We start from the raw sequence: 72,089 nt of genomic DNA, 5'->3' as shown, positions 1-72,089 counted from the left end.
ATTGTTACAATCATAAATACATTTTGTGAAATATGCATATGTTCTTTTAATTTTATTCAACAGGGCCAACTGGCAGCCACTTACAGACAAGTTAAAATATGAAATATAGAAAATAAATCTAATAATGACAAATTGAAAATAAAGAAACTAATATACAAACATACAACAGATTAAAATCACACAGACAAAACCGCAAAGATTTGTTTTGTAATGTTACAGCTATTCACAAAAGATATCAATATTACTATTACTGTTAAGTGAATTAAATAAGTTGGAAATGCGACCAATAAACCCTCTCTTTGCAGCATCGACTCTATCAGGAGGTATGTAAATTAGGTCTCTTCATCTGGCACTCAAACAAGAAAAGAAAGATACACTACCCAGTATCTGTACAATTAAAATGTCAGAAAAGACTTGTTCTTATTCTGAATGACTTATGTGTAATTCTAGTATTAGACCACAATGCATGCATTAACCCTTTCACCCCCAGTTCTCTGTATACAGGTCCAACTTTACCATAGAAAACAATGGATTTGGGACAAACCATGGTGGTGAAAGGGTTAAGAGGACTTCCTGCAATTCCATGCAAATTATATTCTGACACAAAACCATACAGAGGGCTGTACTTTTTCTGCTAGTTACAACTGCTAGTTATCGCTGTATTCTGCTAGTTACAACTGCTAGTTATCGCTGTATTCTGCTAGTTACAACTGCTAGTTATCGCTGTATTCTGCTAGTTACAACTGCTAGTTATCGCTGTATTCTGCAACAAATTACTGGTACATGTAAAATGTGGAAAGTTGTGGTCCTGATTGCCATCGGATTTTATCAAACTACAAATATTTCTCTACAACAGCTGAATAACCCTATGTAATTTTGGACAAAATGACTGAAAAATATATCAACAGCAATTGATTTACTGTCAGGGCAGATAAAAAAAATGTTAAGCGCTAAACAATTTTCCCTCCCCAGCAGTAAGACTTAGGATGATTATGCTTAATTTTTATTAAAACATTTCAAGGTGAAGAGAATGAATGGTGTATTCAACAAATGTTGGTTGCTGCTTTGGCTAATTTTTTTTGTTTGAAATGATTAGCCGTAATATCCTGTAACAGTCGTAGAATAAAATGGTCCCAGTAATTCATTAGGATGAGGAAATGTACTCTATGTAACTATTTTGTGGAGATCAAAAGTGTCACAGATATGAAGCTACAATTGTTTCTGGCTGAAAAGCATAACAAGATTTAGATGTTGAAAGTAAATTGGCATACTAAAGCTTGGTGAACTTTGACCTTCAGTAATATGAAATGTTGAATACAATACATGCTATAATGGATAAAGATTGATTTCCGGTAGAAAGATACATTCCAACACCTTTCAACCCTGTATTTTTAGTGCAGTGTACTAGAGTTAACATGTGATTGGAAATCTCAAAATGAATCGCTAAATTGTTGTATCTTGTAATTAAAGATCCTAAAGTTCACTATTTGATGTTGATGTGAGAATATTTTGATGTCACATCATGGAAACACAACAAATCGAGAAGTGGCATATCAAAATTAAGTTAAGATTATTAATAATTAAAACATCAAGACAATGATTTTGATGACAGAAAACAATAAATGGTTTGTGAATAAAATTCAAAAAGTGACCCCCATGAATATATTATTGTAATCTGCTGAACATAACCTGCTGAATTAGAGAATCATTGGCTGTCAAGGTAATGATTATAACCAATAGAGACAAAATGACATTCATCATATTCTGTAGACAAGCGACCTTGCGGCTGATAGTGATTATTGACATTCCAGTTCAATACAAGGTTAAGTGTTTGGGATAATGTGTAAAACATGTATTAAAAGATGCAAGTTTCACCATAATTTGACAATTTGTTTCTTAGATCACCCCTAGGAACCTGCATACTAAAATACAAAGCAATAGGACTGGAGTAGTGATAAAATCTTAAAAGAAATTTCTTAAAACGTTGTTTCGAAGATACAACCATGCAATTTTACAACAATCTGAACATTCTTTTCAAAGGTCATCTTTAACAACCTGCAAGGCAAATTTTAATTGATCAACAATGGCAGAAGTGGCCTGACTACATTGCCTGGTTTCACTACAACTTGAAGAAATATGACTCAGACCATCTCTAAAAAGAATCAAACACGCAGTTTCAGAGAAGAAGATTTTTTGACCAAGACAGCAAAAAATGTCCCCAAATTACAAATATACAGATTAAAACCATTTGAAGAAACCTGGCTGAATTCATCCCAAGAAACCTGCATATACAATTTCAGAATAATTGGACAAGCAATTTCGGAGAAGATTTTTATGTTTTATGTTTTACCAGAACCTGGAAAAATTGTCTAAAAATTACAAATATGCCAATTTAACTATCATTTGAACAAACCTAAGTAAGGTCATGCCAAATTTCAAAGCAATCAGATTGGTAGCCAAATGTTGACAAACAACACACAGACTGACGGAGGATGGACGACGATGGACATTCAGCCTATATAAGCTCCATGTCGCTGACAGTGGAACTAATAAAAAAAGGAGGAAAGATAGAAATACAGAGATAGAGACAACCAGACAAACAAACAAACAGACAGACAGACAGACAGACAGACAGAAGAGAAAGAAAATTTTTACCCTTAGTAGTACATTGTTCTTAATCTTGTCCATGCTTTGAAATCAGCTGGTCTATGTATGTCTGAGATGAGATCATGGAAAGAAAAGAGAAAAGAATAAAACCAGAAACCTTGCTATCAACACTGATGTGCAAAATCTACCATGCATCATAGAGTGGTAAATTATGTGCATCTGACACAATGACAATGGCTGTTGGTGACCACGTTGGATCAAATCACACAAAACACAATACACTCATTTATAGATATTCTGTGACTCTTAAAAAAAGGATTAGTCACTGATATACCTGGCATTACTGAAAAAAAAAGTTTTACAAATAAAAACCATAAAAATAAGACTTCAGCCTTTTTGGGAGCCATCTATTTTGCATTGTATCAATCTACAGTACAGAGTGAATTATTAATTTTAAAAGCTTTATGCTGTGCTTAATTGTTACAGGCTTACCGCAGACAATACACAGGGTGGGAAAGGATTTTAATCTTCTTAAAAATTGTTTCTGTGAATACCACTAGATCTAAACACTGCTAGGTATCTTGCAGTATTTAATGAACTGATCACATAGCTTCATGTCAGAAGAACATTGTCAATCATGTTTGAATGTTAATACAGCAAGCATATCACTAGATCTTAGAACCAAATGTCGCAATCAGATGGACCCAAACCGTATGATTAGCCAGCAGTTTCTTACAAACTTTCCAGATCTATTTTCATGGTAGCATTCAAGCACTTTACTCTACTGATTGTACCTTCTGTCCTTTGCCAGCAGCAAGGACTGATACTGAATGCCAGGACAGATACTGTATGCTGGGACAGATACTGTATGCCTGGGCATATTCTGTATGCGAGATACTGTACCAGTATGCCAGGACAGATCTGATACTGTATGCCAGCTAGGACACTCAGATACACAGATTCCAGACACTACTAATCATGCATAACATTTGACAGAATGTTAGTAAAAGAGATATTAGAACATGCACGGTCACATGAAGTAACCATGACTATCAATATCTGCAAAAATATGGCATCTTTTGTAAATTGCTTGCAGATTCTTGCGATGAAATTAAAAGTGATGAAAAAATTTATTGTCAAAGGTTCACAGAGTTAAGGATCAATGCCATGGTAATTGTTACATCAAATTCACAATTCACATTTGCACAGCAGCCTTAAAACAAAATCCTTGTGATGATCACAATGATCTTGTCCATTTGTGCAGCAGAAAAAGTAGATTTTTCACCAGTGTCTGCAACTAAGTGTGGCCCTATTTTTCTATAACGAACAAATTATCGAGAGCAAATGCTACCATTGGATAGATGAAACTGAGATATCTGTTTAATTTTTGTATTGTTTGGTTTGGTTTGGTTATGTTAAACACATTTTGGTTAACTATACATGTAAATTTATGTCATCTGCAGTGTTATTTTGGTGATCTCCATTTCATGTGTAGTTGGTGTACTAATGAAAAGATAAAATTGCTGGTTGTATGATGAGCACAGTCCGTTAGAATAGAATGCACTTCATAAAAATGAATAAAAGCGCCACCCAGTTTGCAAGTCAAACGCCATAGGAACAAAGCTTAGATTCCTGCATATACATTGGATTGACGGAATCAGTGTATCACACACCATTCTACTACGATACTGTTGATTATATGTGACATATACCAATACCTGCATATCAACTTACAAACAAAAATCTCCACGTCAATTTCATAAATGGCAGTTCAGATATAGACAACCAACAAGAAAGATTTGAAATTTATACAGCAACACGACTTTTGATGCTCAAATAACAACATTTGTTCAACTGTAAAGATTGGGCTTGCGGATGCACACTCGCTTTTTAATAAGAAATTGCTGATTGCTTTCAATCAAATAATTATGTAATAAAAATTAAAAACCAAAAATGCAAAGAAGAGGGAATTCCAGATTACCACTTGCATAGAAACATTGTACACCATGACTAATGTGTAACCATCAAATAAAATGGTAACGCAACTTCACTTTGGATCATGTCAAAGCGCAGTCTAAGATAATTGGATCATGTTATAAACACAGTTTGAGACATTTATGTGTCCAACTTTGGATCATGTAATAATTTATGTGTTTCACTTTGGATCCTGTAATAACACAATTTGATACATTTATGGGTCTCACTTTGAATCATGTAATAACACAATCTAATAAATTAATAAATTTATGTGTCTCACTTTGGGTCATGTAATAATACAATCTGATACATATGCATGTCTCACTTTGGATCACACAGTAATGCAGTCTGATACGTTTGTGTAACACCTTGGATCATGTAATAACACAATCTGGTACATTTGTATGTCTCACTTTGGATCATGTAATAACGTAATCAAATACATTTAAGTCTCCCGTTAGCTCATGTAATAACAAAATCTTATTCATTTGTACATCAATGGAAGAGTAAACTGCCAATATGAGTCTTGTCTATAAACAGAAATAAAAAATAAGCTATAAATTCAATTTTCAATTAAAACAAAAGACAATCATACATGTGTGCCTTATGTTTATCTGAAAGTAATATTTATCTCAAAGCAGGATAAAATCAACAATTGTGACTATGGTTCTGAAATGTGAGTACTTTTTACCATCACTTGAAGAGGTGTTTTTGAAAGAAACCTAGTATGTGTGCTTTGTCAACCCCTTTGGAAGCATGGTACACTTTAAATTTCTTAGCACAATATATGTATGTGCACCAACCTATCTCATCGAGTTTACCAGTGCAAAAATTTGTTGTTTATCAATTCTTTGATGTCTTCTTTTCTAAGATCTAATGTTTACTCAAAGCTTCCTCCATGAAGACTTAAACATGACAGATTTAGGTATGTATGAAGATTAGTTTGTTAATCTAGCAAGGAGCTGTGGGGGTCTGTACATTTTCCATACACTGTTATCTACTGACATATCATCCTGGCAAGGAGCTGTGGAGGTCTGTACATTTTCCATACACTGGTATCTACTGGCATATCATCCTGACAAAACTGACTCAGCTGTGGAGGTCTGTACATTTTTCATACACTGGTATCTACTGGCATATCATCCTGACAAAACTGACTCAGCTGTGGAGGTCTGTACATTTTTCATACACTGGTATCTACTGGCATATCATCCTGTGGGGGTCTGTACATTTTTCATACACTGGAATCTACTGACATATCATCCTGACACAAACTGACTCAGCTGTGGAGGTCTGTACATTTTTCATACACTGGTATCTACTGGCATATCATCCTGTGGAGGTCTGTACATTTTCCATACACTGGTATCTACTGGCATATCATCCTGACAAAACTGACTCAGCTGTGGAGGTCTGTACATTTTTCATACACTGGTATCTACTGGCATATCATCCTGTGGGGTCTGTACATTTTTCATACACTGGTATCTACTGACATATCACCCTGACACAAACTGACTCAGCTGTGGAGGTCTGTACATTTTTCATACACTGGAATCTACTGACATATCATCCTGACACAAACTGACTCATCTCATTGTTTTTTCAGATTTCATTTTGATGAGTTCAAATTGCATACTTACAGCTTCCTTTTCCTCTTGTGTTTTGGGAATCAGTTTGAAATCTATCACAATGTGTCCCAATTTCTCATGTTTTGACCCTTCAGTCAGTTTCAATTTCATGTTCTTCAGCCTGCAATTGGGCAAAAACAAAAAACCAAATCACTAACACATGTGCTGAATTAAAATGCAATTGAGACTGGTTATACACAAAGGTATCCAAAAATATTGCCGATCTTTGATGATGAAATCAAAATGGACAGATATTTCCTAAAAATATGAAAATGCCAATTCCATCATTACATTGACACTAAATGACAACAATGTATCATTGTAAAATCTGCATATCAAAATTCAAAACTATCTCCTGAGAAAAAGATCAGCCAAACAGTATTTCCAATTTGTGTTTACTACTTTTCTCTTGTCAACTCAAGAAGTATATCGCCAACTTAAGTTTTTGGTTTGTACAGATATACCTGCAAAGATATGTGTAAACACACACCTACATCTATTGTTCATAAGTTACCGCTATTGCACATTCTATTTCAAGTGTAAGATAATAACATCAAATTGGAAGTCAATTTATAAACTAAGAGAGTTGTAAGTTATACAAGTACTATAGAGGCAGCCAGGAAAGTCGCCAATGCCTTGTACTCAAATGTACATAGATGAAAATGTAAAATACATTATAGTTCAGGGTGACCTTTAACATACAATAATTTTGCACACACCTAGAAATACCCATTATATGGTAAAATGCTGATCACTTACGGAGATCTAAAATGTGTGTTACAATTTTGAAAGATGTAATTACAAAAACTTACTTATTTGCTGGTAATTTAGTGAGGTCAACACTGACAGATCCCATGGAATCATCAGAGGCTCCTCTGTCATAATCATAGACTTTGATTGACAGGGCATCATTGATACTTTCAACTGGAATTGTAAAACTCTCATCCCAGCGGGGATTCAGATTCTTGTATATGATGCGACTCTTGTATAGTTGTTTATTCCCAATTTTGAACTTGACATATGGATCACTTGTCCCTGAAAGTTACACAAAATATGATCAATGTACATTTTTACGTCACAAACTTTAAATCTGAAGTGTTGTGATCATGGCAGGGTAAAAATGAATCCTAAATTATAAATCATGGAAATTCATCAAATTTCGCTTGCGCAAAATGTAACTGCTTATACTAGTATCTATTTGTTAGTTTGAACTTAGTGTGATCAACTCAGCCATGCCATGTAGAAGGAAAGTCTTGACAAATGAAACTGATATCCTACGACAACCTGAAGTTAACTGCGATGCTTGAGAAACGTTCCTTGGCAGTTATATTTTTGTCTTATGATATCGAAAACAGGGACAAAAATAACTAGAATATTATGTGTAAACAGAAAATTCATTATATGAAATGCCTTGTTAACATTTGACCCATAGCCAGATACATTAATATTATGAACACAGTAACTACTGTAAAATACCAGGTAATTTTACAAAAACTGTATTTTTAGAATATGTATAAATGCAAAATGCTAAAGATTGCATGAATGCCAACTAGCCTAATTTAGCTCAAAACTTGGAGCAAAATATACTCAGGGCATTATCTTCTACATGTAGATCTCCTTCACTGGTTCAACAGATGTGTGCACTCAGGACATGACATCTATCAAATCTGTTTACCAGATGTACAATACATTTCCCATGAAAGTGATGATGTATGTGGTTTGGTAAGCCTTGCAAATACAGGGTGTCCACTTAAATGGCATTAATGCAAAGAAACAACACAGAGACAAAGGTTTGCCAAAATCCGGGGTGATGGCACATCCAAACATCACCACCACCTTTCCCCACAGCCACATGCAAATTTGAATGGCCTCAGGGGAGGGCAGCATGTTACCAGGGGATGCATGTAATTGTCACAGTGGTGTCAAGGTATCATAGCGACCTGGATGGCGGTACAGGGTCCTTCATGGGATCCCACCGCACGTTGGACACCGTGCTACCGGGCACTCACTACAGACCCATGACAGTAACCCCACGAAACTTTATCGAGTTTTAAGTTATTCAAATAAAAGAAACAAATACAATTCTCTTTATTTGTGAACTGCTACTGTACCCTGCAGCTATATTACTTTTTTTTGATAGTGGATGGTGGATGGGAGTTTTACGATGTGAGCCTGAGTGTGGCAAAAGTTAAAATGGTCCAATTGTGGCATTGACAGCACTGATATGTCCATGGGTAATGACTCAGCAGAGATGACGCAAGTAGTTTAGATAGCAATGATAGGGAAGGAGGCAGGGAATTAGGTTATGTCTACAGTACATATATAGCAAGTGATAAGGCAGGGCAGTGTGTGGTGGCCTGCATTAATCAGTGGTCTTGGTCTTGGTCTCCATGCCCCCTCCAAACATTAAACCATGATTATAGCAAAGCCACAATCACCCAATAGAAGTCACAAACTTAAAGTCCCTGAAATAGCTGGTACACAACAAAATTCCTTGCAATGGCTAGTACACAAACAAGTCTCTGCAATGGCTAGTACACAAACAAGTCTCTGCAATGGCTAGTACACACACATGCAAGTCTCTGCAATGGCTAGTACACAAACAAATTCTCTGCAATGGCTAGTACACAAACAAGTCTCTGCAATGGCTAGTACACAAACAAGTCTCTGCAATGGCTAGTACACAAACAAGTCTCTGCAATGGCTAGTACACAACAATTAAGTCTCTGCAATGGCTAGTACACACACATGCAAGTCTCTGCAATGGCTAGTACACAAACAAATTCTCTGCAATGGCTAGTACACAAACAAATTCTCTGCAATGGCTAGTACACAAACAAGTCTCTGCAATGGCTAGTACACAAACAAGTCTCTGCAATGGCTAGTTCCACAAACAAGTCTCTGCAATGGCTAGTACACAAACAAGTCTCTGCAATGGCTAGTACACAAACAAGTCTCTGCAATGGCTAGTACACAAACAAGTCTCTGCAGCAGCTGGCACATAAATAAAGTCTTGATGGCTTTTACACAACCTAAGTCCCTAAAATAACTGGCACACGAACAAAGTCCCTGAAATAGCTGGCAGTATCAATGTCCCTGAAATAGCTGGCACACAAAGTCCATGCATACAGCATACCCAGAGAGTACATACCTCCATGTACACTAAAAACAAATTTCAAATGAATTTGGTGAATTCTAATGGAATCACATTTGTTCAACAAAATGGTGAAAAGAAGAAAACATTTTCCATGAATGAAAAGTAAAAATATTACTTTAAAATGATAAAACTTTTCTTGATTTCACTAAAGGTAACTACAAAAAAAAAATCAGAGCCATCTGACTAGTAGTTTCTTAGCTCTCATTTTCACTTTTTTCAAGCTCATTTGGATTTTTAGGGATTTTCATTTTCATTTACACAATAGGAACTCTTTCCATGACATATTTAAGCAGTTTTTGAATAGTGGCAGAGCTAGAACAGATCACAAGATATTTACACTCCATACATAAATACATACATACATAGCAGTACATACATAATACATACATACATACATACATACATACATACATACATACATACATACATACATACATACATACACACATACATACATACAGACATACATACAGACAGACATACAATGTACATACAGACAGACAGACAGACAGACATTCATCCATCATATATAGGCTCCCATCGTCATATACACATTTGACAACATAGGAGCTGAAAAAGGTTTAAGTCCCATTCCATATATAATTACAAAAAAATGCAAGTTATGCAGTCAAAGACACAACACTGGTATGGGTAAATTATTACCATGGAAGTGAGAATTATTTCATTATCAATTAACAATTTCCCCCGCATCAGAAATGTGAAATAATTACTCACAATACACCAGGACAATTTAATTATCTAATTGGTATTGCAAAGATGATTGTTTGCACAATGGTTTGAGAAAGAATGCAGAGACCTTTTTATTGTGCATTACTTTGGCCAATTTTTGTTTGACAGTAAAATAAAACAAATGTAATGTTGCTCTACTGAGTGACTAATACGGAAACATTAGTTGTGAAAAACCTCCTCCCAACCTGTAGCTATGGTAGAATGGACAAATGATTATGTGATATGTGCAAGAAACCCACTACTTGCAATTTTCAAATGCTCTTATCTGTTACATCTGACAAGAGGGTTGCTGCACTGTTCTACAAATGAACATTTCAGCATAATTAAGTGACATAAATAACTTGACGAAATTTTACCGGAGAAATCCACATTACAGTTGTCCCTTGATGAGATGTTATACTTTTCTACACACAGTAAGGTGAGATTTCTCTACAGCAAATTCCACTTGTCTTATGGAAATTCTATTCACTTTCTTGTAAGGTGATTGATATAATTATTAAAAACTTATTTTGATAAAAACAAATAACCACATGGGTGAGGGAATGATACAGTTACAAGTATGTTAACTCTTTATATTAGTTAAAGATACAAATTTTTAGAATTTTTGTTTTTCATGTCAATGAAAAACATTCCTATGACATCATCCATTTGGATGCTCAAGACTATACTTGCTGATTGCAATTTCTAAATACCGGTAATAGTTTCCTGGGGAATGTATAGTCCAAAGTGCATGAAAATGTAACAAAGAAAACTCAGTTTTGAAAAAATCAAAAGTATTTATTGAAAACCTTAGGGACTATTCTTCAAATGAACAACATTATCTCAGGTTTAGTTATCAATGAGCGGTGATTATTGGAAACTTGGTGATCAAAGGATGACAACAAAATCCTGCATAGTAAAAACTGTAAAAAAATTTGTCGTTTTTCCTGCTCTGTAAATATAAATATTCACATGATTAAAAAGAATGGAATTATGATAAAAGTAATATTCTTGGCCTTTTGGCAAGAGGTCCATATATCTTTCTTCCATGAATTTGACTTTGTTGTGTGTACCGGTGCTTTACTGTCTGTTCTGTGCTGTTTTGTGTCTATGTTTATAACTAGTGTATTATGAATTTTGACCTAGTGTTATGGATTACGGATGGGTACGATTGCAATTATTATTCTACCAACTCTGGAAAAAATGCAAAATTTTGGAATAGAAAAAAATTGCACATCTAAATTTTGACCACCTCTCTAAAGATATAATGTTCACATAATACATTTACTGCGCTGCTAGCATGGTCAAAATAGTACATAGACAATAAAAATTGCCATAAAATGACAAAAAATGCTAAAAATCTCATACCTCAGATTGTTTACTCAAATTATTAGAATTACCAGTAACTTGATTACTATTTATTCATAAATTGATTTTAAATAATAAGGGAGTTTCTGTAAGAGAACTCCACAAATCTTTTGAATGGTATTTTACAACAATTACCTGGGTACTTTTTGAGTCAAACAAAACAGTTTTCCTACACATACCGGTACACACCATAGACAGACAGACAGACTGATATTACATGTGAGACAGATGCTAAGATAACACTGACAGGTTCTGAGTAAATTACACATGCATGTCTGATATGATAAATTGTGCCATTTTTTATTACTATGCTGATGTCACAATTAAACAACTGGCAATATGTTCCCCTTTGATGACAGATGAAACACTGGGTTATAGTTTTGCATACATTAAGAGAACAAGTTGAATAATAGCATTATCACTTGAAAAATGGGGAAACTATGGCAAAACACATTGCTTTCCCTGTCTAACAATTATCAATGACAGAATTCTTTGGTATTTAGCAAAATTTTAATGGAATAAATACATTCTTAAAAGAAGAGCGAATGACTAAAAGTCAGTATATAACTTAAAATTTAACACATTAACACACACATACACACACACACATACACACACACACATACACACACACACATACACACACACACACAAATACACACATACATACAAATACATCATTTTGGCAAGCATTTAAAGTGTGCTGTTATTAACGCAATATATTATATTTTCATGTCTTTTTTTTTTAATCTAAAATTTTTTATACCTTTTTAACAACTGCGTATTGGTTAAGTAACCTTGCCATGGAGAAAATTCTCAAATTATCAAAAATATATCTTTAAACACACTTTTTAAATGCTATTTTTTATGAGGGTTAAAAATGTTACATCTATTAAATGCTTCTTTCGGAAGATTGCAATAATATGTTTGTTGTATGAAATCTAGCTACATCATTGTTCCATGGTAGAAGATAGAGACTGATGACACATGGAGGTGATGACTGACTAACGGAATTCAGAAATCTGTATCTACAGTAGTTATTTTACTGATTTTCACTTTGATGACAACATTACATGTAAACCAAGTGATTCACCAATACTGCATAGTGCTATTGATGTTTAATGAGCAGAATGAGTGAAGACAGTTTACACAACCATATGTGCATGAATGCAAATACAGAGTGACAGACAATATTTTATAGCGGTTCATAGTAAAGCGTTAAAATATTTTGTTGGCAGAGATATATGTAGCTATTTTAATCTGAGGTGGATCTGACGGGATAGATACAAAGTCTGTAAACTGTAGCAAAGGAAATGACACCAGCTGCAATGCTGTTGCAATTATGGCAGGATTACCTTGATCAGTGATTGGTAGGTTGTTTCAAAGGAAACATTTAGAGGCCATTTGATTGGCTGTGACTGTGAAAGTCTTGGATAAAGTGAGGGTGGCACATGAGGTAGCACTAGTCCAGAATAAAGCGGGCCACTCCTCATGAACAAAGTGATTAGCATTCTCTATTGTGTGATTTCTGTCAGGAGATAGACGGAATGGGAAATTAGATTAAACGGAACAGTAATGTGAGTAAATACATTGATCAAGTTGGGGAAAACAAGACTGATATGTACTGCTATACCGGTAGAGATCCATTAACGGGCTGAACTTTGTGGAATTTGCAAGAGTAGGCAGGGTAAAGATGACACATGCAGACTGACAATATCTGCATTTCATACTTAAAGATTGGCAGGATCAATAGTCATTGTGTCATTGGTTATCAACAAACCATTTAGTTCCAAGCAAAAATACACAGTCTATAGCTAAAATGGTTATTTCACAAATGATTACAATGCAAAAGGATTACAATATTTTAAAGATTTTATTGTTTATAGATTTCAATGACATTTCCAATTGTGAGAGTATCAATGATTGACATACGTAGAGCACCTGAAACCTGACACATTGGTTTTCAAGCAACATCTCTTACAGTTACAGCATATCACAATAATTACGGAACAATGATCTTGTCTTGTACTTCTGATACTTAGATTTTTTTTCAGTTGTACAGATAACAATGAAGTGCCAAATATTCAAAGAGTGGAGAGTATGCCCTTGAGAACTTCACATGAAAGCCATTTCAGAATAATATCTTCTTTTGTTGAATTTATGTTATCACTTCATTGCATGTTAATGTTATTATAGCATAGTGCAACCTTTGCAGTAAATTTATTAATATTTAAACTAACAATATCAAACTGCCAACTGTGCTTTATAAATTTTCATACATATATTCCGCATTTGAAATTAACCGATGAAATATGTTGTTTCCAAAGATATGCTATGCAATTGTGTAATTTTCATATTCCTGAACCAATATGAAATTTGCATGTTGTATAAATTTTTCAGTGGGCACATAGCTATGCCAACCATTTTATCACGGAATTGTAATGATCAAGTATTCAAGTCCAGAAAATGTAAATTGAGTATTTGGGGGATTAATGTGCAAAAACATGACAAAGTTGATCTCGAATGAAGCTACTGCACATTGCACTGAACCATTAATTTATATAATATTAGGCACCTCAACAATGTAACTTTTTGAATTTTTCCATTGCACTATTGGTCGAATAAACCACAACACTTGCAGTCAATTGGCGACTGAACTGCTCATTCACAGTATTCTTTGTATGACAAGATGTTTTCCCCATCACAAAACTCTAACCCTAAATATCAAACAATGACAGTAAATTACACCAGCATGTCAATGATGAACAGACAGTTTGTAGATATATTGGCATATTAAATACATTTCATTTACAGCTTCAATACCTGCTGGATCACCTATCTTCTAATTACATACCGGTACACTGAGTGAAATTGACACTCTGGTCATATTCCTATATTACAGCGCTTTTCATTTACTATTTGGAGTTTTAGTGTTTTGCACACACCTAACGAAGGTATAATTTGTTTTACTGTGACTTACAATATCAAAGGGTTGTCAACTGCCACATGTTCTCTTATAATACAGAATGTAACAAAATGAAAACACTGTAACAGACATTTGCCTCTAGAAAAAGTGGCAGTAATCATTTCAAATTCAGGCATATGATTGGTTGAAAACTTCACAGTCTCAGTCAAACCATACTAGAAGGCACTACCATTTATTTCATATCAATCATGGCATGTGATTTGTAAAGAGACATAATTTTTGATCAGAAATATCAAAATAAATGCAAAAACCAAAGCTTTTTCTCATGAACTGACCACAAATACCTTAGCTTAGCGTCAGTAAAATGAGAAAATAAGTGAACACTCAAAGCTGTCCTTCTGACTTACATGATAGAAACCTCCTAATACTGATTTTTCAATGTTCATCAAAATTACAAACTCCCGCCAAATTTGCTATTTGACAGTAACAGCATAGATTGACCTCATTGCTGTAAAACCTGAGTCTTGTCAAAGTCCAAGTTCAATACAGAGGAAAACAGTCAATTCTACACAAAACTGTCGGATTCATAAGATGACCTGGGCGACCAAATTTGGATAAGTATTCTGCCTCTTGGTTCATATCACAGTCAAATATTCTGTCTCTTGGTTCATATCACAGTCATTTTTGATTTGAGACACAAGGAACGCCTTGCTGTATACCTACTGTAACCAGGAGTGACTGTGACCATGATCTCTATTGCTTTATGGACTATCAATTAATGGAGATCACTGCTGATTGCCTTTCCATCGATGTACATTTTTACCTCTGTACTTTCCATTCTTTGGATAGATTACTCCAAAGCAATTAACATAAGGAGGTATGACAAAAAACAGTTGGCCTATTTTTAATCTGTTCAGACCAGCAGCCAGGACTGACAGTTATCACCTTTTGTGCCCGCCTCAAATTTGTAATGCAACAGCACTGCAGCATTCTCTCAGCAAGACAAAAATGAAAACATTTTGTGTGTCTTTGGATAAATTGTTGCCTTTCGATATTTCTCTTGTAGAACTGTAAACCCTGGGTATGCCAAACAAGAAATCTATATGTGCTAAACAATGAATGTCAAAAGTGAAATGACAAGCACTGTAGCTGGTATACTGCGTACACAATACTGGGAATGTACTCTTTAAAGCAACTGATAGGTTTACATCAATGTATGTCCATATTCTTTGGCTTGATGATGTTACTTGACCATAAATGGGTATGCTTGTCTGTCAGTCCAGACAACATACACTTTATACTTCTGTAGCCACCATTGGGTAGAAGGTCAATGTGTAATCTCAATGTGATGTCCAAACTACAGGAAGATAAGAAGTCCAAAGCCCTGCCACAGACACAAATCAACTTATTTCTACCCAGTATTCACTAAACTTTACAGTGGCAAAAACTGTGATGTAAAGTTATTTGGTAACTGACCTGATTTGTCCCTAACTGCCAGATCCTTGCCTTCACGAAGTATGACTTCTAACAGGAAGAATGGATATTGCTGTAGATTCACTTTACCCTGAAAACAGCAAACAAAGAAACACATGTCAAAGTTACATTTATATTTTCGAGCACAAATGAATCTTACAATATCAGGCCACTATATTTCTCACTGTACCACATGTATTTTTGCTAGAATACATGCAAAAACCATATCATATGCATTATCTTGTTCAAATATGAAACAAATTCACTGCTTCATCATTCTTCAATCTTTGCCTTTCAAATTATCAAACACTCATACTTATTACTCCTGATAGAAATCTTTGGACTCTGATCACAACTGTTTTGCTTTCAACATAATGCCTTGTATCTTTATACACTTGAACTTGGCTCCACATAAGCTACATCATACAAAACCCTTTTCTCTTCTCGTGTTGATGACTTTAGCCCTAAACACTGTATTAACCCTTTTCCTGCCAGACACTATCAGAATATTTCAAAAAAGGTAACATCAAAGTGAAATGGCATAAAAAACATCAGAGCTGTGTGAGCGAGTGTCAATACGTATATTTGTCAATCTTCCACTTTACCATTGTGGACTATATTTAATGATACAAAGCAGAAACTTATAATCATGTGAAGATAGTGAGTGAATAAAGATGTAGCTATCACTCACTATGGCAACCTGAGTACTATACACTAAACAGTCATGATGATTATACAAACAAAATTTGAAACTGTACAAAAATATAGCTTCACATGGGTATATTTTGCCAAGGAACAAACATTGTGGGTTTATTTACTGGCAATAATACTTTAAATCTGAATTACCCATAATACTGTGCAATGAATACATTTACCTCGTTTTCACACATACATCATCCACAGATGCTAATTTCTGTTTTTAGTTATATTTAGCAAATATAATACCAGGGTCTCTTAAGTTCAATCTACATATATCGAAATACTGGTACTTATTGAATATATGTACTGTACAAAAAATGATCAACATTGACTACTTTTACCACTTTTGTATCATTTGAAAGGATTTTCATTATTTAAGGCATTTAAAACTTTGAAAAAGTAATTTTTGTAAACGTTTGCTATTTTTACTCCATCGTCGATATAGAAATGGCCATATATTTTACCTCTGGCGCCTGGGTGTTGGTCGGGCTGACTGGTGGACTTGTTGATGGACTAGCAGTAGCATTGTCCAAAGATAAGCTCTGTGGTCTTGAGGACTCATTTTTTGCTTCTGTGTCGGTCTTGTTTCGTAAACTTGGAAGATCTGAATCACTGAAGCCGATTTGTTCGTCTCTTCGTTTTTGGGCTGCTTCGAAAAGCGAATCAAAATCCTTATCCGGCGAATCTAATCCATTGGATTCAGCAGCATCGTTGATTTCTGGCTGACTAAGAGTGAGCCTGGGATCGGCACCATTACCCTTGTTTTTGTCTTTACTGCCCCATTTTTTAGGTTTTGCACGACGTTTGAAACTATTCCACAGTTTCTTACGCCTGTTGACAGCGGTTTCTGAACTGTCGTGGGTGTCTATGACCTCATCGTCTCCTTCACCCTGCGAAACTGTGATAAAACAAAAGCAGTTAGAACCCAATTTACTTAACAATTTGTAAAAAAAGTCTAACGAACTTTCACTGAACACTTTCACCCCTTTCAAATAATAAAGAAAACTTTCTGGAGGGTCCAAAGTTCGAGGCATATTCATTGCCTTCAAATTTGATCTTCACATACATCGTGTCGAATGTGTACGTTGGTGTAAATGTGACGGTGACATATCCCTACAAACTGAACAACATGGGTGAATGTGTACCATATTGACAGATAATGATCCTGTTATCTATATAAAACACATCATCAGTAGCATCACTGCTGTGCTCTGCACTAGGCTTTATGAGCTGCGACCACCTGTACATACCAAATTACCCAATATACAACGACAGACGTAACATTCGATAACATTACACAATTTGGCGACTGTGGTATGATTAACAGACGTGGAGCCAGTTACGTTGATTCTTAAGACTTGAATAAGTATAGAATTTAGCCTTACGGTCTTCGGACGACATATCAGCGCTGTGACAGTGAGTTGATGACGTGACGTGACAATGACAGAACACGACTGTTACCACCTCTCCTACTACCAAAAGTGTTCTCGATGTCCCTGTGCTGTCACGTCGTTTTCAACATCTGCGCAGTCAAATTGCGCCGCTACCGTGGGCGATACCAAATTTATTCTTGGGGGTTATGGGACATGGGCTTACGAAAAGAGTGAATTTGTTACGTGAATGGGCTGACCTTTTGTATATTTAGTCGGTGTTCCATAAATTCAACACGAAAACAAATTTCCTTTTTTGTAAAATGCTACCTAATTACAACCCAAACACGAGATTAAGTTTCAGGCTGATAGACTATATTTTGAAAGGTACCCTATTCGATTTTTAAAAATTCCAACCAGCAAAATATATTGCAGATAATTTTAGAATGCGAAAAATCGTGTCTTTATAAAATCGCTTTCGGCATATTTTTTTCTGCAAAAATTAACGTGAAAAGTTATTTCAGCTTCTCTTTTCAACTTACCATCTCCATCATTTCTTTTGTTCGCATATTCCTGTTCGTCAACTATTGAGCTTGTAGGCGTGTCTTTTGGCACAGGATGTATGGGAGCACAACACACGACAGAACGCGATGCCATATTGTTATCCACGACAAAATATTGGTTGCTAAATATAGTTCCTAGATGAGCGCAAACAACTGGAATTCCGGTTGACATTTTAGTTTCTCGTTTAAAAGCCTTTAATTTTGAGATATATTCCCATGAGCCATGAGCCTTTCGAGATCTAATCAGGACGAGCACAAAATAGTTTCATTAACATTTTGTTTCTCTCGACCGACGGTTTCTGTAATTTTAAGTCGTTCGTTTACGTCCAACTAGAAACAAGTTTCATGCGTATTTCTTTGACACAAAAATATAATCTTTTCGAGAAATATAAGGCCACTCGTCTTCTGTACAAAGTAATTAATCGAACTTGATATCGCCAATGTTACTGAAAGGGACTGTTCATTATTACACTGACAACCTCTATTGTTTTTGAAAACTGAATGGGATTAGCAAATGTGTCCATTGGCATTTTAATCTCGTGTGAATTTAATTAATGGTAACTATTTTATTATGTGACTAGCGTATTTGATATGGAAAAAGATAAGGAGAACCTTATCATGACGTAAAACGTTAAAGAAATACAATGTGTTGTTGTCGACAATGTGGAGGTAGGACCCCTCCACATTGTCGACAACGACACGACGTAAAACGTTAAAGAAATACAACGTGTCGTTGTCGACAATGTGGAGGTAGGACCCCTCGAAATAATTAACATATGTAATGGGAAGCAATACAAGCTGTTGATAGTATGAATACCAATGAAAGTTGCTATATCATTCAATGCCATCAATTTGTCCTTTGGCCACAATATCCATTATGTAGTTGGTAGGCCAATATCGGTTTTGTGGAAATGGGGTTCATATTCTACATTAATATTGAAGCTTTCACGTGAATCATGGTCCTTGTACGGACAACTTCGGTCAATGTTAGATGTACAGCTAAATTCGGCAACATGCTAATATGTTTGTGACTCCATTTTAGGCCTGGCATGAAACCAGGAGACCTCGAATCTCTTGGAAGAAAACATTTATTGCGTATTTCGCACATTTTCATGGACGTATTCACATCTGAATATCAAAATATATTTCAAAGCTCTTTTCTAACATGTAAGCCTACTTAGACTCTTTAAAGCTAGGTTCTGATAGACAAGACGTTTTTGACCATGTGAACAATTCTGATTTGCATTGAGTGCCTAATCGTTTGACGAATTACCATAATTAACTTGATCCTTTCCTCTGCTTTCTTCTGTGTTTCATTTATGTTACCCTGTGCGTAAATGTAACAAATACAATCTAGCAAGTTTATCTATCGTTCACTTCAACTTAACGTGACCTTAGCAGTGCGAAACCTAATTGGCTTATTACTCAACAAACAAAAAAGTATTAAATAAACATAAGTTTCTATTAGCGTCTAATTTTTGCATTTTTGGCTAAGGGAATAGGGTACGCTCACTGTGGTGCGCCCTACTGACTTTGCCTTCTGCTAGATAGACCTAATTAAAACCAAATCTACGAAATTTTTCTTTCCAAGCTCCATTAACGACGAAAGGATTAATATCAGTTGCCGTGGAAAGATGGTTGACAGGCCAGTGGGAAGTTGGTTGAAAGGCCAGCGCCTCGGTAGCGCCTATCGACACGATCATCGTGTCTATAGGCAAAAAAGTGCTTTACCGACACGATGATCCTGTCGATAACGTGGTTTTCCCTACCTATTGACACGGTGGTCGTGCCAATAAGCGTGTCATTTTACTTATTGACACGATGGATCGTGTCTATGACACGCTTTTTCCACTTATTTGCACGATGATCGTGCAGATACGCAGTTTTTCTTTCTTATTGACACAATGATCGTGTCTATAAGAAGCATTTTCCGCTTATTTGCACGATGATCGTGCAAATAATCGGGAAAATCTTACAATCGACACGATCATGAGCCTTTGTTTTTTGCGATCATCAAACACAGCAAAAACCCGTAATGTTAATGCCTCATCGGGCAAGCAAATTTACTTTAATGTGTATCGGCGCACTTGTCTTCCTTAATTATTATAGCCAAAAGCATGATACTTTGTAATTTTAAAGTTTTGAATCTCCATCAAAGATCAGCGGAAATTGTCAAAATGCAATGAATGTAGCGAGAAAAGAGAAAAAAGGGAAAAAAGAGGGGGAGAGAAGAGAAAAATTACAAACTAACGGACAGAATGAAAAAGAAAAAAGAAAAAAAAAATAGTCTAGAGTGGGATTCGTACACACTGCTGAGGAAGACATTCATCCTCATACCTCGCATGCCCCATTCCCATACGCCACAGGAGAAGCTGTGTAGGGAGACAAGGAGCTTTATAAATAAAACAAATCTTGTTGTTTGTTTGAAGCTGCAATTTTGTCTGTTATGCTCTCTAATTCATTTTTGGGGGCAGTTTGAGTCTCGAAAACGTGAAATGTAGAGATCGCGAACACGATTTCATTAGTTGTTTATTATGAATCGGTGATTGATTGGATTTTAGCAAGCGATGTCAGCAATTCAACTGTCAACTGAACACGTGGGCCTACGGCTAAATATGAAGAACACACTTTTTGTCACACGAGGAAACTTTATTTCAACTCGAAAGCCGTACATTTGAGACCATTTGATAAAGCAAAATGGTGACATAAGTGTACAGTTTGCATTTAATCACAAGTTATCATGATCGTGTCGATAAGGTGCTTTTTCTTGCTTACCGACACGATCATGCTGTCGATAGCCAGAACGCAGGGGCTCGGGTATCACTTTACTAACTGCATCATACATTGGTCAAAGCCTCCGGGTACTTGTTCAGAGAAGTGGTATGGCTGTGCGGCCGCACACAAAAAAAAAACCATGGCCCATTTTAGACCTAAAATCTGTAAAATCTCGTTATTTAGGACTCCATTTTAGACCTTTATGACCTTTGACACAGGTCAAAAGTCATAGTATCAAAATTTGCAAAACGTTACTGTGTAAAAAGCAAGTATTTGCATAACTGGATTACCGGTAAAGCCTACGGCCGCGCCATACCGCATTTAGGCTGCGTTCACAAATAACGATGGGGGGGGGCGGAGGAATCGCTATTGAAATCTTTTTTTTTCAGATCCCCCCTCAAGAACCTCCACATCCCAAAGTCCCAAGGAAACTCCCACATCCCAAAGTCCCCGTATTGTTCACAATGATATATTGCTCTCTGACAATAAGGCCATCGCAAATGCGTTCAATACCCACTTTACAAGTATTGTAAATAGTATCGCCAAAGTGTTCACACTGAGCCAGACTTTAGTCTGATTAGAGCATGGGTAACTGAACAAATGGATTCTGCCCCTGTCACTTTTCAAATTCCACCTATTTCCTATAGTTTTGTTATGGATCAACTTTCTTCAATAGATATCAATAAGACCGAGGGAAATGACAACATTTCCCCGAAACTTCTCCAAGTTGGTGCTGCCAGCATTGCTGATTCTGTCACGAAAATATTTAATTTGTCAATTGTAAATGGTTCGTTTCCGAAATGTTTTAAATGTGCTAGAGTTGTATCAGTTCCCAAAAGTGGGTCAAACAACTTTTAAATAACTACAGGCCCATTTCCATTCTGCCTGCTTTATCGAAGATTCTTGAGAGGCATGTTTATAAGAGTTTCTATGATTATCTTCAAACAAACAATCTTTTGATCAGCTCGCAGTCTGGTTTTAGACAATTTCATTCATGCCACACTGCACTTCTTAAGCTTACAGATCAACTTTTAAATAATATTGATCTGGGTTTGTATAATGGTTTAATGTTTTTAGATCTATGTAAAGCTTTCGATCTTGTTGATCATCATATTCCAGAAAGCTTTCTATTTATGGTGTCACTGGTTCCTCTTTAAGCTGGTTTCGATCGTACCTCACTGATAGGAGTCAGTTTACCAGCTACTTAGGGGAGAAATCATATACTTTACCAATTGTATGTGGAGTACCTCAAGGCTCCATTTTAGGACCACTTTCATTTTTGATTTTCATAAACGACCTTCCTTTGTGTCTAAATATGTGTAACTTAGACATGTTTGCTGATGATCAAACTTTATGTGTATCTGGAGATGGTATTGATGAAGTTGAAAAAACAATTCAGGACGATGTGCTACCTATCTCTACCTGGGTTAACAACAATGCGATGTCCATCAATACCACAAAGACAAAGAGTATGATTGTAGCGTCAAACCCGAAGGTTAAAAATCTAAAAGAGTCAAATATAACAATTAATGTGTGTATAAACAACTGTGAGATTTCAAATGTTTTCAGTCACAGCCTTCTCGGTATTGAGATTGACAGTACTCTAAGTTCGGATAATCATGTAAATATGTTGTGTAAGAAATTATCTATGAGAATAGGAGTCTTGCAAAGGCTGCGTCCTTTAACTCCTTATAGTGTCCTTATTTTAGTTTACAATGCCACTTTTCTTTCTGTTTTCGATTATTGCTGTACTGTATGGGGAAACACCACAAAGAGTAATTTACAAAGAATTTACAGGCTTCAAAAGAGAGCGGCAGGGTTATTTTAGGTGTTGACATCACAGTTTCTACACGTACACTTTTCTCTCGCCTTCATTGGCTACCCATCGACTTTCGAATTGATTATTTCATTGCTGTAATGACCTTTAAAATCTTGAATGGGCTTGCACCTGATTACTTACACCAGTTCCGTTATATCTCTGACGTGAGTAATATTACTACCCGTAGTTCTAGTAACAGGAATTTATACGCTCCAATTTTCAAAACAGCTACTGGACAGAGATCGTTCATTTATCAATCCGAGCCACAATGATTTGGAATAATATTCCTATTTCTATCCGAAGTGTTGAAAGACTATCGCAGTTCAAATCTCAATTGCGCAATTTTCTTTTTCAAAAATTCATTAATGAGGGTTCATCACTGGATTAGATGCTTTCGTTGTATCTTTTTTTTTTCTTTGATGTATGATTAATTACTCTGTATTGATTTGTTGCTTTCTTGACGAGGGGTCTTCAGATGTAAATTACAATTCATTTGTAACTCAGATTACCCTCTATAAATAAAGAGTAATAATAATAATAATAATAATAATAACCTAAAAAAGTTTCAAATGCCCCCTCTATATGATCAAATTTTTTCAAGGCCCCCCCCCCCCAACTATCACAAGCACGCATATTTGTAAAGGATGTGCGCGCAGACAAAATAAACACGTATTGCTCCATTCCGCTCAGATGTTCAACATTACCTGTTATTAGTACTTTGTAAAGTCATATTTCTAAGGCAAGTTTTTTAATTGATATCGATTCATTTTTAAATGCATCAGTGAATTTTTTGGATATACAGTATCAGTCTAAGCCAACTTGTCTGGCCGGGTCAATTGCTCCTGCCGAAGTACACAAAATGCTGATCATGAGTGAGTAGGAACATTGTGAATTCTGGCTAATTGCTATATTGTAACAAAATGAGGACAGTGACCTACCAAAAATTGTGATACCACTGCATTTTCCTTGCTTGTGAAAGTTGTGGATAATGTGTACGTATTTCGATGGTGATTTCCTATTCAGGAAATATCACAGGGAAAATCAAAGTTTTGGCCACAAAATCAGCTTCTGTCAAAAGTGACCCTGCCCCCAAGATAGGTTTATAAAAAGTGACCTCCCCCTTGAACTCTTTTCTTAAAGTGACCCCCCCCCAATTCTCCCAGCCCACCCCTCCCTGTAATTAGTCCCCACGGACACCGTCCGGGGGGACTTATAGGTTTGGTCATGTCCGTGCGTCCGTGTGTGCGTGCGTCCGTCCGTCCGTTCACCCAGATATCTCAGAGACGCCTGGAGCGATTTTTTTCAAACTTGGTTCAAGGATAGTACCCTACCTCATACAGATGCACTTCGATTTGTTTTACAATGCGATCAAATTTGGCCGTGTTAGAGAACTTTTTAGTTTTCACCTCCATAGACCCCCATGTATAAGGCAGTCCATAGACTCCCATGTATAAGCACAGGCAACCCATAAAGTATTACTGAGATTTTCACACTGGCACAGGCAACCCATAAAGTATTACTGAGATTTTCACACTGTTTTCTCTATCATTTTTAGTCCCCACGGACATCGTCCGGGGGACTTATAGGTTTGGTCATGTCCGTGCGTCCGTCCGTGCGTCCGTGCGTCCGTGCGTCCGTCCGTCCGTCCGTTCACGCAGATATCTCAGAGACGCCTGGAGCGATTCGTTCAAACTTGGTACAAGGATAGTACCATACCTCATACAGATGCACGTCGATTTGTTTCACAATGCGATCAAATTTGGCCGTGGTAGAGGACTTTTTAGTTTTCACCTCCATAGACTCCCATGTATAAGGCAGACCATAGACTCCCATGTATAAGGCAGACCATAGACTCCCATGTATAAGGCAGACCATAGACCCCCATGTATAAGGCAGACCATAGACTCCCATGTATAAGGCAGTCCATAGACTCCCATGTATAAGGCAGACCATAGACTCCCATGTATAAGGCAGTCCATAGACTCCCATGTATAAGGCAGTCCATAGACTCCCATGTATAAGGAAGTCCATAGACTCCCATGTATAAGGCAGTCCATAGACTCCCATGTATACGGCAGTACATAGGCTCCCAAGATAAATAAAAATTTAGTTTCTCATCGTATTTATATTGCAAAAAGGATGCAGTGACACAGTTTTTAGTCCCCACAGATAAAGTCCAGGGGGCTCATAGATTGGGTCATGTCAGTCCGTGAGTCCATCCGTTCACGCAGATATCTCAGACACTTTGACAAAATGTCATGTGACCTTGGTGACCTTTGACCTCGAATATACATATTTGTCCATAACTCAGTAACCACAGGTGGTAAACCTTTCATATATGGTATGATGGGACACCCTATGACGCCACATATTGTACCTCATTCATTATGTGCATATCTAATTTTGAGCGAGCCAATAGAGCTAGAGGTCAGATTTTTGGTATATATGGATAACTTAGCAATACAATTTTTTTGACAAAATGTCACGTGACCTTGGTTACCTTTAACCTCAAATATACATATTTGTCCATAACTCAGTAATCACTAATGCTACACCCTTCATATTTGGTATGATGGGACACCTTATGACGCCACATATTGTACCTCATTAATTATGTGCATATCTAATTTTGAGCGAGCCAATAGAGCTAGAGGTCTGATTTTTGGTATATAGGGATAACTTAGCAATACAATTTTTTTGACAAAATGTCAAGTGATGTCAATGACCTTTGACCTCAAATATACATATTTGTGCATAACTCAGGAACCACAAGTGCTACACCCTTCATATTCGGTACGATGGACACCTTATGACGCCACATATTGTACCTCATTAATTATGCACATATCTAATTTTGAGTGAGCGAATAGAGCTAGAGGTCTGATTTTGGTATATAGGGATACCTTAGCAATACAATTTTTTTGACAAAATGTCACGTGACCTTGGCTCGTTAATTATGCCCATATATAATTGTGGGCAAGCCAATAGAGCTAGAGGTCTGAATTTTGGCATATATGGATTAATTAGCAATACAATGTTTTTTTTCAAAATGTCACGTGACCTTGATGACCTTTGACCTTGAATATGCATATATATGCATAACTCAGTAATCACAAGTTCTTTACGCTTCAATTTTGATAGGATAATAGACCTTAAGATGTCACATCTTGTACCTCATTTATTATGCACATATGTATTTCTTGGCTGGCCAATACAGCTAGAGGTTTGATCTTTTTTCCCGATTTAGAACCATAACTTAGACATGCCTCTTGTTTCAAATTGGGAACAATGACATAGACCTATGTGTCCATAGATCTGAACATATACACTTTAGTGATACTTCTTAATGACCTCATTTCCCTGCCCCCTCAAGACTAATACTCCTATTACAAGTGGGGACTATGTCATTGTCAATGACTTGTTTCTGAAGGCTCCCTTATTGAGTGCGGCTGAGAGCTGCTAGCGAGACGGGAACAGACGGTTGAAATTCGTTGTGTGGCACTCGAAAATCGACCCCATGTTAGACCCTGGTTTACAGTGGAATTGATACCCTCATTTTAGACCAAGTTGCTGAAATACCCACCCCATTGGGCGGCACGTATACATATTGGCAAGTAATGGAAGTGATCCCCCGGGGATCAAAGCGGATGACTACCACTGCGTAACGGTAAACGGATTACTTACAACACGTATACAGAATATTGTAAGACCGAGAAAGAGAAAATCGTCACCAAAATTTACTACCAGCAGTACACGTTTTCTCCACATACGAATAAATGTAGAGTTCTGCCTGAATTTTCATCCACTCATTTAGTATTTGCATTTGCAGTTGGACACTTCCTTTGATTGATTTTTCACTTCCCAGTTCTTTTCATTTTACACTGGTTACTAGGCCTTCCACGTTTCACTCAATCAATCAATCAAATCAACAAAGTTTATATAGCGCCAAAATCCAAAAACAGTGTTTTGCTCTATGACGCTAAATGGCTAAACCACAATGTATGCTCGGAAGAACCTGTGCGTTTTCTTTGAAATTCAAAAGTTTGGGGATTCTCTTATGTCGAATAGTAGTGCGTTCCACGGTTAAGGCGCAGCGTATGTAAATGCACGGTCACCGTAGATGATGGAGTTGTCGGTTGTAGATGTTAAAAGTTTCTTGGTGGATGAGGATACTAGTATAGTTGGAATGTAGGGAGTAGATCACAGGTATACGCACGAGTCTGATTGTGAATGGCATTGCAAAGTGAAAGTTAACAGCAAAATTTTGTAGTCAATCCTGACACAAACCGGTAACCAATGGGAATGGGCGAGAACTGGGGTGATCGGCGTGAATTCCTGGTGCGTATGATTATTCTCGCTGCAGCATTTTGAGTTCGTCGTAACAGACCTATTGTGTTATTTGGGAGCCCATATAGAAGTGCGGGAAAACCACCCCTTTAAATTTAAACTTCTCAACCAAAAGGCGAGAACAGTAGGGTATGTCAAAACTGCTCTACTCATACATGAAAATGACGAAACATTGTGCATTCAACTTATATTGGGCATTCAAAAATTTCAGTGGGATAAGCTAAAAAATGTTCTCACGACAGCATTTACTTGGTCAAGGGACTAATGATGCGGCCAAGGGACTAATGATGTGGGCAAGGCACTAATGATGTGGACTAGGAAAATAGGGTGATTGGGCAGCATTTAGGATTATAAAGCCATCCCGTATCTGTCAACATTTCGAGACACTTTCATTGGCCAACACTTGACTTATCACGCCGCACCTATAGTACTGATCTCGTGATTAGCTAAAACTCCGCCTCGTGACATTGCAAAAAAGTGATATAATCTAACATGGTTCGACTGCTATTGCCCTCTCGCCCGCCGGCTGTTCGAAGGAGTGTACAGGCGCCAAGATCTCTTGCACGAGATATCTAAAATGCGTTAGGCCTATTCGAAAATTTGCGTGTCATTTCAAACAGTCGTTCGATGCACACAGTACAAATACTGGATTTTGTGATGATTTCAAATGTTAGGTGTAATAAAATGCATAACAATATCATGATTTGTTGCCTACCCTTGGGCTCGTACCCCTCACCGAAATATTGATGATACCCTCGCCTGAGGTTCGGGCATCATCAATATTTCAGTCAGGATAACCATGCCTTGGGCAGGCCACAAATAGTGTTGTAACACACCTCATCCGCAGTCTGTATTCTAATTCGTCAATTGATAGTCACGCGGGATGCGTTCTTTCGTGCTGATCCACGTAAACGGCGTCATCAGGCATCATTTGTTTGAACTGTTGCCTGCCAGGCATCAGTTCCGAAAAATGATGCCCGCTGACGTCAAAAACGACATTGACGCGAACGCGGACCGGAATGTAAACAAAGATGTCGTCTGCGGCCGATCGAAACGATAGTCGAGAAATTTCTTGGTTTATCCTACTTTCTGAAGAAGAATTGAATGCTTTGGTTTCCAACAAGGACTCGATACGGACAAAAACTATAATCAAAGGTGAATTGAACGTTTTGCAGAAGTATTGCGATCCTTTTGGGCAAAACTTTTTCTTACTGAACGACATCATAGGCCTACATGCGACACGTTTTGTGTATAGTACGTTCTTATGCATGGCTACGGATGAGGTGTGTTACAAAACACATATTGACTGGCATGAGGGCAACAGCATACGTCTTTAACCCCTCGGGCCTGTGAGTCACCCCCAAAAACAGACTGTTTCCCTCGGCCTACGGCCTCGGGAAACAGTCTGTTTTTGGGGTGACTCACAGTCCCTCGGGGTACAGACGTATGCTGTTGCCCTCATGGCCAGTCAATATGTGTATAATGTTGCCGTCACTGTTATTATTTAAATATCGGGCCGCGAACGTGTGTAATGAAAAGCAGACGACATATCTGTGCATACCGCTGTTATGTGCACAGTGAATTTACGTACGCGCAGAGCGCTCGCGCAGGCACATGAATAAAATCTAATGTAGAGTACGCTGATGTCAATACTTATGCGGTATTCTCTTGCTGACGCCTCTCAAAATCTGATTAAAATCAGATGTAGAGTACACCGACGTCTATACTTTTGCGGTATTCTCTTCATGTCGTAGTCAGTGAGAGGCGACAGCAAGAGAATACCGCGTACGCGTAAGGGACTGGACAGAAATTACAGGGGGCGGTGTTTTTTGGGCATGGGTCACCATTTTTCGCGCGAGCATTTTTGAAGGGTCATAAAATTTTGTGCAAGCCTATGGGGAGGGTCATCTTTTTTCATGCATCAAAGCTAAACTTGCATGTGCACGTATTGAAGAATATTGAATACTGAAAAAAGGAAAAAATACCTTCTGGCACTTTCATTTTCTGCCGTTTCCATTTTTGGCTCGCCCTTCGGACGAAAGTATTAGGGTATATTAAACAATTTATCGATGATCCAAGCAGTGCCATTGAGGCAAAAGATTTAGGTTGTCATGATTTCTACTTACCAAGCTCCTCTGTTGTGCATAACTGTCCCCTATAATGACTAAAAGTTTCAACTTAGCCTTTCAATAACAATGTGGGAGATCTCTCATTTGATATCATTCTCCCATTGACAATACAGTGGGTAAATTGGGTATAAGTCTGCGTCAAATGTTCATGTTGCTGCCATGTACATTTTTATTTTTTAAGACTTGGACAGAATACAAACTATTTAGAATAGTGCATAGTGTAATCAATAACAACTGGAAGCTTCAGGTCAAACAACCTTTGATTAACAATGTGGGAGCGGATAACCTAAGCTTATGTGTTATTTGTAGTTTCCTCATAGCCTAATGAATCAACATTTCGGTGAAATCCCAAAACCAAATTTCTTGCACACACATCCACTTGCAACCACCTTAGTCTAATCACGTACATAAATACCAATAATCAAGCACACATACATACACAGATTAACCTAGTTTTGTATTTAAAAAAAAGTACTCATAGTTTCCTCATAGACTACAATGTATAGTGGAAAACATTTTGGTGAAATTCTAAAATCATATTTCTTGCATACACATGGACTTGTAACCACCGTAGTCTAATCAAGTACATTAATATCAAGCATACATAATTACACAGATTTACCGAGTTTTTTATTTAAAAAAATTATTCATAGTTTCCTCATAGACTACAATGTATAGTTTCCACTACAATGTATAGTGAATCAACATATTAGGCGAAATTTTCTTGTACACAAATGCACATGTAACCACCCTCTTCTGATCAAGTACAATTATGTCATTTATTCAGGATCCACATATGCAGAAATAGTGCATGTTTTAAATCGGGAAAAATATTTACAGTTTTGTCATAGCCTCCCATGTATAGTGGATCAACATTTTCAGTGAAATTCCAAAATCAAATTTCTTGCTCACATGTGCACTTGTAAACAACCCATGCTAATTAAGTACATTTATTTCAGTTATTAAACGTCTGTAGATGAACAGATATTGCTGTTTTTATACAGGAAAATACACGTTCATAGTTTTCTCATCGACTGCCATGTATAGCACTATTGATGGAATCTAAAAATTACATTTTTTGTACACACGTGAACTTTTTACCTGCCATTTCAAGCAAAGTACATTAACATGAATGATCACATACATATGATTTGATATTTTTTGGACAAAAACATTATATCAACCACATTTTGCCTTCCTTTTGGGAGGAGACTTCAAAAGTATAGCAAGTCAGAAGGGGGGACATGAACACATTGCGGGTTAGTTAGGGCGGTATTGAGTAACAGGGGAGGGTCACTTATTTTCATGAACGGATAAGGGGGAGGGTCACTAATTTTTATGCAAGACCTTTTGAAGCGTCACTATTTTTGATGCAGCGATGTTCCGAAAAACAGCGGCCACCCCCATCCCCCCTGTAATTTCTGTCCAGTCCCTAAGTAGACGTCGCCGTACTCTGCATCTGATTTTAATCAGATTGGTAGGCACTATGATCATTATATCTTGATCATTGAGCCAATTATTTTGTTGAATTTTTACACTCTTGAGAGGATTGGTCGACCTGAGAATATTATCAGAATGTTTCATTGTTTACTCATCTGTACAAATGAAGCGACAACACAAATTTGAACTGATTTGAGAGTATGGTCCAGAATCATACTCGCGCACGCGCACACTGCATCGCTGTTTAACCGAACACGTTTGTCATCGTTCTGTGTAATTCACTTTTCAGGGTTAAACGATTTCTTACACACAAAATTCAAATTTAAAATGCGGATTTATTTTTGATATGTTGGTTTAACAATAGGCCATAAACAATTGTATTGACTCGGGCCGGAGAAAAGTAAGAAATAAAATGCTCGGCTACGCCTCGCCCGTTAATTTTAACTCTCCCTTCGTCCACCATTCTTTCAATATCAAGTCCATCGGAGTAAACATACAGACGTTTAATTGTTTTACTGTAGTAGTGTGCTGATAGTCGGTACAAGGCTTTGAGTAATTAGGTACAGATTCACATATCTGTCCGTTGTACATAATCAATTTCTCATGCATGGCATGGCAATTTTATTTTCTGAATATCACAAACTATTCATGCTCTAATGACAGCCCCATATATGTAGCCATCGCATTGGTTCACCTGTAAAACGTCAAGTGCCAATTCATCCAAAAATGAATCAAAATATACAAAATGTTCTCAGACGTCCGACAACACTGTCACAACATCTGTCACATTAAGCAGACACGGAATTCGCATTCATTGTAAATTATGGTGGTTATTTTTGTCTTATAAATGTGACCGATATGATATTATGAATACATAATGACATTTTCAGTGGGACTATCATTTGACCCTGCATTACAATGACATTTAGCATAGTACGATCCATATTTACCAGGTATATTTTATTGCCCTACGACAAATACATATCATTCTGTGTCCTCTCTCTCTTGGTTGCCGAAAATAGATTGATTGTCAATAGAATGCTAACTGAAAGGTCACGTCGATTCAATAGCCTTGGCGGCAGTTACTCTCCACTAAAGCGACGTAACTCTTCTTGAGTTGACCTTTTACCTGTATTGATAAGGATGACATTTATACTTTCTCTGTTTCTGTACAGATACTCTGCACTACCTTTTTGACCTATGCTAGTTATCAAATTTACGTAAAATTTTTCTGTATTGCCTTCAGAGAGAGAGAGAGAGAGAGAGAGAGAGAGAGAGAGAGAGAGTGTGTAAATTCATTCAATATTTCAAAATTTCTTTCTCTGCTTGTTTCCTGCATTTATTTCTCTGAATTAATCTCTGAAATCCCTGAAATATATTCCTTGTAATTCCATCGATTGATGTCACTATGAGAAGGAATCTGTCAACAATATTTGTATATTCCCCCTTAAATAGGATGTCTAATCAAAGCAGTTCACATTGTAACTGCATCCGTTCGAGACTCACACATTATAATCTTGCATTTACTAAAAGCCAAATGTGACGGTGTATTGTTTGTCAGTGATCTATGTATTCGTTCATGTTATAACAATGATTTAAGTGCAATCAAGCAAAATGTCAATTTATAGCTTTTTAAGGCTTTGCGTCAGCAATGATATTTTGTTCGACACCTACCACTAGTTTATTACAAACACGATTGTAACTAATGTCGGTTTAATCTGCCAATGTGAGCTCATCTGCCTTTCTCTTTAAGCACTGCGCTTGTGTATGCTTTGTAATATTGCAACATTCAGCTATAGGGCACCCAACACGTTTGAGAAATTTGAAAAATATGAAGATCCAATTCTCCCAAATTAGCTCTGATCGTGTTTACACCGACCTGTCTTATCTTTAATTTAGATGAATTACAAGATACCAAAAGATAATCTTTTCTTTGGTTCTTTGCAAACCTGGCATCCACCTGTTTGACTTTTTGTTTTAAAAGAGCAAGGTTATAGGGAGACACTAACGGGAAAGAGTTTTTATTGGAATGTACTCTAGCCTGTAGAAAACGCTACCTCGACTTCTTTCATTACCCCTAAAATTCGGCGTAGATCTTTCAAAGCTTTGTATAAAATTTGTTATTCACATAATTCACAACATGTTGCTCTCGGTTTCTCCTACAAAACCTACAAAGACTGTCTTCAACGAATACTGACCTAACTATTAACACGCCACAGTTACACGTTCACACCATTCTTCCATATTCAGCATATTCACAAGTTTTGTCTTGGTGTTCCCTGCTGGTATAGACTACATGTGGTAAAGCCTGTCAGCAGTCAATGGCGGTTATTTTTTCTTCACTTCTGGATGACGATCAAAATAGACTGGTTCAAACAAAAGTTAGCGTCCTTCATGAGGTTGAATTGATCTTAACATTGTTCTAGTACATTTGAACTCGTTCTATTTTTCATCACATTTTATACAGCGAAATAATGACATGGGCACTCACAATATAACTATTAAAATTACTAGGACTGGACGTAGGCGGGCGTTTTCAATAAACCAGTGCCCTGATATTTGTAACAATGTACATGTATGCACATTCGAATATGTTTGCGGTTTTGTCGGCTGTTGAAATTAAATGCCGAAGGTTGACCTTTTCAATATCAATTTGTTTTTGCTCCTTTAAAGGGATAATAATTTTTAGCTAGAATTCAAGAACATGTTACTTTTTCCTCTGCTATTTCACCATACAGCACACATCTATCGTATTCTACCACACTATGTTGACCCACGATGACTAGCGACTCCTGTTGTTCTTGGTGTAAAGATGCAGATGCAGTAAAGAGAGGTTACGGATAAGGACACAGTTCTGAGTAACGAAAATACAATGACATAGCGGATAAATGTATGGGTAAATGAACGAAAGTGCATGGCAAGTAAATTGCAAAAAACAAACTCAATGTAAAGGAATTATATTACAAAGAATATTCTACAGGTAAAACATTGAAATTGACTGTCCACGATACTGTATTTTCCCGACGGCCATACAGTAAGTAGATAAATGCAACACAGTACTTGAGATATACCATGAGTCATAATGATTTGTACCATTGGAGATTCCACGGGGAAGTCTACCATGTCTCTCATGATAGGTTCATAGACTAGTTTTAAAAATTCTCAAAACGTACTTTTAAGCAGGCCATTCTTCTCTATTCCCATTTTAAATAATTTGGAAAATTATGCTTGATTGAGAGGGAAAATAGCATTTCTGTAAAATTTCCATAGATTGCGCCCTAAGCGATACATAATGTAATGTAAAGTGGGGAGACTAGTTGCACATGTTATATGAAATAAAATGATATTTTCAGATGAAATGACAAAGAAATTTACACGCTAACTTTTCTCTGAGAATGAGTCCTTCAGTTTATCATGATTTGCTTCCCAAAAGTACATGCAGAATATGTTACTTTAATGGTAATTTAACCATTATTTTGAAACTTTGACTCAAACATCTAAATGTAATTTTAATATTTATTATTAAACGATTTTCATATGTTTTTCGTTACTATTAATATTTAGAGAAGAAAAGATAAAAGAAAGCCAACCTTCATTGATACATATCAAACAGAATTGTGGGTAATTTATTGTGCTACATAAGATGCACGTCGTCGCACAGACAAGCTACAAATGTCTGTTGGTCTGTACACTTGACGAAAGAAAATTTTAATACTCAGAAAAAGAACACATAGGCCTACCTCGGATTGTGACACTTTCAGGGGACGATAGCCAGTTTTGAAAGAACAGCAAAAGCTGAAATCTGGACACCGTGCAGAGTGTACAACAGAGAAGTCTGTACACGCAATTGAGGGGAGAGGCAATTTGAATATTCAGCCCAACACCTGGCAACAAAAGGCAAACGCCTGATGCACAGTAAAGAATGCACACCTGTACTACTCTGAAAACATGAACAAAGGGAATTTGCACTCTCATCATGTGTATGAGGGAACAAAAATTACATCATTTTATATGTTAGCATGTGTAGAGAACCAAATTTTTTTTTCATACTAAATTGGGATCATTTTACCTGCCCAAGAAAACGCGTTCATACCTTGCTGAACTATGTCCGGGCAGACCCGGTTGATACTGTGCACAAAATAATCAAGTTTCCATTGTCTCATCTCATGCACTTCCTCCACCGTTGAGGGACTAATGCCTTATCACAAGATGTGTCAAGTAAATCTATGCAAATATATGACAAATTTATGAACATAGTAACTCATTAACAATGTACCAAGTTCTTACAACAGTACTTTGTTTGAACATATATCAAGGCAGATTACCTTGGTGTCTTTGGTTGCATGGCAAAACCTCTCCGGCATGAGAACAAGAAATACTATAACACTAATCCTTATTTCGAAACTCGACATCTATCGTTTCGCTAAACTCGCCTATGACAGCAGTTTGAAGGCAATATTCCTCTTGATTGCCAAACTACAATGAAATCCTACCCCTAGGCTAAAACTCCCATAAATTAAACCCTAATACAATATTGTTACGACCTTCACTATTCAAATGAATAAATTACATCTACAAAAAGAAAAAGGTATTTACCTGTATTTAATCAAATTGCTACAGAGATAATACCTCATTGTATGTTGTTCCGTTGTGTAGCGGGATTTGGTCATGGAGCTATATTGGCTCCCCAATCCAATCTACTGGTTTCGCTATACCTACACCATGGCGTTATTTCTCAATATAAATGCGGCAGACTAGAGTTTACTAAATTTTATTCATCTTTTTTGTTCAGTCAATACATTGATAACACCACTCAACCGTCCTTTCCTAAAACCAAAGGGAAAGTATCTGTGGACGCTTCTTCATGGCGGCTAGGCGACAGGCATAATGCCTATAACAAAGAACAACATTACAACTCTTACATTGTTTTACTTTGGCAAAAGCAATCATACTTCCTTTCGACGGTATAATCATCATAATGAACTTTTCATCAATGTCGCAATTTTTCGACGCTTTTTCTAAATGAAGGGGAAACATTTGTACCCGTCATTTGCTGACTTTAAGCTCACCAAAGTCCGAAAACTTCATCACAATAAGCGATGCGTCTGTTCGTCTTCTTCATGCCATCTCAAAGACGTCATGTTATGATAAACAAAAACGAACGCCCGACCCAGAACTTGACATTTTTTTCAAAACTCGCGCGAAGAATGTCCTTGGTACAAATCTAATTGTCAACTGTAATTTTTGGACAAACAGTACGACAATGATAACGGTGAGCTCAATGCCACTCATTGAATAAAATCTACCCTTTTAATTTATTTATCACCGAAAAATACTTTATATATTCCTGATTGATTTGCACTAAGTCTTATTTCTGCATCGTTTGGAGCAATATTTCCGGCATTCAATTTCTGATTATATATTTTATGGGTATATTCACATATTTGTAAATAGCCAAATTTAGAGTAACATAAACGATTAGTTTGAAAACTAGGAATGAAATATAATAATCATGGTTTTTAGGAGACTTTTTATGCAGACAGAGAAACTTTGAAGCCCATAGATGCGATCTGTGTAAAAAAATTTTGCATTGTTTTCAAGAACAAAGACAAAAAACCAGAGCGCTTGATGGGGAGTGCATGAGAATTTGGTATACCCTCTTGTCCGGCAATTTTAAAACAAAATAATTGTCGCCCTTACGTGCAATCTTAGAAAGACAAATGTTTTGTTTTCGAAGAAAAAAACGGAAACAAGCGTTATAGTTACTTATGTTGTAAATCCAAATATTCATTAAGTAAATGAATCACGATACTTCAAGGTAAACTAACAGTCCTGACCATAAATATTCATAGTACAGTTTTACTGAAATTCAGTAAAAGAAAATTCAGTTCTGGCAAGTTTTCAAAACAACGCACAGTTTTAATTGTGTACGTCACAAGTAAAAGATGAAGAGTAACAGTTGGATAGTGACTCTGATATGGTAAAACATACTTCTAGTTTTGGCTCCTATAATGTGCATTCAGTTCTTAGTAAATCGCATGGTAGGAAAGTTAGCACAGCTGATTCGTTTTTCGTCAGATCATTGGCTTGGTTGATCGTTATCACAACAACAATAAAATGTAGAATTTCAATTCAGTGATGCTTCGTCATTAGCAGCGGAAAAAGTTATAAACAAATCCCATTTGCCATACCTTTCCCTTATGCAACTTAATGCCATACCTTTCCCTTATTTCAACTTAATGCCATACCTTTCCCTTATTCAACTTACTGCCATACTTTTCCCTTATTTCAACTTACTGCCATACCTTTCCCTTATTTCAACTTAATGCCATACCTTTCCCTTATTCAACTTACTGCCATACTTTTCCCTTATTTCAACTTACTGCCATACCTTTCCCTTATGTTAACTAACTGCCATACCTTTCCCTTATTTCAACTTAATGCCATACCTTTCCCTTATTTCAACTTAATGCCATACCTTTCCCTTATTTCAACTTACTGCCACAGGACAAAATGCGCATTTAAAAGTTTTGGAAGGGGGTCGTTGACCACTCGCCTATTTTCTGTCTCCAACTGTTCGAAATAAACATAGCCAGGCTAAAATTCACAATAATATATCGTCGATTATGAAAAGACTGGCTTAATCCTAGCCAGATGTATATTACACATATGATATTGATAAAGCTGTCTTTGTTTAGCTTAAATCATCCACTGCGTATTTTCACCGCGTGATATCTTATGATAATTTGTTATGTCGTTATCAATTTCGTGTGTTTAGTGATATTTCTCCGAAATTCAAGCCAGCTAATGTGCCACAACAGCCGTTAAATTTGACCGACTGCAAGTTTCTGATGAAAAACTCAAGTGATGATGATTTAGTGATGTAAGGTATAAAAGTACCGGAAGAAAAGACAAATGTCAATATATACTAGGATGGTGGAATCAAATAAAAGACTTCTTCCACGGAAGATAAGACTCGTACAGTGGCCGCTGTAGTCTGGATTCCATATCACATTGTATCTGATACGAAGTCATATTTAGTTCATTTAGTTCAGTTCATATCTAGGGTGGGAAACAACATATGATTCGTACTATTGTTTTCACTGAACAATAAGAGGCACAGTGTAAAATTCATTAGTAATGGTAACTGTGAAAAATGAGGATATTCATAACAACATCATATCACTTCAAAGAAGATGAGATGAAATTAATAGCAATTTGTTACAAAGATGGTTATTGTGACAAGCCACTTCAGTATCTCTTCAAAGTGGACCAAACTGTTATCAGGAACAGCAGTATGCTTCTGACCCACTTTTCATGATAATAATCGGGTGGCGATTTCAATGTTTACAGATAAGATACAGTCATTCGGCTGATTTCATATTCATTTGTGTTATGCCAACATTTCCACTCTCCGTACGTTATTTTCTGATAGTTGTGACAGTTTCAAGCGACAATGGAGATTACCTGTACGACTTTGCTTGCTTGTTATGCCATTCTTTCTGGTCTCCTTTTAAACCAAGTCCACACCCAGCGTAAGTGTTTACCTTAGTATTGATTTCATATGTTGAGAGAGAGAGAGAGAGAGAGAGAGAGAGAGAGAGAGAGAGAGAGAGAGAGAGAGAGATTTATACGTCTATGGCAAGACCAACGACGGTAGAGACAAAAGTATCAATTTTATGGTTCTCCGTTAAAAGACGACCTTAACCGATGACAATTACTGATTTTAAATTGTCTGAGGTTTTAAAGATTGGCACTTTGTCTATAATTAATTAGTACAAGTGAAGCAAGATACGAATCAGATCTATCAGAATTCTTGCCTCTACTACCAGCGTCACTGCCTGAAAACGTCGTTTCCGTTTGATCCAATCATCTCACTGCAGAGTCACTGAATATAATTATTGAAGTGCATAACTTTTGATTTTTAAGTTAAAAACGTTATGGTAGGATTTCTGCCCTTATCTTTGTTTCTCAGCCGCATCTGAATGGTATCAACAAGGCCGGCAAAGCATTGAGAGAGCACTGGAGCTGGAAGATTTTAATTTAAACGTTGCAAAAAACGCGATTCTGTTTCTCGGGGATGGCATGGGTGTGGCAACTTTAGCTAGTGCTCGGATTAAAAAAGGTCAAGATTTAGGATCAACGGGCGAAGAACATCAATTAGAGTTCGAAAAGTTTCCCCATTTAGCTCTGTCAAAGGTAAGAAATTAGTGCGCATGCTCTGTGTAAAGACTTTCAACAACGATTACTAATGCTTTCAGTGAAACGTCTGAGAATTAAGGCTATGAAAATGGGACTGATGTGAATTTTATGTATTTGACAGTTTGCTTACCTTGCTCTTTTCAATTGGAATATCCGATTGTTTTATAGGGGCAGGGTTTGTGTAATGAGATATTTATCAAGCCGATAGAGACCAGTATCTTTATCACAGAATCTGTCCTATTGGCAAATTTAAATCACTTTTAAAGCTCCGTAAGCTGTATCTTTTGGCTATTTTTTTCAGAACTTTTGTTTCAGGGTTTCCCCACCTTCTGCATTGAATCCCTCAACTGTAATTTAATGCCAAGTATTTAACATATCAACACAACCTATATGAGTATAATCTACATTGTTATTGTTGAAAATTGTATTCAAGTCCGGACTAGAATTCATTTTGTAAACAATAAACAATGATCAGTACACACATATAAGCTGTGTTGACAAAAAGAATACTCGCAATTTCAACATGACAAACGGATTAGGGTATTCTGCTTCTGTATATCAACTACCGTGTCCCTTTAAAAGTATATCTTTACATGATTTTAGTAAACTAAAAAATCGCGAAAGACAATATATCTGCTAGCATCTTAAGGTTGGACAATTAACTGTTAAGCTAATATGCGTCTCCAAACAGAAGATTTGAAATTGTTTGACCAAACATTACTCGAGAAAGTTTAAATCATTCCTTTCATAAGCAAGGAAAACATATTGAGTAACAGAGCAGAGTCTTCCATTACAGAAGCGAATTACTTGAAAATAACGATATTGGAAATGCAAACTCTTTGTTAATCCTGTACAGAAAAACTAACTTGTATAGAGACGGTGAAAAAATTCATTTACTTATCAGTCTCCAATACCATAAAATCAGTAGACCAGCACATTATTGTAAAAACTGCGCGTCCAAAAATGTCCCCAAGGCGATCCGTAAAGTGATTAAAATGTTACATCAAACTATTGGATTTGTTTGAAAACCTGTAGAACATGTCTGGGTCCTCATGCTATATGCTGACATTGAATCATCAATTGTTCAAACAGAGAATGGTTACTTAATAATGTTTATCTATACCACCATTGGGATACAGGGCATTTTAGTCAATCGAATTCAGTTTACCCATCACTGACTCAGAGTCAAATTTGGTTTTGGTATGACAAAAACATATCTTTAATATTAGTATTGTCGTAGTTCTGTTCGAAAATTATGGCGCAATTGTGCCCGCTCCCTCTTCTCGCATAAAGAAGGTGAAAATTACACGTTTGAAGTAATTTTGAACGATATGATTTTCAGATCGGCCATCATACATCTCATAAGTACCCGCTCGTTGTGGTTTGACGCCCATTAATTCCTCAGACCCCACACACCTACAGTTTCATGAACTAAGCCATGTTATCCAATTTGAATTGCAGACATACAACACCAATTATCAGGTGTCAGATTCAGCTGGTACAGCCACTGCATTTCTGGCCGGAGCAAAAACCAAACGAGGAGTTGTTGGTCAAGACGACAGAGCCATCAGGGGAGACTGCGCTGCAAGCTCAGGGTCAGATATACCGTCAATTTTAGAAATCGCTCAACAACATGGTGAGTTTAGTCTAGATTTGTTTATCAATAAAAAAACTTTGTTGTTTTCGATGCCCACGTCAATATTTATGAACCCAATTGAGTGAGAGCACTGAAACGTTTTTACCAGGATGTCCTAACAGCGAACTGCAACGTCAACAGCGAACCCTCATTAGACTCACGAAGTTCGAACTATTCGACTTCAATCTAACTGTCCGGAGTACTTGCTTGCTGTATAAACTCATTAACAATTTGTACCTTTCCAACTGTACACTTCACACATAGCGTGTGATACTCATCTGACAAATTTGAACAGGTTCTGTAAACAATAATATCTGTGCACAAATGTAAACATACAAAACGTATTTACTATTCTAAATAATCACAATGATATCACATCGATGCACTGATGTCTCCTTTCATCGATAGTCATATTCCTTGGCAGTTATAGATGTATATGTAACACTATATTTCAGGCAAGTCAGTTGGTATTGTCACAACTACGAGGGTCACCCATGCAACGCCCGCTGCAGCCTATGCTCACATACCAGACAGGGATTGGGAAGCTGATTCAGACATACCATCGGGCGAACAAGGCAAAGGATGTACTGATATTGCCTTACAGATGGTTGAAAATCATGGAATACAGGTATAGCTATGTTACAGATATCATGGAATACAGGTATAGCTATGTTACAGATATCATGGAATACAGGTATAGCTATGTTACAGATATCACGGAGAATGCATCGATCTGCCTGACACTCACTGATTGTACTATTGACAAAAGTTATCCACCCCGATTCCATCCATCTTGCTGCATATCCGCCGAACACTCAATCCATTCATCCACCAACTTCTCCATCCTGCTATGAAAAAAATTTCGGTAGGGAATGTTTGCCTTATGATATCATGTTTAACCAGATATGAACTGAAAATGCTCACGTGTTTCAGTATATATTGAAGTTATGTGTAAATTTGAACCTTTGCCACATGTTTGTGACTTCATTGAAATTATTATGATCAACATAATGAACAATAATCACCGCCGATTAATTCTAAAAGGTCATGAAGTATACAAATATGTAATTAGCAGAAATAAAAATATTAAAGTTATTTGACTGCTCTTATTGTATCATCACTATATATATAGCAAGTGTAATTACCGTTGGCCAAATCCTTCAAGCCATATATGCCGAGCTGTGAAAGCTCATTAGATATGCAAATTATAAATTAGCTGACATGAAAATGTGAAATGACTTTCGATATTGTTTTTACCTAGTACCTGGTATAATCATCAATGTACATAGCATATTTTGCGAACTTTGATCAAGTAATCCGATATATATCCCTAATAAGCAAAGTTCATCAAATATGTAAATGAGGAATTGGCTTAAGTAAAACTGCTTAATGATTGTCAATAATGTTGTATCTGCAATATGTGTAGCAAATTTTGTCAACTTTGGTCCAGTCAATTCAGATATATATCTCTAATAAGGAAAGATCATTAAATACGCAAATTAGGAATTGGCTGAAGAGAAAATGCTAAATGACTTTCAATAATATTGTATTATAGTGTCTTTAATGTACATGGCAAGTTTCATCAATTTTGATCAAGTCAATTCAGATAAATATCCCTAATTATGAAAATTCATTTAATATTCAAATTAGGTTTTGACTGAAGTAAAATGTCTTTTGACTTTCAATAATGTTATATCACAGTATCTTTGATGTATATAGCAAGTTTCAACAACTACAATCAAGTTAATTCAGATATATATCCCTGATTGGGAAAGTTCATTAAATATGCAAATTCGGAATTGGCTGAAGTAAAAATGCTTAATGACTTTCAAAAATGTTGTATTATAGTGGCTTCAATACATGTAGCAAGTTTCATCAACATTGGTCCAGTCATTTCAAATATATATCCCTAATTAACAAAGTTCATGAAATATGCAAATTAGGAATTGGCTGAAGTCAACACGCTTAACGACTTTCAATAATGTTAAATCATAGTATCTTTAATATACATACCAAGTTTGGTTAATTTTGATCGAGTCAAATCAGACATATATCCCTAGTTAGGAAAGTTCATTAAATATGCAAATTAGCATTTATCTTTCATGTCACACCTTAATGGTTCCCACTGCTGATATATCTTGGTGTGATCAACATTTGTAGCAAATCTCATCAAATTGTGTTTAGTTGTTTTTCATGTATATCCGTTTTTTTCTAAAATCATTAATTATGCAAATGAGCAAAAAGTATGCAAGCCAAACCCACCAAAAACTAATCAGTTCTTGCCATTTGCTAACTGAATATATGTACCAGATTTGATTCTGATCTGATAAGCCGTTTTTGAGATATCGGACCAACAGACAGACAGACAGACAGACAGACAGACAGACAGACAGACAGACAGACAGACAGACAGACATCGCTGCGACATATGCTCACGTGTGTAAACACGTGAGCAAAAAAACAGAGAAAAGCTAACACAAGCAATAATGCACAGTCATTAACATCACAGTAACCACAGTCCCTCTGTCCACCAGTCCGGAAACGCCTCTTGTGAAAGGTGTCAATCACCTAGACCACACAGCCAAACCGCAACACGAGCCGCAGTCACGTGATACCAGTACATCGCTAATTGGGTTTGACCTCTGTGTCCAGACCTCTGTGTCCTGTATGCTTTTCTTGAATTTTCACTGTTTTTGGCACTATAAAGTGTTCTCTGCATCTATCTACGACACCAAGATAGAAATAACCATATCCTGAAACTGCTGTGTGTTTTTTGTGATCCTTCTCCCATCATAAATGATGATAGTGAGTGATAATTTCTGGAGTTGATCACTTCGAGTGTGTTGACAAAGCACAGGCAATGGCTGGAATCACACCGGAAAATTTGTCATCCCTTTCTCTATCAATGCTACAAGTCAGTGCCCCCAACTATGATTTAAATATGTTTTCTGTGTTATATTCTGTGGAATCATGTCTGTGAACTGAGTAGAATAGGAAAGACAACTACAGAAATACGTGCTGATTTGAAGATGTCACTGGTTTGCGTATATGCATGGTACTCTGCCCGACCACCTTGCTCTTGCTCCAAATATTTCTTTTCGATCGTAAGATAAACAGTATCATGTGAAGATTCATAGTGAAAAATATCTTTAAGAGAGTAGAAACTGTGGTTTTATCACAGGGGACTCGTGCTTGTTGTTTATTTGTGTATGTTTGTTTGTTTGTGTGTATGTGTTTGTGTTTGTTATTTTAATAAAATAACAGCGAAAAGCTGTTTTGTTAATATTTGTCAATAAAGAGCAGTTTATTTATTTGTTTGTTTGTTTATATATTTGTTTGTTTGTTTGTTTGTTGATACGTATTTCCGATGGTTAGGGTTAGGGTTAGGCTTAAGTTAGGGTTAGGGTTAGGGTTAGGCTTAAGTTAGGGTTAGGGTTAGGGTTAGACTTATTCACTCCCTCTATATATTGAGACTCAATATATAGAGGGAGTGAATAAGTCTAACCCTAACCCTAACCCTAACTTAAGCCTAACCCTAACCCTAACCCTAACCCTAACTTAAGCCTAACCCTAACCCTAACCATCGGAAATACGTATCAACAAACAAACAAATATATAAACAAACAAACAAATAAATAAACTGCTCTTTATTGACAAATATTAACAAAACAGCTTTTCGCTGTTATTTTATTAAAAATAACAAATAAACAAACACAAACACATACACACAAACAAACAGACACAAATAAACAACAAGTACGAGTCCCCTGTGGTTTTATTTGAATCTTTGACTTGTAAGAGACAGTATGCCTTGTAATATTGAAGCCTACCTTCCAGGCATATTTAAAACCCCCTGTTTCGACAATACGGCACTGACTGACGAACGACGATGCCAGCTGTCATCATCACTCTATACCGAGACACACTAAGGCATGGGAGAAGCTTGAGCGATGGCTAATGTGAGCTTGTCTTCTACGAAATAAATGCCATGCAGTGCCAATGAACTCTGAAAGTCTCATGCAGTCAATACTTCGAAGATTACGATTACCTCTGAGCAAAGCTAAAGGAGTAATCCCATTGGCGAAGGAGAAACCAGTCCTCTTTGGTATAACAACTAAATTGTAATACTGGTATTACGCTACTTTTTGCCCAGTGTTTCCATTTTCCCACGTACTATGTCGAGGTTTCAAGTACTTACGAGGTTTTCAGTACTTCCTTTGGTGGTTGGGTCAACCACCAAAGTAAGTACTGATGATGGTTATCAACAGTAGAGGGGCCACGCATGCGCTTCGTTCCAAACTCCACGAACAATAACATTATGAGAAATAAACTTTGAAAGGTTTTACATCATGCCCGATTGTAAACTATTTGTGGTTCAGCTCCGACAGATCGTCTTGAAATTATTCTAGCACAATTTTTTTCAACCCATCAATGCATCACAGGGTCTATTTTCTTCTTTATTAATCTGCATCATTTTCCCTTTTGCGAAAACACAATATGTTACTAAGAAACAACGGAAACGTGACGATAATTAGTGCTAATCATTTTCAATGTTTAGGTGGTCATGGGCGGGGGAAGACAAAAATTTATGTTAAACACCCAACGTGATCCAGAAGCTGGAATTTTACCTCAATTCGGCGATCGCCAGGATGGACGTGATTTGATAAAAGAATGGGTTGACGGAAAACCAGAAGGAAGCGCGGTCTACGTTTGGAATGAGGACGATTTTGAGAACGTAGACCCAACAAAGACTGACTATCTTCTGGGTAAGCGCTAGAAAATGATTTGTGAATCACTAAAATATCGCTAACTTATTATTTCTAAAAGACAATTTTCTAAAGATAATTTTGAATCTTTTTTCTTCCTGTGAAATCATTGTTTCTAATCTAACTGACCGACATATGATTCTCAAAATACTATGTTTATCGTCAATGATATTCTTTAACTTTAGAAGAGAAAAAACCTAAACATTTTAAAATTTGTGGCGAAAAAGACAGTGACTTTCCAAGAGAGCAACGTTGAGTTTGCGACGGAGGCAACAAATGTGGGGTAAATGTATTACTGAGTCAAGCCTCGACTTCAGTTTATTGCAATTGCAGTCCTTCCGAAACACGTGTAAGGGGCTTTATCATAAAATATAATTTGTGAACGTGAAGATCATTAACAATAACATTGCGTATTTTCCAATCTTTGATAGATTAATTATGATATAATGACATTGACATTGTCGATTTATTGATAAGAATGACGTGTTATTGGGAGAGAATATATCACAGTATTATTTTTATACCAGGGTTATTTGATCGAAGTCACATGACTTTCGAAGATAATCGAGGAAATGACAACGCTGGTGAACCTCATATTGCAAACATGACCAGGAAAGCCATTGAAATCCTGTCAAAAAACGTCAATGGATTCTTCTTACTTGTAGAAGGTATGAAATCCGATGACCATTGAATAACATGAGTGACACTGATGTCTGTTGCATCCTTAGTAACAACAAATAACGAGACATAAATGAACTAACTACGTTTTGCATTGACCCTTCTTGCGCTGTTGTGTGATTTATTAAACATCAAACACCGTATCCAAGCGACGAAATCGTAAAATTGACATTAAGTTTAAAGCTTTTCTTTATTTTTCTTTTAACGCGACCGTTTAGGTAAAAAGTATTGATATTAATCTTTACTTCAATTTTCCTTACGCAGGTACCTCTGTCCTATGAGATATATCTTAAAATTTGGTTTAACAAATTTCTGAAAAACCATCTCATCTTAAGATATTCCTTGCAAACGTTGAAGTCAGTTTGATGATTTTTAAAAATATGTTTATGCAACCTGGCATTTGATTGCAGGGGGTCGCATTGACCACGCACACCACGCTAACACGGCGTACAGTGCAGTCTACGATACCATCGCATTTGACGAGGCCGTGAAGATGGCCAAGGATATGACGTCATCATCCGAGACACTGATTGTGGTAACGGCAGATCACAGTCATACAAATACTTTCAGTGGTTATCCAAACCGAGGAAATCCAATATTGGGTAAGATCACTGTCAGCAAGGTTTCAGCCATATTTCTCTTCTATAGACAATCTATTCTGCTTAGTATATAATTATAGACAAAAATCAGACTATGGCAACATTTGCACAATGAGAAGGTGTACCCATTGCAACATGAAGTTTTAAAAGAATATGTGATTTTGTTATCATCCAGTTGCAACCATTCTATCCTATCATCTCTTAATCTGAGTCATTTGCCGTTCATTTGCTTGACAAGTTCTTTCTTCTGTTAAATACACGGTAGAATGAACTGTTGAATACACGGTAGAATGAACTGTTAATCGGCTGGTAAAGCAATAAACCCAAAATGATGATTTGATTAAAATACTGTAATGTAAGTCTATTGTTTGGTTGCTTTTCGCTAGCGCACAGAGGTGTGTTTTTGAATTTCCATTGACGGTAACAGACCATACCGATGATGCATGCTTCGCAATCAAGTTTATTTCAAAAAGAGAGATATTGACTGCCTGTTGTTGTCAAATTTGATACAATAATATCTCGCCCGTAGATATAATTTTGAAAAAAAATTTCAATAAATTTGTTTTATTGTCACTGTTTATCCGATATTGTCACAGTGTACTCCTTACATTGACATTGCTCCAGGTAAAAATGACAGAGGAGTTGGTAGTGATGGGTTACCATACACAACCGTAATGTACTCAGATGGACCAGGTGGCGTTACAGTAACGCAAAGCTATCAAAATAATGGATTGCGACCTAATATCACCGACACAGATACTGGTAAGTTGAGAATTTCAAAATAGAAGAGAAAGCAAGTTGAATCGTTTTTGTCCGCCAAAAGAAACTGAATTGGACACTAATTGTAATTACTATAAGTTGATGTGTTATCGCTCTTTTCTTCGTTGAGTGCAAAAATTATAACTTTAAACTTTTAGCTTTTGTAGCATAACCAGTTTATTAGTCTAAGCCATATCCTGTATCAGAATATGTATTAACAAAAGATATATTTTTTAATTTGAAGATTTTAAAATTGCAGATAACAGTCATAACAACGAGTAACATGTACACAACCCATGTATTTTCATACACAGAGCAAGTTATATATGTATCACAAGCGTTAGTATCCAGGGCTTCGGCTAGTCATGCGGGCGAAGATGTCACCATTTTTGCTGATGGACCAATGGCTCATTTATTCCATGGTGTTCACGAACAGAGTTACATACCCCATGTCATGCAGTATGCTTCATGTATCGGAGATTATTCAACGCCATGTCGCGCAGTGACAAGAGATTCGCGTGCTTTTATAAAGGGGAAAATCCAACGTTATGATTGGTAGTTTACAATGAACATGACTTCATTAATTACTATGCATTGTCACGCAGCAATGTAACTTATAATGAAAATTACAATATAGTACTAAATAAAATCTTTCCTGTCAAAGGCGTAATATAGTATGATGAAATAAGATATCAAATTGTCGTTACATAAACAATTTGGAATGTATGTAAGTATGTATGTATGTATGTATGTATGTATGTATGTATGTATGTATGTATGTATGTATGTATGTATGTATGTATGTATGTATGATGTATAAATATATAAATAACATGTCACGTTTTCTGTCAGTGGATTGTATGCGGATATTACTTTTCTTACTTCATTTTTCTTGATTTACATCAGACAAAATACATGGTATACGATGTTTAATTGGCTCAATGACTTTGTACGATAATAGAGTTGAACGTGACTATTCAGTTTCAAACATTTGGAATCATTAAACTGATACCATGTAGCGATTTACAAATAGTAACGAAAGTTTATTAAATATGAATAACGGCAATGCTCTTCCGGATTCAAATTACCTGCTACACATGGGGTACCAATGCATTTAATCTGTCAACATACAAGCTGTGACTTTTCTAAAACCTATAAACCAATAATCATCTAAATTCTGTCAATCCCCCTTAATATATTGCCATATATTGCTATGCCAGTGCAATTTTTGCTGTCTTGTATCGTGGTGTTACCCATCTTCTCGCCAACTTCTTCACTTCAGAATTTTAGAAAACCACTTAGATGCTACCGTAATCGTCGAATGTTGTATTTGTTGAAGAATATCTCCATTTGAAAGGAAAACCAAAAGGTCAACTTGGCGATTAAAATGGAACCTCTTAGTAAACTATCATAAGTTTTGCACAGCCACACTGGGTTGTAACAATGCGTTTTTAATTTTCAAAAATTTGGTGAAAATTGTATGTATCAATGCTTGGGCCAAACGTGTACTTTGTTCAGCAATAGTTCGAGCGAACTTTCTTTCAAGCATGATGCCAATGTTGATTCATATATTTCATACCACTCCAGGTCATGTGACCTAGTGTTCTTGCCATCCATTTATCCCTGAAAACATGACTGCCACCTATTGTTCTTATGCAAATTAGTAATCAGTCATACTTTTACTCATATGTAAATAAGTAATCACCACACTTTATGAAAGAAAATAATTATCATATCAATAAAAGTGTAGTGATTACTCATTTAAATATGAAAAAAAGTATGAACGATTACTAATTTGCATGAGAACAATAGGTCCAGTTGAGATGCCTAAAGCATTCACACACATTCAATAACACAATAAAGACTATTTTTCAACTGATATGTTATAACATCACATTTTATAATTCAATTTTAACTTCTTTGAACCATGCTTAATATAAGCAACACAATTTGTTGATGAAGATCTGTCTATTTTTAAAATCGGTGTCTTCTTGGGTTGGACCAATCCCGTCTGATTTGTTATGTTGTTTTGTAGCAACTTAAGAAACTGGTTTACTTACAGCTTCCTCTATTTAACACTAGATGAAAGTGGTAGTAATGAATTCGACACATGCTTTTGTAGTGCGGTAGACAGACGTTTGAGGCAAGTAAACCGTCATCTGATTTGTGACCTGTTTGTTCTTTGACAAGCTGCTCATCGAATCCCTGATGATACAGAGATGTTGCCGCGTTTACCTGAAATTATCAAACACAAAACATATGTCACAAATAGCATGGAAATAAGTACAGCCTTTTTATTACGTCTATGGGATAATGGAAAGAAATTCTGTAATATTACCGCACACACAACAAAATATTTTGATCAATGAATCTAATTTTATAACTTTACAGAATTCGTTTTATGATTGTATAAATATCTTAGTAAAAGAATAAATTACCTTGCCAGAATGTCCAGTGTGATGGCCTTCTATCTAAGCCATCTTACACATTTGCTTCATTTAAAAACGCATACTTTCTGGGAGGAGAACTTGATTACCTCTTGGCAAGTGTCGTCGATAGTACGGTACTGTCGGCGGTATCATCGCCAAGTACTTTTTTATATGTTGAACTACACATCGTGGAATTGATGCACTCAGTAGTAGAGGCTGCTCTTATAGAGCAGTTTGCCCGTGTAAAGTCCACTTTAGTTGTTTTTACATGGCCGTCCATGGAACTCTACGAAGTCTCTGGTGTCATCAGATCAGACAAGTTGACAAGGTCCATCTTGACCAGTCAAAAACACCAAAATGGCAATGAAGCCTGATGCATCCACGAGGCAATCACATGCATGTACAGATTGAATTCCTTCTCGCTAGTCAATAGCCAATAAGATAGAATAAGGCAAGCCATTTTATTTAACCAATCACGTTAAAACAGTTTCTTTCTACACATGTGCATTATACCACTCTATAGCCCTTATTCAAATGCAGATTTGCAGTTGACCAGAGCCCTTGTCCTACTTGTCTGGGATATATCCATTCCCCCAAACTCGCATGTCAGGTGCATAATGACCTCTGTGAACCTTTCGACGTACAATGGGTCACCCCATTCCATTGTGAGTGTTTAAATCAAAAGTAGACGATTTAATTTTCCTATTTTAGAGAAGATTGGCCTGTTTTTCGTGGTATAAGTCCTTAATCGCACCTCGTAGGTGAGCTGTTACAATTGTAATCACCACGTGCGATTAACTATACTTATATTTTGCAGTTGAACTTTCTTCGCGGAGGGCATAAAATTACTTTAAGTCATGTGATTGGAATAACTTAATTGATACTCCAATTTATTGATAGGTCACTTTTGTAGCTTGGCCACGACTGTAGCACAATCCAAGACAGAGGCATTTTGACACATAGATTAAGCTATCGGAGAACATGTACTACACCAGGGTATGTAAAAGAAGCCAGCGGCCGGACCTTTGACGTCAAAGCTGACGCTTGTAAGCCCACACAGTTAATATTATTTGAAAACAATCGACATTCAATCAAGCTCTGTATGAATTTAGGAGGTTTTGCTCTCAACTCCTAATGGTGATATTTCATTTTCATACAGAAAGATTCTAAGCTTAAGTTTGTAGGATTATTTGTGGAATATCTCGGGGAAATGAATTCCATAATTTTTGGTCGACTCATTGAAATGCACAAAGTCCATATAAAGACAGACGTATCCGTGAATTGTTCATATTGAATAGATTTCGAAATTACGTACTGGACGAACAATGGGGAAAATAATCTCGATGTCGTGTGTTTTCAAGATATGAAAGTGTATTGGTGTTTGTGTAACATTGATGAATTTCAGAATGTCAAATCTGGGTTCAACTTGGCATTCCAGACACTCAACCTCATGAAGACCGAACCGCTGTGATTTGACAGTCGTATATCTTGTAATAGTACAAGGTAGACATGGATGCCTTATATAATTTTCTTTCACAATCACTTCCTTCCTGAGAAACTGTAACACTTTTATATTCTGGTAGCCGATGTAGCATTGTAGAGTGGTTGCGTAGGACGTTCTCTGCTCTCTTTATTAGAGTTCGATTTCAAAGATAGACGATCTAGGTATATTCAAATCCTAAATGTGAATGATAAGTCAGTGTCCATGCAAGTAGACACAGCAGCTGACTAGAATATCATGTCTGAAACAGAGTATGACAATAATTTCCGTCAAATCCCTTTCTATAAATCCTCACTTAAATTGAAAAGCTAAATTGGAGATCCAATGGCCGTATCAGGAGAATAATTTGGTCGCCCTTCAGTGTCTATGGTCCGAATCGCATTAAGTTATGAGGGTCATAGTATCGGCTTGCCACTGTTACAGTAGACAAGCAGAGTAAACAACGCTTTTCGGTAGAAGCTGGTTGAAAATTAAATTGATGTAAGATTTTTCTTGTATAACCGAAATAAGAGGCAAAGAAAGTTCCAGGACTGGTGATTGTTTGAGCAGTAAAACGAAATTAAAATTGATTCAATTCATCTTTAGTACAGTAATGCATTTTCTGACAGCTACGATGGTATGCATGGACACAGAATTCATATTCGTATCAACAAAGAAGATACAAATCCTGTTTTTCACAAACCTCGTAGAATTCCATAAACCTGTCCTTCAAATACATATTCATATATTAGAGAAACAAAATTGTATACCAAATTGCTTTTAGTGTATGAACATTTATTATCGAGTGACACCCATTTCAACAATAATTTGAGGAACAAAAAAGTTAATCTTTAAAAGTTTTATAAGCGTGATATTATCAGCATAATTTGTCTTACAATGCCAGTCAATACTACACATATGAAGTAAAGCAAGAGCGAATATCAGATGCCAAAGTACGAATATTGAGCATAGAAGGGCGCGTCTTCATATCACTATTCTACTGTGCTAGCTTTCTCCTTTACCATGGCATTGATTGGTGTAATTCTATTGGTTGCTTAGCAGTGTTCTGTGTATTGACCAATGCAAGCAGCGTACTGCATCACGTGGAAGATGTAGTGCTGTTCATGTTGTCCGTGTACTAAATGTGCCATTGGACCCTCAGCATAAATAGCGACGTCTTCACCTCCGTGGGTCTCTGAACTCAATGGTACCAAAGCTTGGTTAACGTAGCTTGGGTCGTCTAGAATATTAAATCAATAAAATTGTGGCAATTTTTTAAAGTAATATTCATTTGTGTAGAGCACTAATGCATTGTGTAGAGCATTCGGACTAATGATAATTGCTGTTTGTAGAGTTTGGTTAGTTGCGTGTGTGTGTGCATGTGTGTGGGGGATACGCAGATAATGGCGGCTCCTTTTTTTGCTCCATGGGCAGATGTAAGTGATATTGTCCGAATTGTAAGGCCTAAGTAAGGCATGGTGGAATTTATGTATGTAGGTGCATAGCCACTTTTTATTGTTGAGGTGTTTGCAGAATATATACATAGATGGAACTGCTAAAAACTACATCGTATTTTTATCAGACAATCACTGGATGCAAAAGATAATCAAACTGATAATACTAACCTGTCTCAACATCTGTGATATTTGGTCGAATCCCTTCACTGTTATAACTGTTATAAACGTCCGAACCACCCGGTCCATTTGCGTAAATAATGGTTGTATAAGGTAAATTGTCACCTCCATTTTGTGAATCAACTTTACCTGATATTCAGTTTGAAAAATATTGAAAAAAGATTAGGAAAATCCATTTATATTCTTACAGAGAGAGAGAGAGAGAGAGAGAGAGAGAGAGAGAGAGAGAGAGAGAGAGAGAGAGAGAGAGAGAGAGAGAGAGAGAGAGAGAGAGAGAGAGAGAGAGAGGATTTCTCGAATCGTAACATTCCGTTGCTTTTTGTATAAAAAAGCTTGTACAAGTGAATGTCGGGCTAGGTTTTGTACAGAAATGTTAAAATTGTAAAGCAATTAGCGTCAATGCATTGCTTATGTTATTGGAGGGATTGTGTGTAAATGATAAAGAGAATTTTAGTCTCATTGTTATCTTACCGAGAATGGGATTTCCTCGAGTTGGATTTCCAGTGATAGTGTTTACATGACTGTGATCGGCAGTGACCACAATAAATGTGTCTGAGCTCGAAGTCATATTTTTGGCCATTTGAACGGCCTCGTCAAAGGCTATGACGTCATGGAGAGATTTATGTGCTAAGTTACCGTGATGTGCATGATCAATACGACCTCCTATGATAGAAAGGGAAAAAAATGGCAAAATGAACACTAGATGTAGCATTTAGATTTCCGACCGTTTACTATCGTAGATACACCATAGCATAAGATATGCTATCAATTGCATTATTCCAACCAGCGCGCTACGACGCCAATTCATAGACCAAATCACATTGAGTCTATTACGTGCAATATTTGACGGTTATATTACAATGGGCTCTGGTCTTTGGCGAATGTATCAGTAATGTAAATATCTATCAGAATACATACCGTAAGGTGCGTATTTTAACCCTAACTTTCTGTAAGTCGGAGATTGAGAGGAATCATATAACGTACGTCAGGACCAAAACCTTAGAAGGGTAAGCGAGCAACCATATTTTCCATATCTTTTTCACCCTTTGGTGATAAATTAATCTCAGTTTCAACGAAACAGTTTTCGATATTCTTCTCTGCAGGAACTGACCATCGGTTGTTGAAGGAAAATGTCGTATTTTCCCCGCTACAACTTTGAATGCTTTATTATCATTGTACCATCGAGAGGGCGCTGACAGTTGCTTTGACGACGTCAAGCATGTCACTAGTATGTACATAAGCATGTTTAGGACGCCATCCTGATCTTTTCAAATACAACTAACTATGAGTCAGCTCTAGGCGTAGAGAAGGAAGGAGATAGAAATTAACCATCATATCGTTTCCAACTGATGAATCCGAAACCATCATATCGTTTCCAACTGATGAATCTGAAACCATCATATCGTTTCCAACTGATGAATCCGAAACCATCATATCGTTTCCAACTGATGAATCCGAAACCATTATGTCTTGTCCAACTGATGAATCCAAAAATTACCTTCAACAAGCAGGAAAAATCCTTTTGGATTTTTCGACAGAATTTCAATTGCTTTCTTGGTCATTTCTGCAATGTGTGGTTCTCCAGCAATGTCTTGAGGGCGATCAACTTCGTAATTCATGTGACTGTGTTCAAATAGACCTGAAATTAAACCAAACTACATTCATGAAGTATGATGATGCTCTGGTGAGAAAGATACAGTACACAAACAATGACTTGTCCTTACATGAATTGACGATAACGATGATGATTAATGTCAGGCACAAGTTCTATTTCATGTTGAGGTGAAAAAATTGAAGATAAACTATTGTAAAATCACAATTTGATAGCTCGAATGTATACTTTCGCATTTTCATAAATAGCAATGCAAATCATTTTTTAATTTTCCTGCCTTAAAGGGGGCATATCACATACCGTGCAAATAAGTGTATCACGGTATGTATTGACTCACAGAGGGAACAGATCGATTGAATAACTCACTACTGGGGAGGAAGATACCAAGAAAACAAACGCCATCATACACATAGTGAGCATTCCTTAAAAGCAAGAGGAGAGTGTGAATCTGTCGACAATCCTGCCATAAATAGTTAAAAGTATATTGGACATATTTACAAGGTAATAGGTTTCCACTTATAGCCTTACAACCTAAAACGAATATTGTATTATGTCACTATGTTAGTCATGCAAATGCGTCGTTCTGATTGAACGAGAGCAAAGTGTTCCATCAGTGATAAAACGTCTCCTGCATTGAAAGAAAGTTATCGACTGCTCGTGTGGTGCGTTCTTATCCCTGGCAGTTGCATCAAGTATTTTGTAAATTTGCATATTCTTTTGTGTGTTCTATACAGCGCACTGTGACGTATATGTGGTGTGTTTCTAAAAATATTTTTAATAATAATAATAATAATAATAATAATAATAACAATAATAAATCGATTAAATTGCGTCTTCAAGGGAAGTTCGTCATGGGTCAACTAGGGTACTCCCAGCAAAGGACATATTATGGGACAAAAATACTGAAAAGCTAACACATCATTTGCACTTATTTAAAGGAAATATTGTCAACTAGTAATAGTATTAGTACATTGGTGGTGACGAAATGGCAGGAACAACGTTAAGCATTAAAAACTACATGCACTAAATTGCACTGTACTGGATGTGAATTCGGCTTTTCAGAATGCCATTCTAACACCTGCCATCTTAGAAATTCTTACGAGTCACGATCACGATTTCACATTCAACTGATTCAATTAGAAAGCCAGTGAACACTAAGCTTACGCAGTAACTATTATGATCGGTTGTGGTTTGGCATGTGTGATTACCATTTCATAGCAGACTTTTGAAAAATGAAATTTCTCAAAATATGGTGATTACTGCATACTTTATTACCCCATTGTTATGTGACAAAATATTACTAAATATAAGATGGGGAATTCAGTGAAACATGGAAGCTACTGTGTCTTCAATTGTATTTGTAACTATTAGATTTCATGTTTTCGTTCTCTTTATGAGCTCAAGTAATATGATGTCATCTTTTTCTACCTGTACAAGCGTACTGAAATATCCAGTATTCAAGTGCCTGTTTATAAATATGGCTCGTATTTGCATATGAGTAATGTTTTTGTTGTTATTGACAGTGTCAATAAGAATGCCGGCAATACAACTCTTATATTGTCAAGCAAAATATCAATTATTTCAATATCGTTCGAAAGTAGAGCAATAAAATGCCAATAAGTTGATACATAGAATACAAATACCTATATACGTAACTTTACGTACATAAATATAATCATATCTAATGTTGCGTTTCTTAGTCGTTATTGTAGTCAAAACATGAGATGAGTTCATTTATTGTATTTTAAACCCACTCTCATCAGCTGTATGTTACATCTACAGAAAATGATGAATGAAGTTCGTGTATGTCTACTCATTTTCAGTATTAACTCATTTGTTATAATCTGTAAGGACTACATGTATGTGGCCTATCAACAGTTCTGTGTTATGACCCACTTAACCTTTTAAAAAAGAAAACTAACGCTCCTGTAAATTTTCAATCTCATGGAAGTTGAAATGAAGGCCCTTAAGTTACCGTGTAAGTCAACTTAAATCAACGACGTACCAAGGAGATAGTCAGTTTTCACTGGATCGACTTTAGAAAATCCATCACTGTTCCAAACATACTCAGCTTCATATTGCTGTTTACTGCTGAGCCATTCATCGATCAAATCCCTTCCATCGCGACGTCTTCCAGAAGACCCACTCTCCGGGTCGGATTGACTGGTGGTCCTGAAATTTCGTCTTCCACCTCCGAGAATAACCTAACCAAAGATGCAAAGATATAATAAAAGAGAATTGTTGTACACTCTACTTTCCGAAGATACCGTGTCAGAAAGTCGTTACAGCTGCATGGAAACGTAGTCATAGTACGTGACGTAAGAGAGCGTTGATGTGGATGAATACACGGAACACAGCAGAATGAAATGTACGAAAAGCGGACGGGTACTTTGACACGATTGTTCTGAATCCGACGAGTATACGAGGCAGCGTCGAGCTAGAACACACACAATATCGTCAAAATAATTAAAACCATTTCAAGACTGGTCCATAACGGACAGTCAGATGAATGGCAAATGTGTGTATCCTTTGACTGCAAACACCAACATTTGCCAGCTGACCTCGTTAGCATATCTTTAGAACGGTTGACAAAAGCACAAAAGCGCGTGCAACGAAATTACCGTACGTATCAGTACGGTCACTTCGTTGCACGCGCTTTTGCGCATAAAATATTTTTAAGTGAATAATATAAACAGAGATTTGAAATCATCAGAGATTGAGATATGGATACAAAATGCAAAAACTGACCTGTATTCCTGTGTTCTCCACCATTTGCAAAGCAATATCTTTACATTCTTGATGTCCAACTGGTACGTCAGCGTCATTTTCCCAACTTCTGTTGGGAGAATGGGCGTAAGATGCTGCAGGAGTAGCGTGGGTAACTCGTGTCGTTGTCACTATGCCAACAGATTTGCCTGATTAAGGAAACATTTGTGTATATAATTATGGTTTATATGGTGTCAATATCTGAACTATACCATGCAGTTTATAATGGCGTGTTAATATCTGAACCATACCAGTTTATAATAGCGTGTTAATATCTGAACCATACCAGTTTATAATAGCGTGTTAATATCTGAACCATACCAGTTTATAATAGCGTGTTAATATCTGAACCATACCAGTTATTGGTGTCGATATCTGGCCACAATTTTTAAGATTCATGGAGAAATCCGTACAGGCAATTACTTGATGTTCAACCATATTTCTGTATATATACTCGCCAAATATCTTTCACGTCATTTCTTGTTGTGTCGGTATTGTGTTGTAAAACTTTCACAAAACAGATTTAGATCCTATGCATGCTGTTTTCCCCTGTCATGGCTTAACATTTAGAACCAGCTTACCGACATTTTGAGCGCTTTCTAGAATGGACTCTACATCGTTACCGAAACTGGTATCGCACTCTCCTCTGATAGCCCCGTCGTCTAATCCTATGACACCATATTTGGTTTTAGCTCCACACAAAAACGCGGTAGCTGTGCCTGCAGAGTCTGGTACCTGGCGATCTGTGTTGTAAGTCTGCCATCAAACAAATGAAAAAATGACACAATAATCCAAGTTGCAATGAAGCTGCATCTCTTAAAAGGATTAGACGAGCAATTAAATGACGGAACGTCGTGACGAATAATAACCAATATGTAGGAAAATTGTTACTGGTTCGTAGTTTGATCAAGAACTGTCTGTACAATTTTCATGTATATTTTATATGTATAATTCGAAATATTGTTCTAAGGACTGTTCTAGTTTGTCGTGATTTGACCTTGACTTGTCTGCCACGTGTATTTACATATCACGTTATTTTTTGTCTTGCTTTGTATATATTAAAACATTAAATAATTCGAATAATAAGATCATAGAGAGAGAGAGAGAGAGAGAGAGAGAGAGAGAGAGAGAGAGAGAGAGAGAGAGAGAGAGAGAGAGAGAGAGAATTTAAGAACTCGGTTAATGTGACGGTTCGAAAAGCTTTGAAAAAGCAATCCGACCTTTGCCAATCCAACATGTGGAAATTGTTCGAAATTTAAGAGATGTTCTTCTCCAGTGTCACCAGCTAGTTGACCTTTTAAAATGCGGGCCGACGTGACAGTCGGAACGCCCATACCATCTCCCAAGAAAATGATGATATTGTTGGCGACATTCTTGTTTAAATCTTCCAATAGCCTTGCATTTGCTATGCTTTCTTGTGCCTGCTGGTACCAGTCTTCAGCAGCTTGTATTCAAGCGCAAAACAAAAAAATAATCCCTGTTAAAGTCCATCGAATAAAATGTCTGGCCTCTTTTCTTTGGGATTATACAACTAAATCTATGGTGTGAAAGATATAACATATTGTTCAAACTGATCTGCGATATAACTTCAACACTCTCACTCTATCTGTACCCCGTAGTCTTCAGTCAAGACATTGTAGACACTTCAAAGATAGTTTGACCTTTTTTATCCCTTATCAGGGGTTTCATTAAGTTTTGGAGTAGGGGGCCAGAATGGAAAAGTAGCGGCTTGCAGCTGCCATGACGACAAAGCGGTCGTCGTTGGGGAGGGTCCGGGAGGGGGTGTTCCCCCTGAAACCCTGAAAAATGGGCTAAAATTCACATTTTACAGCTCGCAGTCACTTGAATTTCTAGTATTTTCAGGAAAATTGTCAGCAGTGTTCCAGGGCAATTTGTTTTCATATCATAAAAGTCATTTTCCTGAGAGATTAGGCCTAAATATGATAATTCATAATTTAAAATGATAAAATGTGGTCATGTTGACGATATTTTGAACAAATAAAACTGACGTCTTTAGAGCCTCTATGCTTTTAGGAAGTAAACTATAATAATTCACAATTATTAATGATATAAATTTGATACGTAGATGATATCATACTGTGTTACATCTAGACATGGCGATAGGGGATTCCTCCTCTGTTGAAATGTTGGCATCCCCAATTTATTTGTCTAGGGGGACAACACCCCCCCCCCCAATGAAATGGTGCCAGTCACACCTTAGGGGTACAAGTAGAACACATGAACTGGTGAAATGCCCCCGAAATTTTCTGATAAAGGAGGGAAATCCCCCATGTTGATGCCATCTTGGATGAAACACTCACATTTTAAGCACAGTACCATGATGTTTGGTATGAAAATCTGCAGATTAAGAACTTTTATACCACTTGGGAGGTAAAAAGGATAATTTATATAACAATAATGTTAAAAACTGACAATCATTACCATATTTCGCAAATAGAATCAAAGACCCTCAAGGTTATTTGACTAAATGGGTAAGCTTATGCAAAGTAAGAACCTTGATATAGGATATGAAAATTTGTACGTTCAGAAAGTCACATTTGGATTTAACCTGACAACCGTTTTTGAAGTGAATTTAGAGGTTTGATCGTATTTTAACCACTCTGGGCGACATTCTTATTGGCTTCGATTGACCGAAAAGCAGTACATATCATACGTCCAGCTGGTTAAACTCCTTCATACATTACGCCTACCGACGTGCAACGCACATCGGCTTACTAAAATTCGAACTGTAATCGGAAGTTTTTTCGTGACAAAAAAATCAGGTCATTGCCTTCGAAAACAGTTTAAATCCACGTAATTATCGTTCTCTTGTTTCTTGGTCCACTTCAAAACCGAGGATCGTACAGCGACGCCTGGCCTTGCGATCGCTTCCGTCTTCATTTGTTCATCGACCATTTTGAGTCGAGCTAACGACGGCCGACAGGTGTAGTATGCCCGTTTTCATTGGCGTATATAAAGGTCACCACATAGGAATCAGAAATTCAGGTAGCCAATAGAATCGTCCGTTGCAATTCCGATTTTTATTTCGGCAGTATACGCAAGACCGTGCTCCATCGTGGTACAAGGCGATCGTAGTAGTCGCTCGTTTCTAAATTTTGTTTAACATTAAAGCCGTTGAAAAGTTTGATTACACAGCTTGTGAAACCTGTGCGTATCATTTCAGAAGGTAAACAATATTTTAGCTTTGAAAGAGTTCAAATTTCCGAAAAAGTAGCCGGCGAAATCGTGAGAGTAACCCGTCAATTTCGCCGGCTGCCGGCTCTTAATGAAACCCCTGACTTATACAGGCATGAAAATGCCAAGGGCACCGTGTAATCGAATTTTGATTCCAACCTTTCATGTGAACACAGCAAGCATTACCCGCAGCCATAACCTTATCATACTAGTTTAAATTAATACTTTTCTATAGTATATACACTACGTGTACATTTGTATAATAAAACTCCCATGCCCAGGGTTGCGTGTAGGTTTACTTAAATGGATAGGGTATATCAATAAATATTTCACATGATTTGAAAGTTTTTAAAGTTCCTGTCAGCTCAAGCAGTTGGAAACGTGCCTACGGTTTGAACATCGTATCCAAGGGTACAGCAACGCTCCATACTAGACTACCATAATTTACAAAAGAAACTTTGGTCTCTGTCACTGACCATAACTAGCAATCATAAAAACTAAGCTTTTCTCAATAGTAAAGGAAAATGAGTTAAAGGCAGAATTCACTAAAAAAAAGATGACGTCATCATAAATCCAGGTTTCGCATTGTATTCAACAAGAACTTTACATTGAGAAAATAAAGTCACAAGTTTAAGACAGGTTTGTTGACAAAAGAATTATAGGCATAGGAGTATTGGTATAGCATTATCTGAGGAGTTGCATCAGCAATAGCAAGAATTTGGAAAAAAATATTATATTTTTGGACAGAACTTTGCAGAATGTCAATCTGCGACCAATGAATTTGGATAATATACCGCATTTCATGAGAACAAAACATATTTGAAAGACAACTGTAAAGAATTGAATGATTATATCAATGGTGACCCATTTGGTCGCCTATTATTGATTTAAAGTAAATCGAGCTACATTCGATATTTTTTAACTTATCAGTTCCAGCTGCCAAGCTTTCCGTTTTTCACATCTGTACAGTAACCTGACCTCGTTCTAGTTTTGTTTATAGCGAAGAAAACTTGTATAAAACCGCCAAGGTACATCATTAAGTCTCCTCGTAACTTACGACAGAGTCTGCTACTCTAAATTCACCTACAGGAAGGGTTTTGCCAAATCGTGTGATTTCGTACTTCATGTATCGAAGAAGTTTTTGTACTGAAAACAGAAGAAATAAGTTTCAATGCTTTTCTCAAAGATTTCTCAAAAGTATAAAACGGTGTCAAAGGTGTCAAAGATTATATGTTATTCACTGATGTGTAATACAGTCTCATCTTTCGATATTGTTTTTCAAGAAAGCACAGATCGAAGAAATCATACTGTCTGTCCGGATTATTACATGCCCTTCTTTGCTTAGTCGTAAGTTTCTCTTAGGAACTCGTTAATTGCCACGGCAATTAAAACTGAGGGTAAAACTGATGACACTAGTATAATACGTTTTTTTAAAGCATTTTCAAACTTACGGAATGTTAGTTACAAAAGTCAACTTGTTTACTGCATGCAAACTGGACACAAGCTAGGCAAATGGGAGGTATGGGTGACATTAATATTAAACACTTCGCATTAAGATAGAAATGTAAAGCAAATAAAAGCGTTAGTCTAAGGCATCAGGGACTGATACCTGTATTTGCATCTCAGTAATGTGGTTTACTATACAATACACAAGGTTATAGAGTGATTATCTTGTTATCACTATACTGTTTCATACTGTCGTTTTCTACGCGAGCTACGTAACGATTTTCATAGAGGCAGAATGTGTCTCTATATAATCTGACAATGTCGGTAGTGATCATACGAGGACACATGGAAACTCTACTTTGCAAGGAACGATTATCAAAGTATTGTAGTAAGATTGGTTAAAAGTACTTACGTTGACAACGGCCTAAACTGAATACGAGAAGAGCTGAGTAAAAGACCAACAGTAAAGAAGACAGTATCATGGTGTTACAATTGCGATGATTCCTTGCCATCTAAAATATTTAATTTTAAGACAGCATAACATGAGCTATCTATCAATAATCACAGCTGTCATTGATTGCTCTGATGAAAAACGACATTTCAATGATAACTGAATGCTATAAGTTCTCTGATAACCCAACCCTATGCTTTTTCTCCCCATCAATCATATGATTAGTAGAGATATTGTCATGAGGTAAACTTTAAATAGATAAAACATATGTATATACATGCATAAGTCCATGGCAGTTACATAGGATTTTGTATGCTTCTGTTAACACCTCTACCCTTTATTAGTGAATGTATACACTTTATTTGAATGTTGTATTTGTAAGAAACCACAAATCCAGAGATATAGTTTGAAAATTGAACCTCGAGTATGCAGTGATGATTTTCTTAAGTTTCCGGGTATAAATATTTGTGATCTCCTTAAATTTAATAAACTCAACATTCTGCGAAACATTTTTTTTTCTTAAATACTGTTTCATTTACATTTCTTCAATATCCCGCAAGGATACCAAGACAATATATATTTGACTAGTCAAATGTGAAATTTCCAGTGAGATAGCGCCCCAATCGTTGCACATTCACTAACGTTCAGGGACTGAAATTACCAGGAGCAGCAGAGATTACATAATTAATGGCATCGCATTAAAGGTCGCGAACAAAAAATAAAATATATAATATTTTTAAGAGATCAAGGCTGCGTTCACAAATTACGATTAGGGCGGGGGGGGGGGCTGGAGGAATCGCGATTGAAATTTTCTTTTTTTTTCAGATCCCCCTCAATACCCTAAAAAAATTCAAATCCCCCCTCTATATGATCACAATTTTTCAAGTCCCCTCTCCCAGCTATCACAAGCCCGTATATCAGTAAAGATTGTTCACGCAGAAAAAATAAACACGTATCGCGCCGTTCCGCTCGCAGATGTTCAACACTACCAGTTATTAGTAGTTTGTAAAGTCATATTCCTAAGGCAAGTTCGTAAATTGATTCATTTGTAAACGTATCAGTGAACTTTTTGGATTTATCAGTCAAAGCCAACTTGAGTTAATCTAAGTCTGGCCAGGTCAAATGCTCCTGATGAAGAGCACACAAAATGACGATCATGAGAGAGTAGGCAAATCGTGAATTCTGGCTAATTGTCATATTGTAAAAAACTGAGCAGTGACCTACCAAATTTTGTTTCAAAAGTACAAGACATATATGAATTAGATGCTACTCAAAATTGACAATACTGGAAGGTTAAAATATTCCATCAAATAAATGTTTTAATCTCTGAAATTTTTGGTGTAATAATGGCAAATTTGGTTAAAAAAATAAATAATTCCATTCAGTCACATATTTTTTCATTTAGTCTTTACTGTTCAAAGTTTTACTTTTGTATTATTTTATGATGAGAATGTGAAACTTTATAAAATCAAGCATGGTGACTCAATCTTATTCCTTTAATATTTGATTATTCACATATGCCAGAATTCAAGAATCCCCAATAACTTTTAAAATTTCCTGGTCTTCCATGTGTTGCTCTCTGGCCTGATCTTGTGTACAAGTATGTTTCACTGTCATGAGCATTATTTGACCCAAACTCTTCTTCAACTACCATGTACATCAGAGTCAGAGCTATCTCTATCACTGCTCTGGTATGCAGTGACAGTGACACTGCAGTAGTAGGGCGGTACCTGATAGTGACACTGCCCGTAGGGAGTAGCAGCTTCTGCCCTGTTACTCGGCTGAAGTCTGGTTTTTTTACGACAAATCATACATGTTTAGACTTTTTCGAGATAAAAGTCATGAAATGTGACAAAATGGTTCTAGATTTTGTTAAACGGTTACAAACATTACAACAGTTGGATGAGATAAAAATGGTATTCATCTTTCATTGAATTACTCACAAAATTGGAAAACGTAAAACGTAAAAGGGAACCAAAATTTTTTCAAGTCCCCCCTACAGGCAAACCAAAATTGTCAAGTCCCCCTCTACTACCCCCAAAATCTTCGAATCCCCCCGAATTCCTCCAGCCCCCCCTTTTTTGTGAACGCAGCCTTAAAGTATAGGTATCGATAAATGTAGGTGAATGGTCTATTGTCAGTTATGGTAAACCCTTTCAAAACGTTGCTGTGACTTGCCTCATACAAGGACAGAGAACAGAGGTGTTCTGGTAATAATGTGCCAGGGCGAGCCAGGAATGTTTTCAAGGCAGGAAAAGAATGAGGACAATGTTGCATCAACAACATGGCGCGGCGGGTCTTACATTTTGCACAGAGCGGACAACTTGGAGGGAAATTAGTTGAACGTGAGCAGTAAGATTTATTTGTTTATTAGGGGGGGGGGGAGTTGTCCAGGGGAAAGCAATATCATGTGGCCAGGGAGGGTGGTAAGGAGCTTCTCTAATAGGGAGAGGGCCAGTAGAAAGTTTTCCTTGTGTGAATTTGGAAAAAACTGAATGCAAAACTCAATGCATTCGTTTGATAAGACCATTTTTCACCGTGCGACAGAGACGAAGTCTTTAAAAGGATGATAAAACGAGTTGTGATTGGTTTGTATTATTTTTCAAAACGAATCAGCTTTACCTGTTCAAAGATTCCTTCGTCAAAAAAGCTAGTGAATATTTTCATGTCCATTATTATCTTTGTGATCTCGACTAGTCGAGTTTGTAACTCTCGATTCTTGTGTGATACCTGCCGTGGTCTGGCATCACACTTTGTGTTTTTACAAAAGGAAAGGCTTAATGCTTTAATTCGCTACGGCCAATTTCTGTGGACAGTAATATCAAGCTGAACCTGACACAAATTACAACCTTTTAATTATACGATAATGAATTATAAGGATATTTCATTGTTGTAGAAGTCTCTCTTATATTTAATGCCGTAATGAGACATATTCTTTTATAAAACAGAAGCTAGAGTGTATCAGTTGTGTCATCAATATCGTCCCCGGGATTAGGAGACGGGTGGGGTGAACGGAGTCTTTCAAAATAGTTTAAGAGGGTCTACTAAAATGACACACATGTAATGGAGTTTAAAAAAAACTTATGTGGTGAAATTGTCTCTTTTGCAATTCTAACAATGCATGGCGTGACATCGGTTTAATATAGTGAGAATTTGCCCCGAGTTTTTATAGAATTAATGGACTTCATGTCAATGCGTGGGGACAAGCAACATGACGCGATAACTTGTTTTCACATCGACTTATAACTATCATTTCAAGTCTGCATTACCGTCACGTGACATTTTCAAAAGCAATTGCAAGATAATCATGCTTCAGCTATATGTATGCATTTTAAGTCAAGCCAAATTCTAATATAACTATATCATAATCGCCGGCATGCTCAGCAAGGCTAGATTTTCAAAAGGGGATATTTATGGCTAACATGGCAGCATTTAATGTGGTAGTTTGGCCATCAAAGCACACAGTAATAACTCAGTATTTCATTCATGATGCTACTGTCCTCTGGATAAAACAATATCACAATTATCGATGGATCATGATCGTTGATTCTCAAAACAAATAAAGGTCATTTTTCATGGGGAAATGTCCGTAACACCTTTCCGTTTTTAAATTTCTCACTAGCCATATTTTTCATAAGGATCTTAGAGATTTAAAATGATTCACAGGCACGAAAATAAATGCAGAGTGGAAAACACTTCCACAATATTTACTGAGAGTTCAATTTCTTCATCGATCAAAGAATTTTGGTTTCGTAAAAGACTTCATGAATTTTGTACAAGATATCAACTTTCACATTTCCTATGTTTCATCTAACAATCTTACAGGTTTTGATTGCAGTCTTCATAACTGCCAAAATTAATAGATTAAATATAAAGTAAAAGATACACAAAAACTAAAACATGTAATTTTTTTACATTTCTTATAGGAAATCTACAAGAAATTACACATCATGTAAGAATTTCATTACATTTTTATATTAAGATCTTGTGAGAAGAAATTGTGGGTCAAGGAACAATGTAGGTTACTCTTTTCAACATTATCCAAAATACAATCGCAGTATGGTAAACTTCCAAACTTAACAAAGTCATTCGATGGGGTTGGTGACCATAAAATCACATTAATGACATTCATTATGGAATTTTATTCAAGAAGCCCCGGCTACAAACAAACAAAGGATCATGAAGAGCTGCCTGTTGGTGTCGCTTCATGCGTTGCTCGTGTTGGGATTTCCAGCTCTCAGAGCAATATTGATGACTTCGTATAATCACAGAGAAACATACACAGAGTCGCAACGCTTGCATGCCCTTTGTTCCATGGTCGTCTCGGTAGACTATTGGCTTTTCATATTAAAATGAGCTTCAAAGGTGTTAAACTTTTTGGAGGCTTTGTTTGTGGTTGATAATTACACGAGATTATGCGAAAAATACGACGAGATGGCATCGTACTGCCAGTCGCGTAGCAACCATAGTTACTTTGTGAGCTCTCAGGCCAGAAACACTGCTTCACGCCAATCAAAACATAACACGCCAGCAGTTTCATAAACATGACCTTCCTTGACGCAGGTGTAAAAGACGGTATGACTGACCGTAAACCATTGAGTAAAATCAGACAGTATCGATAAAAGACTTTCAAATTTGGTTCAAACACACTCATTATATATTCATAAAAATATGAGAGGAATTTTTAAAACGGTAAAACTCACTTTCCTGAAGCTCAAAACACTCCCGTTTTCGCCAGCACGTCAATTCTGCTCAGCACCACACCACAACAACAACACAAACTTTGCCGAACATACTTTCGCTTAACAATTGGCGAAAATCCGAAAATTACCGAAGGATGCATGGTCGGCACTCTTCGGAAAAGAGAGGCGAGAGCAACCTGAGGCGAGGCGAACATGGAGGGGGTTACGTAACCGCTTCACGCCTTAAACAATACCCGTTCCTCTGTGGTAAATATTTCTGCTTCGTGTCCCGTTGAAATGTTGTCATGATAATGGGAAGATTAGGCGTACAGATTCTAGCCCAAATCGTTATAAATATATTGAGCTAAAATACATTATTTTGCGTTTCTCTTTAGTATGCATACAAGCATTATCATCCTGTACGTGAAATTATCGCCCTCTCTCAGTCGGCCTCAGCTCACGAAGATGTGACAAATCATTACATTTTAGAACGCGCGAGCGCCCCCTCTTGGTGACTTGTTGGATCTCTTTCTTCACTGTACTATCAAATACCCACAAGCCGCCTTGGCTTAAATTAAGGTTCTATAACCTCTTCTATTTTACATAATTTTAGCTCATATTTTACCTGAAAAGTATCATCGGATAATGGTTATTGAGGTACATCCTGAAAACTAAGATGATTGTCAAGCTTCAGGCAATGGTACAGTTCCTACAGAATGATGTGCACTCTTTGGGAGTAGCTATAACATTTACATGTCAATATCCTTTGTTATATCCATTTTAAAAAACAGTATAGTATTGGCAAAACAGGTGCGGCACTTCCCCAAATTCTCATCACACTATCACGAATGACTCGACACAAAACCACATGTAACTTCCACAAAAGTGTTATCTCATACTTCAAACAGACATAACCATGAGTCGATATGTTGCCAGAAATTTATCAAAAGTGTCATTTAAAGTCAAGAAGACCAAACGCCACTTAGTATATTATGTAGGAGTGTGTGGTTTTTGGTCAGCCATTTTCTCTTATTTACTTTCAGCACAACTGCATTAACTGTTACAAAAACACGCGAATTTTAATTTAAGCCCCTTCACCATATCTTATACAGGATCTACGACTTTTACAGAAAGATAATTGATCAGACAAACCCTGCTCTTCTGTAAAGACGGTAAGGAAACATTCGACCCAGTGTTCAGATGGCGGGACTGTGATTAAACATTTTCTTTTGCTAATGTAAATGATCTGCAGTACCGTAGCTTGCGGTGGCGAGGGGAGGCAGCATCATCAGAGCGAGCAGTTTTCTCGAATTGTCTTAGTTTAGTAAGAGCAGACTCCAACTGTGATGCATCTTCAAAGTAAGCGTCGATTGCTGCAGCAATCCCACCCTCAAGAAATTATCAAGCTCTTTATCTAATTCAAGACGAAACTGCTGATCGTCAAATACTTTCCGTATTTAGTTCTTCCAAAGAATACAGTCACTGTGGATGCATTCGGAACACAGGATCTCACAAATGATGGTCAGTCGGTGGAAAATAAATCGTAAAAAGAATTTTATCCTTAAAAAGCACATCAGAGTGTTGATGAGATTCCAAGCTCCGACGACGCTATATATCTGATTACAATATCTTCAGAGAGATACGGTGATCACTCAAAAACCTGTTTTTCACCAATATATATATATATGCATATATTCAAAAACAAAATCTGCATTTTTGTCCGTAAATATCGTAGTACAATGAACAAGATGTAAACAGCTGCAGATCGAGAGCATCTACGGAATTACTGCATGCAGGTGACCTCATGTCGTATGACTTTTTCTTTGATATGATACAAATGATATGCTTATCCTGTCTGTGCCCTTACAAATTAAGTAATTGCAGGCAATTTAATGGATGTAATGTAAATTGCATGCAAATATATGTATATTATCCAACTTCATTAAATGTTAAATACATTACCGCAGAAAGACGGCTCTGCTCTGACACTGGTGATTTTACACTTTCTACCAAGGATTTCCTCATTGTTCTTGTGATACCCGACCTTCGTGATGTACATTTTGGAGACAGTAGTGCTTTAATGTAAAATCATCTCATACTCATGGCAAAAGTGATATATCTATGCCATGGAAATGAAAAGTCGGGAACAACCATTTTCCACCATATTTGCTTTTGTTGAAATACAACTGTCGTCTCGAATACGAATTTGCGATCGAGAGGGATAAACTTTAGAGACACATCGTTGTAAATGACGCAAAATAGTAGCGACTATTGCTAATAATTTGGATTTTCACTGTTCACATAATTCAAACAAAAAATGCAGCCTTTTATTTATATTACCATAAACCTTATGTAAAGAAAAGCAGCCATAAATAGTAAGCAAGAAGAAAGAATAAACGAGGACCTAGCCTAAACTACGCTGTCGAGATTAATGAACAGTTGCTTCTATGAATTTCTGTATACAAAGAATATTTGAGAGACTTGATGAATCGATTTCATTGATTCGTATGTCATCTCAAGTACTGTGTCGTCTTCAACTAGAATTGCAATAGTTACTCTTTGGTGTCGCTCCAGTCAATGATTTGTTTCGTGTACTCCGAGTCAAACGAAGACATCTATCAAAATAGCTGATTGAAAGGCGAAAAAAAATACGTCACATTGACAATTTCACATGTTCTTGTACAATCATTTTGACGTCGAACCGAGTACAGAGATTTTGTTGTTAGTTCATTTGAAATAAACATGGGAGATTACACAAACATCCAAACGGCGAATGAAACAACATGTCGATATTCACCAACCATTATGTTGCAGAATAAATCACTAGTACTATTTTATTTAGACAAATATTTTCATGTCGTTCTGTGCGAATGGCATATTCCTAATATTGGTTGCAGTAAAACTTTGACAGTACGATAACAATTAAATTTCAAACTATTATTGAAAATGTCAGACCAACGTTTCGGGAAGATTAGTATATCAAAATTATAATGTAAGAAATGTTTTCCTTGATTGGAACCACATCTAACTCGATAGAAACTCTAGATATTTACTTCGGAAATTTGTTTGGTGTCATCACTCCTCTCAAGGCTCTAGCTCACGTTTAACCCTATGCTATAAGGGTCATAATTTGTCTTTTGCTTTAGCAATCACAAAAGACTGCAGTTAAAGCTTGTGACACATGTCAGCTAGTGTTCTCTCTAATACAGAAGATCCCTTACATCAAATATATTCCTCAGCTAGGAAATTCGAGGAAATAAATGAACAGAAAAAACATTATGCACACGAAGACAACAAATATCAGAGATGCAGTGAGACAGAACCCGCCAAAGGAGCCAAATTGGAAAGTAAAGAGGGCAATTTTCCGCCACAATCATTTGATTGCCGTCAATGGAGCCTTTCTCTAAAGTAACCGCTGGTAAACCAATATACATTTACAAATCTAATTTACCTTCAGCAAAATTGATTTGAAAACGCACAAAGAAAATATAAGTAAATGGCAAATCACGTTTCCTCGAGGCCACTTAACGTACTGGGGATTTGAATATTTTGATGGCTGGTTTAGTCGCAAGATTTCGAACCATTTTCTCGACAGATCTTTGATCTTCCGCCTGACTTGGAAAATGGTTTTTCTTCAGACAGCCAAAATAACAACCAGAAATGTGATGAAATTCTGACATGGAGATAGCGTAACTAAAAAAGCGTGTCAAGGGGGTCATTATAGGTTGCAAGGGTTAAAAACTACAAGCTATGACGTCTAAGCAGATGCAGACCCAAGGGTTAAGAGTTTGTGCAAACTTGCAATTATACACTTTCTTACAAAGAATATTTAACTTTTGACCTCAGAAAATAATTAATTTTCAAAACGTCTTAACATTCAACTTCAATAAATTATCTAGATTCGATTAGACATTAGAATTTTGGGCTGAAGTTTGGACAATTCCCAAAGTCTTACGTAGATTGCCTTGATTCAGGGTAGATGAGATCTCATCAATATTTATCTAAATATTATAGTCAGATACATGTAGGAAGAAATTTTTATTTGTCAAGTAAAATACTCGATGCTGTCATTTAGAAATAAATATTTTCACAGCAAGCTAAATGGTCTAAATTCAAGCCTGTTGAATATAGCCATATGTTAGTAAGCTAATCGTTTAAGCTCCATTGCAATTCAAGAGACACCATGATTGTGGAGAATTTTCCTTGCTCTAATATCCTGTGTAGACTGTTAATACCTCAAATTTGACAAACCAAATCACTACATACTGACAGGCGACTAATTTCTCCTGAAATAATATTATTCTTAACAATAAACCAGTACGAAATTATTCCCATTTAGCTCACAAAAAAGAGAAAATTCTGAAGAAAAGAAGCATTCATTGCGATTATGAAGACCCCTCAAATTACTGATGTGTTACGACAAAGACTGCAAATTACTTGTGATTATTTTCCAACCAAAATGCTGACAATTTTCATGAATTAATAGGATCATAAAAGAGATGTTGATGAATTGTAGTAAGTCAATGCAGAAATATATAATAATCTGCTTCAGTAGAAAGCTAATATAAAGCTTCGTAAACCGTAGGCCACTATGACATTGATATTGTAGTAATGCTAGATACACGTCTTCATGTCTAAATGCCTGCTATCAGAGTAAACGTTTTGCATTCTCAAACACTGTATGCATAACTTATTTTGATGACCATCCTTACAGATATGGAAGCTCAAAATTTGGTATGTTCTA

At 36.6% G+C, this 72,089-nt stretch overlaps 3 protein-coding genes across 4 annotated transcripts in view; 1 reads left to right on the top strand and 2 right to left on the bottom strand.

The window, feature by feature from the left end:
- LOC139122109 (multiple C2 and transmembrane domain-containing protein 1-like) overlaps window positions 1-18,635 on the bottom strand; it is a 48,299-nt gene extending 29,664 nt beyond the window's left edge. The window contains exons 1-5 of one of the 2 annotated variants that reach the window (XM_070687498.1): window positions 18,480-18,635; window positions 17,032-17,465; window positions 15,872-15,959; window positions 7,028-7,250; window positions 6,228-6,336 (exon numbers count right to left, since the gene is read on the bottom strand). In XM_070687498.1, the coding sequence (XP_070543599.1) occupies window positions 6,228-6,336; window positions 7,028-7,250; window positions 15,872-15,959; window positions 17,032-17,465; window positions 18,480-18,594 (969 nt within the window). In that variant the 5' untranslated portion in view covers window positions 18,595-18,635. Of the gene's footprint in view, window positions 1-6,227; window positions 6,337-7,027; window positions 7,251-15,871; window positions 15,960-17,031; window positions 17,466-17,952; window positions 18,100-18,479 lie in introns of those variants that run through there. The other variant, XM_070687499.1, reaches the window with a different exon arrangement.
- A 19,757-nt stretch (window positions 18,636-38,392) lies between these two features.
- Window positions 38,393-48,338, top strand: LOC139122106 (alkaline phosphatase-like). Its single transcript, XM_070687496.1, has 9 exons — window positions 38,393-38,545; window positions 38,986-39,209; window positions 40,674-40,848; window positions 41,304-41,476; window positions 45,407-45,614; window positions 46,142-46,282; window positions 46,703-46,894; window positions 47,516-47,653; window positions 47,965-48,338. Exons 1-9 carry the CDS (start codon window positions 38,467-38,469, stop codon window positions 48,207-48,209), a joined length of 1,575 nt encoding a protein of 524 aa, XP_070543597.1. The 5' UTR covers window positions 38,393-38,466; the 3' UTR covers window positions 48,210-48,338.
- Window positions 48,339-52,333: 3,995 nt separating this feature from the next.
- LOC139122105 (alkaline phosphatase-like) lies at window positions 52,334-62,737 on the bottom strand. The gene is made up of 9 exons (XM_070687495.1): window positions 62,625-62,737; window positions 58,792-59,015; window positions 58,153-58,327; window positions 57,554-57,720; window positions 56,811-57,009; window positions 54,692-54,832; window positions 53,665-53,856; window positions 53,185-53,322; window positions 52,334-52,799 (listed from the first exon to the last, which is right to left on the bottom strand). The coding sequence occupies exons 1-9, from the start codon at window positions 62,722-62,724 to the stop codon at window positions 52,615-52,617; spliced, it is 1,521 nt and encodes a 506-aa protein (XP_070543596.1). The 5' UTR covers window positions 62,725-62,737; the 3' UTR covers window positions 52,334-52,614.
- Between the last annotated feature and the right edge of the window lie 9,352 nt (window positions 62,738-72,089).

This window comes from Ptychodera flava, chromosome 21 (genome assembly GCF_041260155.1).
Source record: "Ptychodera flava strain L36383 chromosome 21, AS_Pfla_20210202, whole genome shotgun sequence".
Classification (NCBI taxonomy): Eukaryota; Metazoa; Hemichordata; class Enteropneusta; family Ptychoderidae; genus Ptychodera; species Ptychodera flava.
The sequence above is the reverse complement of the archived record's forward strand: the minus strand, read 5'-3'. Positions and strand labels throughout refer to the sequence as shown.

Coding starts and splice junctions, on each gene's coding strand:
- LOC139122106 (XM_070687496.1), top strand. CDS start 38,467: ATGGAGATTACCTGTACGACTTTGCTTGCTTGTTATGCCATTCTTTCT. Junction 46,283..46,702: donor ATTCTTCTTACTTGTAGAAG/GTATGAAATCCG, acceptor ATTTGATTGCAG/GGGGTCGCATTGACCACGCA. Junction 47,654..47,964: donor TATCACCGACACAGATACTG/GTAAGTTGAGAA, acceptor TTTCATACACAG/AGCAAGTTATATATGTATCA.
- LOC139122105 (XM_070687495.1), bottom strand. CDS start 62,724: ATGGCAAGGAATCATCGCAATTGTAACACCATGATACTGTCTTCTTTA. Junction 53,323..53,664: donor TCGAGGAAATCCCATTCTCG/GTAAGATAACAA, acceptor ACTGAATATCAG/GTAAAGTTGATTCACAAAAT. Junction 52,800..53,184: donor TATCACAGATGTTGAGACAG/GTTAGTATTATC, acceptor TTAATATTCTAG/ACGACCCAAGCTACGTTAAC.